The 72,089-nt window shown below is 41.7% G+C and overlaps 1 protein-coding gene across 1 annotated transcript; it reads left to right on the top strand.

The window, feature by feature from the left end:
• Positions 1–12,803: 12,803 nt before the first annotated feature.
• On the top strand, positions 12,804–59,091 carry BTNL9 (butyrophilin like 9). The gene is made up of 11 exons (XM_055302202.1): positions 12,804–12,981; positions 17,669–17,803; positions 19,359–19,706; positions 20,981–21,262; positions 27,949–28,077; positions 28,279–28,311; positions 28,590–28,610; positions 51,229–51,249; positions 51,481–51,507; positions 54,253–54,279; positions 55,301–59,091. Exons 2-11 carry the CDS (start codon positions 17,692–17,694, stop codon positions 55,924–55,926), a joined length of 1,626 nt encoding a protein of 541 aa, XP_055158177.1. The 5' UTR covers positions 12,804–12,981; positions 17,669–17,691; the 3' UTR covers positions 55,927–59,091.
• The last annotated feature ends 12,998 nt before the right edge of the window (positions 59,092–72,089 follow it).

Here is a 72,089-nt window from a genome sequence, read left to right as displayed (position 1 = left end):
GTTGAACGGTTTTTATTGATTTTAGGGGGGGATCTCTCTATTTCCTGGATCTGAATGCCTGTTTCCCTTCCCAGATTGGGAAAGTTTTCAGCTAGGATTTGTTCAAATACTTATTCTGGCCCTCTGTCCCTTTCGGCGCCCTCGGGAACCCCAATTAAACGTAGGTTTTTCTTCCTCAGGCTGTCATTTATTTCCCTTAATCTGTCTTCATGGTCTTTTAATTGTCTGTCTCTTTTTTCCTCAGTTTCCCTCTTTGCCATCAACTTGTCTTCTATGTCACTCACTCGTTCTTCCACCTCGTTAACCCTCGTCGTTAGGACTTCTAGTTTGGATTGCATCTCATTCAATTGATTTTTAATTTCTGCCTGATTGGATCTAAATTCTGCAGTCATGAAGTCTTGTGAGTCCTTAATGCTTTTTTTCTAGAGCCACCAGTAGCTGTATAATAGTGCTTCTGAATTGGCTTTCTGACATTGAAGTGTAATCCAGATTTTGTAACTCTGTGGGAGAGAGGACTGTTTCTGATTCTTTCTTTTGAGGTGAGGTTTTCCTTCTAGTCATTTTGCTCAGTGCAGAGTGGCCAAAAACAAGTTGTATTGGGAAAAGGAGAAAAAGAGAGAGAGAGAATGAAAGAAAAGAGAAAAAGGAAAAAGAAAAAGAAGAAAAAAAAGGAAAAAAGAGAAGAAAAAGTGAAAGAAAAAGAAAGGAGTAAAAAAAGGGGGGTGGGGGAAGCAATCAGAAATCAAAAAGAAAAAAGAGAAAAAAAAAAAAAAACCACCGGGGAGTATCTTCTGATTCTGTAGACTTTAAGTCCCTTGACTTCCCCTGGAACTGGTCCGTCTAGCTGGTCTTCTGGGGGAGGGGCCTGTTGTGCTTATTTTCAGGTGTTAGCACTTGGGGGAGCTGCTCTGCCCCTGCCTGGTGCAGGGCTCAGTGGGGATTGTTTACCCCGTGAGGCCCCAGGAGGAACAGCCGCAGTTGCTATGGCAGCTCTGGAAGCCTGGATTCAGCCCCGCAGTAACTACGGGCGGGACTCTCGGTCTGCAGGGCCTGGAGGCTCCGGGGCGGGGCCGCTGATCTGCTCAGCTCGGCGCAGGAGCGTCCTTGCTGTCCTGGGCCCTCCCGGCCTCTGCCTGTCCCGGGGGAGGCCGGATCCTGGGCTGTGTCCCGGCGCCCTGTGCTCCGGGGCCTGCGCTGTTGGATTCGCGCTCCCGCCCCGCAGCCCCCTCCGCGGAGCCGCCGCCCGAGCCCCTCCGAGCTGCTCCGGTGGTCCCGCCGTGCGCGCTGCAGCCCTTAGGGAGCTCGGGGCACTCTCCCGGGCGCAGGTGTCTGTTAGTGTCCCAGGGAGCCCGAGGGCATCCCCGCCCTCCTGGGTCCTGCTCCAACTCCCTGCGAGCCCCTTTCCGCCCGGGAAGGTTGGTGCAGCTCCTGCTCCTCCGGGACGGGGCTCTCCTGTCCTGGGGACACTCGCCCTGGCCTCAGCCCGGCTCCTCGCGGGGCCCCTCCCCCTCGGAGGCCTTTTGTTTCTTTATTTCTTTTTCCCCGTCTTCCTACCTTGATAGAAGCGCGAACTCTTCTCACTGTAGCGTTCCAGGTGGTCTCTCTTTACATCTCAGGCCGAATTCGTAGATTTTCAGGATGGTTTGAAGGTTATCTAGGTAATTTGGTGGGGACAGGTGACTCGGGACCCTACTCTTCTGCTGTCTTGCCCCTCCTCCAAGGAGTTTTTTTAAAAGACCTGAGAGGCCACTAGAGATCACCAAGGAGCTGGGCTTTATCCACATTCTTACCAGATGAAACCATAAACTTTGAAATGAGCTAAACTGTAAATATTCCAAGGACTCTGCCCAAACACCTGCAACTTGCTACAGTAAGAGACTTTGCTTAGTGATAGCCTTACCAACCAATTATATACAGCCAAAATGAGTTTTCTGCTGCCAACAGAAACCAAGAGTCTTTGGAAACAACCCATACAAACATTTCACTTTGAGGGGGAGGGGCAAGATGGCGGAAGAGCAGGGTCCCCAAGTCACCTGTCCCCACCAAATTACCTAGATAACCTTCAAACCATCCTGAAAATCTACGAATTCGGCCTGAGATGTAAAGAGAGACCAGCTGGAAGGCTACAGTGAGAAGAGTCCGCGCTTCTATCAAGGTAGGAAGACGGGGAAAAAGAAATAAAGAAACAAAAGGCCTCCGAGGGGGAGGAGCCCCGCGAGGAGCCGGGCTAAGGCCGGGGCGAGTGTCCCCAGGACAGGAGAGCCCCGTCCCGGAGGAGCAGGAGCTGCACCAACCTTCCCGGGGGAAAGGGGCTCGCAGGGAGTTGGAGCAGGACCCAGGAGGGCGGGGATGCCCTCGGGCTCCCTGGGACACTAACAGACACCTGCGCCCCCGGAGAGTGCGCCGAGCTCCCTAAGGGCTGCAGCGCGCACGGCGGGGCCGGAGCAGCTCGGAGGGGCTCGGGCGGCGGCTCCGCGGAGGGGGCTGCGGGGCGGGAGCGCGAATCCACCAGCGCAGGCCCCGGAGCACAGGGCGCCGGGACACAGCCCAGGATCCGGCCTCCCCCGGGACAGGCAGAGGCCGGGAGGGCCCAGGACAGCGAGGACGCTCCTGCCCCGAACTGAGCAGATCAGCGGCCCCGCCCCGGAGCCTCCAGGCCCTGCAGACGGAGAACCGAGAGCCCCGAGCCCGTAGTTCCTGCGGAGGCTGAATCCAGGCTTCCAGAGTTGCCATAGCAACTGCTGCTGTTCCTCCTGGGGCCCCACGGGGTAAACAACCCCCGCTGAGCCCTGCAGCAGGCAGGGGCAGAGCAGCTCCCCCAAGTGCTAACACCTGAAAATCAGCACAGCAGGCCCCTCCCCCAGAAGACCAGCTAGAGGGACCAGTGATACTCCACCGTGCTCCAATACAACTTGTTTTTGGCCACTCTGCACTGAGCAAAATGACTAGAAGGAAAACCTCACCTCAAAAGAAAGAATCAGAAACAGTCCTCTCTCCCACAGAGTTACAATATGGATTACACTTCAATGTCAGAAAGCCAATTCAGAAGCACTATTATACAGCTACTGGTGGCTCTAGAAAAAAAGCATAAAGGACTCACAAGACTTCATGACTGCAGAATTTAGATCCAATCAGGCAGAAATTAAAAATCAACTGAATGAGATGCAATCCAAACTAGAAGTCCTAACGACGAGGGTTAACGAGGTGGAAGAACGAGTGAGTGACATAGAAGACAAGTTGATGGCAAAGAGGGAAACTGAGGAAAAAAGAGACAGACAATTAAAAGACCATGAAGACAGATTAAGGGAAATAAATGACAGCCTGAGGAAGAAAAACCTACGTTTAATTGGGGTTCCCGAGGGCGCCGAAAGGGACAGAGGGCCAGAATAAGTATTTGAACAAATCCTAGCTGAAAACTTTCCCAATCTGGGAAGGGAAACAGGCATTCAGATCCAGGAAATAGAGAGATCCCCCCCTAAAATCAATAAAAACCGTTCAACACCTCGACATTTAATAGTGAAGCTTGCAAATTCCAAAGATAAAGAGAAGATCCTTAAAGCAGCAAGAGACAAGAAGTCCCTGACTGTTATGGGGAGGAATATTAGGGTAACAGCAGACCACTCCACAGACACCTGGCAGGCCAGAAAGGGCTGGCAGGATATATTCAGGGTCCTAAATGAGAAGAACATGCAACCAAGAAGACTCTATCCAGCAAGGCTCTCATTCAAAATGGAAGGAGAGATAAAGAGCTTTCAAGACAGGCAGGAACTGAAAGAATGTGTGACCTCCAAACCAGCTCTACAAGAAATTTTAAGGGGGACTCTTAAATTTCCCCTTTAAGAAGAAGTTCAGTGGAACAATCCCCAAAAACAAGGACTGAATAGATACCATGATGACATTAAACTCATATCTGTCAATAGTAACTCTGAACGTGAACGGGCTTAATGACCCCATCAAAAGGCGCAGGGTTTCAGACTGGATAAAAAAGCAGGACCCATCTATTTGCTGTCTACAAGAGACTCATTTTAGACAGAAGGACACCTACAACCTGAAAATAAAAGGTTGGAGAACCACTTACCATCCAAATGGTCCTCAAAAGAAAGCAGGGATAGCCATCCTTATATCAGATAAACTAAAATTTACCCCGAAGACTACAGTGAGAGATGAAGAGGGACACATTCTCATACTTAAAGGATCTATCCAACAAGAGGACTTAACAATCCTCAATATATATGCCCCGAATGTGGGAGCTGCCAAATACTTAAACCAATTATTAACCAAACTGAAGAAATACTTAGATAATAATACACTTATACTTGGTGACTTCAATCTAGCTCTTTCTACCCTCGATAGGTCTTCTAAGCACAACATTTCCAAAGAAACGAGATCTTTAAATGATACATTGGACCAGATAGATTTCAGAGATATCTATAGAACTTTACATCCAAACTCAACTGAATACACATTCTTCTCGAGTGCACATGAACTTTCTCCAGAATAGACCACATACTGGGTCACAAATTGGGTCTGAACCGATACCAAAAGATTGGGATCGTCCCCTGCATATTCTCAGACCATAATGCCTTGAAATTAGAACTAAATCACAACAAGAAGTTTGGAAGGACATCAAACACGTGGAGGTTAAGGACCATCCTGCTAAAAGATGAAAGGGTCAACCAGGAAATTAAGGAAGAATTAAAAAATTCATGGAAACTAATGAGAACGAAGATAAAACCATTCAAAATCTTTGGGATAAAACAAAAGCAGTCCTGAGGGGGAAATACATCACAATACAAGCATCCATTCAAAAACTGGAAAGAACTCAAATACAAATGCTAACCTTACACATAAAGGAGCTAGAGAAAAAGCAGCAAATATATCCTACACCCAGCAGAAGAAGAGAGTTAATAAAAATTCGAGCAGAAATCAACGAAATTGAGACCAAAGAACTGTGGAACAGATCAACAAAACCAGGAGTTGGTTCTTTGAAAGAATTAATAAGATAGATAAACCATTAGCCAACCTTATTAAAAAGAAGAGAGAGAAGACTCAAATTAATAAAATCATGAATGAGAAAGGAGAGATCACTACCAACACGAAGGAAATACAAACGATTTTACAAATATATTATGAACAGCTCTATGCCAATAAATTAGGCAATCTAGAAGAAATGGACGCATTCCTGGAAAGCCACAAATTACCAAAACTGGAACAGGAAGAAATAGACAACCTGAACAGGCCAATAACCAGGGAGGAAATTGAAGCAGTCATCAAAAACCTCCCAAGACACAAAAGTCCAGGGCCAGATGGCTTCCCAGGGGAATTCTATCAAACGTTTAAAGAAGAAACCATACCTATTCTACTAAAGCTGTTTGGAAAGATAGAAAGAGATGGAGTACTTACAAATGCATTCTATGAGGCCAGCATCACCTTAATTCCAAAACCAGACAAAGACCCCACCAAAAAGGAGAATTACAGGCCAATATCCCTGATGAACATGGATGCAAAAATTCTCAACAAGATACTAGCCAATAGGATCCAACAACACATTAAGAAAATTATTCACCACGACCAAGTAGGATTTATCCCCGGGACACAAGGCTGGTTCAACACTCGTAAAACAATCAATGTGATTCATCATATCAGCAAGAGAAAAACCAAGAACCACATGATCCTCTCATTAGATGCAGAGAAAGCATTTGACAAAATACAGCATCCATTCCTGATCAAAACTCTTCAGAGTGTAGGGATAGAGGGAACTTTCCTCGACATCTTAAAAGCCATCTACGAAAAGCCCACAGCAAATATCATTCACAATGGGGAAACACTGGGAGCCTTTCCCCTAAGATCAGGAACAAGACAGGGATGTCCACTCTCACCACTGCTATTCAACATAGTATTGGAAGTCCCAGCCTCAGCAATCAGACAACAAAAAGACATTAAAGGCATTCAAATTGGCAAAGAAGAAGTCAAACTCGCCCTCTTCGCCAATGACATGATACTCTACATAGAAAACCCAAAAGCCTCCACCCCAAGATTGCTAGAACTCATAGAGCAATTTGGTAGCGTGGCAGGATACAAAATCAATGCCCAGAAATCAATGACATTCCTATACACTAACAATGAGACTGAAGAAAGAGAAATGAAGGAGTCAATCCCATTTACAATTGCACCCAAAAGCATAAGATACCTAGGAATAAACCTAACCAAAGAGGTAAAGGATCTATACCCTAAAAACTATAGAACACTTCTGAAAGAAATTGAGGAAGACACAAAGAGATGGAAAAATATTCCATGCTCATGGATTGGCAGAATTAATATTGTGAAAATGTCAATGTTACCCAGGACAATTTACACGTTTAATGCAATCCCTATCAAAATACCATGGACTTTCTTCAGAGACTTAGAACAAATTATTTTAAGATTTGTGTGGAATCAGAAAAGACCCCGAATAGCCAGGGGAATTTTAAAAAAGAAAACCATATCTGGGGGCATCACAATGCCAGATTTCAGGTTGTACTACAAAGCTGTGGTCATCAAGACAGTGTGGTACTGGCACAAAAACAGACACATAGATCAATGGAACAGAATAGAGAACCCAGAAGTAGTCCCTGAACTTTATGGTCAACTAATATTCGATAAAGGAGGAAAGACGATCCACTGGAAGAAAGACAGTCTGTTCAATAGATGGTGCTGGGAAAATTGGACATCCACATGCAGAAGAATGAAACTAGACCACTCTCTTGCACCAGACACAAAGATAAACTCAAAATGGATGAAAGATCTAAATGTGAGACAAGATTCCATCAAAATCCTAGAGGAGAACACAGGCAACACCCTTTATGAACTCAGCCACAGTAACTTCTTGCAAGATACATCCACCAAGGCAAAAGAAACAAAAGCAAAAATGAACTATTGGGACTTCATCAAGATAAGAAGCTTTGCAGAGCAAAGGATACAGTCAACAAAACTCAAAGACAACCTACAGAATGGGAGAAGATATTTGCAAATGACATATCAGATAAAGGGCTAGTTTTCAAGATCTATAAAGAACTTCTTAAGCTCAACACTAAAGAAACAAACAATCCAATCATGAAATGGGCAAAAGACATGAAGAGAAATCTCACAGAGGAAGACATAGACATGGCCAACATGCACATGAGAAAACGCTCTGCATCACTTGCCATCAGGGAAATACAGATCAAAACCACAATGAGATACCACCTCACACCAGTGAGAATGGGGAAAATTAACAAGGCAGGAAACAACAAATGTTGGAGAGGATGCGGAGAAAAGGGAACCCTCTTACACTGTTGGTGGGAATGTGAACTGGTGCAGCCACTCTGGAAAACTGTGTGGAGGTTCCTCAAAGAGTTAAAAATAGTCCGGCCCTACGACCCAGCAATTGCACTGTTGGGAATTTACCCCAGAGATTCAGATGCAATGAAACGCCGGGACACCTGCACCCCAATGTTTATAGCAGCCATGTCTACAATAGCCAAACTGTGGAAGGAGCCTCGGTGTCCATTGAAAGATGAATGGATAAAAAAGATGTGGTTTATGTATACAATGGAATATTCCTCAGCCATTAGAAACGACAAATACCCACCATTTGCTTCAACGTGGATGGAACTGGAGGGTATTATGCTGTGTGAAGTAAGTCAATTGGAGAAGGTCAAACAGTGTATGTTCTCATTCATTTGGGGAATATAAAAGATAGTGAAAGGGAATATAAGGGAAGGGAGAGGAAATGTGTGGGAAATATCAGAACGGGAGACAGAGCATAAAAACTCCTAACTCTGGCAAACGAACTAGGGGTGGTGGAAGGGGAGGAGGGCGGGGGGTGGGAGTGAGTGGGTGACAGGCACTGAGGGGGACACTTGATGGGATGAGCACTGGGTGTTATTCTGTATGTTGGTACATTGAACACCAATAAAAAATTAATTTATAAAAAAAATAAAACGAGTCTCTTGTAAAAAAAAATAAATAAATAAAAATAAAAATAAAAATAAAAAACTCCTTAACCTAAGTGACTCCATTTCACTTACCTCTCTAACATGTCTAAAGTATGTGTTTACATAACCACTCCCTGTCTGTTGACTCTCTGCTCTGAGGGATGAGGATCATCTCCTTTATCCTATCCTGTACCTTCCCACTCCTCTTCCCACTTGACTCTGTTTTGATCTCTTTCCTCCCATGGTCACATCTACATTTTTAAACAATCATCTTCCAATTAAGAGAGTGAAAGAAAATCTGCAGAAATGAGGAGAATTGGAGAAATTATGTTTCCAAAAGAAATTTATAGAAATAAAATAATGGCGGATTTTTTGAAACAAAATAAACCCAAGGAAAGATGGGCAAGTCATGTAATAGGAAACGAAGACGAACAACATTTCTCAAAGTGGTGATTGTTATCATAACTGCTGTTAATGTGGCTGTGATTTTTAATGTAATTTCTAGAAAGTAGTTCCTAAAGTAGAAGGTAAATTATGTGTAAGAGCACCTGAAATGAAATTTTCAGATGGTTTCCACAAACCTAGGAGTTTGGAGGAAGAAAAGCAGAAAATAAAGGAAGAGAAAGAAAGGCAAGCTCAATATTTTGTCTCATTCAGAAGTTACCATACTTCTAGACATTGAGAAAAAATATATATAAATGTATAAATTATTAAGGATAAGTATAGATAAAAATAGATTATAGAACTTTCAAACCACTAGAAGGGGCAGGAAGAAAGAACTCCATGACCCATCTAGTCAGGAAAGACAATACACAAAAGAAAGCATGTTTCATAGGAACATAAAATAAGGGAGAATAAGTCCAAGAAAATCAGTAACCACAACAAATGTGACAAATTAAGGCACCCTATTAAAAGATAGGCTTTATCTTCTGGAAGAAAAAAATCCCATGTTTCTTATAATAGATCATAATAATGATGAAAAGAACAAACACTGGGATGCCTGGGTGGCTTAGTGGTTGAGTGTCTGCCTTCAGCTCAGGCCCTGGTCCCAGGGTCCTGGGATCAAATCCCATATCAGGCTTCCACAGGGAGTCTGTTTCTCCCTCTGCCTGTGTCTCTGCCTCTCTCTGTGTGTCTCTCATGAATAAATAAGTAAAATCTTTAAAAAAAGAGCACTTATTACGTGCCAGACTTTATTCTACATACATTGTATATAGTAAGTTATTTAGAGTAATATCTAAAATAAGATCACAGAGAAAGTAATTCTTGCATTAAAGAGGAAAAGAGGGGTGCCTGGGTGGCTCAGTCAATTAAGCCTCCGACTCTTAGTTTCAGCTCAGGTCATGATCATAGGGTCCTGAGGTCAAGCCCTATGTCAGGCTCCCCACTCAGAAAGGAGTCTGCTTGTTTCTCTCCCTCCTCCTGCTCTCTCTCAAATAAATAAATAAAATCCTTTTTTTATTTTCCTGTTTTTTAAAAAGAGGAAAATAAAACTAAAATTACAGGCTACTTGATAATAAACAACAATGAATAAACTATATATGGGATGTGGTCTAAGAGATACACAGAGAATAATGACTTGCCTTATGTGTACTTATTAGAAAGCTCTGATACAAAATAAATGAGATCATGGGCATATCAACCAAAATGTCAGAATAAGGATAATAAAATTACTTCCTCCAAAAGAAAGAAAAGAAAAAATCTAAGATGAAAATAGCTATCAGAGAAATAATGAAATAGGCTCAATGAAAACAATAGTTTTTTATTCAAAAAGTGAATAAAGCAAACTTTTAAGCAGAACTTCAAAAGAAAGAAGGAATTTGAAAAGGAGCACATTAACATCAGAAACAATAGGTATAGAGGTTTACTCATCATGAGATTACCACACATAGTTTAAACCAATAAATGTGAAAACACTGGCAAAATGAATAATGTTACAGGAGAATATAAAAGATCCAATATGATTTGTTTGTGTATTCTGTATCTGAATAGACACTATCAGTATACAGTTTTACAATAGTTACACATCTATTGTCCCCAAAGCCCATGTCCAGATGGCTCTGAGTTAATTCTAAACAACAGTTCTGTGGCAAATAAAAAAAAGTTCTTAGCAGAGAAGATGGAAAGTTTCCTTACTTGTTCTAAGACAGCTACACGTTCCTTTTACTTTTTTTAGGATTTTATTTTTAAGTAACATCCACACCTGACATAGGGCTCAAACACATGGCACTGAAGTCAAGAGTTGGATCCTCCACCATTTGAGCCAGCCAGGTGCCCCAGCCACATAATCTTTATTCCAAACTGAATGAGAAAAATGCTGGGGGTGGGGAGTGGTGAGAAAGACAAATGAAAGGAAATTATATCCTACCTCACTGATGAATATAAAAGAAAAGCTGATCTTAAATACTGGTATGCAAATAGAGAATATTGTAAAAGTACTGCACTATGACTAAGTAGAATTTATTCTAGGAATACGAGAATGGCTCAGCAATGGTGTAGATGACATAATGAAGCCCATTTGGAGCTGGGGTAGGAAGCACAGATTTGGTGCCCATGGTGTGAAGCACCATTTTTAAGAACAGCCTAATCTTTTTTTTTTTTTCATTACAATCTCTTTATATAATTCAATCTCTGTCCAACTGTAAGCTTGAGCTGGCCCTCTCAAAAAGCATAAGCAAGGTATACTAACCAGAGTTCATCCACTTCCCTCCTCCAAATAGAAAGAACTCATGTGAACACTGTTCTCACAGGGCCTACATTCAGCGGGGGGCTTCTTTACAATCAAGTCTCGTTCTACACCGTTCTGCATATTATGATAGGGTGCTGGCTAGCTCTACCACAAAGGAAGTCTTCTGAGGTGGGAGTGCTCAATGCTGATGCCTTTGGGCAGCACACTCCAAATCATCCCAGAAATTCCCATTAACCTTGGACACTTTGCTGGTTGGGCAGTGTGTGCAGCCCTTGTTGCTCCACACCTCACCCAGGACCCAGCTAAAGATGTGCACCTGCAGCTCTGAGAGCAGACAGTGTACTTCCTTCACTTTCTCAATGCGTGTGTGTGCAATATTTACTGTTAGTGGGACAAAAGTACAATGGTGGGTGTGTGCCAGTTAATAGGCACAGGAGTTTCAGTCTGAGCTTGTTGGAGAACAACAAAGGAAGTTATGTAATGAGGAAGCTCAGAGGACCATGCTTTGGGCTGAGAGGGATGGGGAGAGTGGGTGATGAGAAATTAGCAAATCTGTTCTTTCTGACCATGAACAGTACAGAGCAAAGTGCATCTCTGTGATAACTGTCTCCTCTTTTGTATGTCAATCCATGCAACTGATTAGTCTCCTTTGTAAGCAGTAATTTGCTGGTGTATGAGAAATGCCAAAGGCTAAGGAAACTTGATCCCTAAATTCCAAAATTGTAGATGAAAATACCACCACACAAAGACATTTGCCAAGTATGCCCCTATTAGGTACACAAGTTCAAACTCTAGGGGCAACTTGAAGAATGAGAAAGAAGAGATGTGTACACAAAGAAAGGTGGAGTTCACCCATGCAGACACTGGAAGAAGCAGTTTAGAGAAGGATCTTGGGAAAAGAGTATGGATTAGCAGAAAGAAGAGATGGGTAGAATGCCATATGAAAGAGCATGATGGCTGCAGGTGCTGCCTGGTGAAGATCAGGGGTGGGAATAGAGAGGGAAGCACTGAGAAGAGAGGTGGAGATAGGGATGACACACATTTCTCCATGAAAATTAGGGAAAACAGGTTTTTTTCAAACTCAGGAGAGGAGATGATTCCCCAGCCTTCCCAACCCTGCCTCTGTACTCACAAGTTCATGCTAAGCCCCTCTTACTAACATTTCTTCTGCCATCTTTCCTGGGCAGGGAAGGATTAACTCATCCACTTATTAGTTAAGCATGACTTTTTGCTCCCTCTCCTCTGGGCCCCATGCTGTGTTTGAGGATGATCCTCGTGCTGCAGAGGGGGTTCTCTCACTGCCCCACTCCCAAGCTCCTTTAGACAACCCCCTAGGGAGGGCTAATGTAAGCCAAGGAGAGTTGCTGTAAATGACACGATGGAGAGGGTTGGATAGAGTAGGTTCTCTACTGTCCAAGGGCAGACAGAAATCCTTCCCTTCCCACTGACAGCCCCCCGGGAATTCAGACGTCATTCTCTTTTTGGAAAAATCAGGCAATTCTGGGAGTCTTTGAGGGTGTCCTGCATGTGAATGAACTACACTGTGCCGCAGCTCAGACCTGTCCCCTAGGAGAGATATAAGTCTGGGGTTCAGCCAGGTGGCTGCACTATGGCCTGTGGCACTGTGGTGGTGTGAGGTAGTGCTTGCTTCTTTGCTGAGCTCCATTCCATTAGAGAAATCCCACTACAGTGCCCCCACCCTATTTCCAAGTTGTATGTGACTAGCTCTTGCAGGTTTTACTTATGGCAATACTCCAAGGCGATCTTCCTTACTTCCCTTACCATGCCGAGAAGGGCATAGCTGGTTAGGAGTCGGGCACCAACCCTTCATGCATAGTCCAGTCTAGTCTCTACATCTTTCACGTGACACTGAGGAGAGAGGGGCTAGCTGGGGATGGCCATCCTGTCTCCCTGGGGTCCCAAAGATCCCAGGAAGCCAATTGGAGCATTTTCTCCCTGCTCAGAGTCTCTGCAATTCAGTGTCTGCAAAGCTTCCAGCTACCTTTCCTCTCCTTCTAATACCTTAGGGATATATTGTCCATGGAAATTTAATTCATGACTTCTCTCACAGAGGCAGGATGTGACAGAGACTTCCTTGTTTTGTTCTGATCACTTTGGTTTTTATAGCAAAAGGCAGAGCAAGCAGTGTGTGTCTTAAGGTAGGGGGGTGGATAATTCTGCCACAGATGAGTTGGCTCCCTGAATTCAGTTGCCAGCTCATGTCCAGAGGACCTTAATACCTGGGACCAAGAAGTTTTACTACAGCCTTGCCTTTGCAGGGAGTTGAGCTCACCAGGAACCATCTGCCATATCAGACCCCTTGCTGCTACCTGCCAGGTATGTGGCTCACTCTCAACACCTGTCTAAACCTCCACCTTTCAGGAATGGGAAGCAGAAAATGATGGCTTTGGAGAGAGGACAAGATGGGTTGGCATCACCTCATAGGCTGAACCTGGCTGCAGGATGGGTTGTTTCAAGTGTGGCTAAGGGGAGATATTCATTCAGGCAGGTTCACCCGAGAAGGTAGGATTCTGACATACCCCATTTTCCCTCCAGCCTCCCTGAGGTTCCTTCTTGGGGCAGTTCATCTACCTTGGAGACTAACAGTGGAAATCCTCTTCTGGACCAATAGAAATCTAACCAGAGTAAGCCAGTGAGCATTAACTGAAAGCTTGTGGAGGGCAAAACATTGCAGTGGATACTGGAGGGGGAGAGAGTGGGAGAGTCCTCTGCAGGTGTACAGCTTAGGAAGCAGGAATGGGAGAAGGACAAACGCTCTGCTGTTACACAGCTCAAGGTCACAGAAGTGGCAAAAGCAAAAAAAAAAAAAAAAAAAAAAAAAAAGCTTTAAAGAGATACCCAAGAGCTCAGAGACTGCAAATTAAAAGAGTGTAGTTCAAGAATTGGAATTGCGAAAAGAGAAGAGTGGAATGGGGTTAGAGAGATGCCAAGGAGAAAATGTAAAGGAACAGGATTCCCCTGAGTGGAGGGTGGCAGCTTTTCTTCATCAGTGTGTATGACCTTTATTGCTCTGTGTCTTCAAGGGACATTCCAGAGGCTCCCAGAAGAGTATAGAGAATATGTGTCCCCCCGCCCCGCCCCAGAAAGGCTAGCTCCAGCCTGAGACCTCTTTCTGGCTGTCCTTCTCCTCCCTGGGTCTCCATCTTCCCCCAGTATCCAGTGGGTCCAGACTCTGTCCCCAGCAAAACCTCCACAGCAGGTGGGCAGGAGGGGTCCCTATAAGGTAAAAAGGAGCACTCAACCCCTCTGAAATCACTTCAGGAAATCATCAGTCTCCTTCCAAGTTAAAAGCTTTTCAATACCTGTGCATTGGAAGCAAGGGGACCACAGCACATGTACCTCCTATCCAAGAAGATGCTGTTGGTAAGGTCTTAGGGAGACTTCAGTTTTAAGTTGTTTTATCAGCAGTAGGAGTTTGGAATTTTTATTCTTTTGCAGGCTGGTTGCTCATGCTTGCTTGTTTGGTCTTGTGGCTGAGACCCAAGCACTCAGTCTGCTTCTGCAGTGCATGTGAGATGCTGTCGGGGTGAGTGCTGTCATCTGTGGTCAGGTATTCCCTAACTCGAGTCATGTTCTGGATGATAGGAAAACAGGAGGTGAATCCAGCTCTGACACACAGCACAGCTGGTGAGTAATCTGTATCCGCACAAGTGCAGAGCTTAGGAGAAACCCCTCTCCACCACCTCCTAGCTGTATGTGTGGGCAAATTGCCTAGCCTCCTGTGCCTCAGTTTCCTTGTCTGTGATTTGGACCTGTTCGTGATAATAATAATAATAAATACTTCTAGTATAAGTAAGTGCTTGGCAGATAGTAAGTGCTCAATACATATTAGTCTTTATTACTGTGGGCATAAGCACATGTAGGCCTGTGTGTATATGTATTTATGACCTCCTTCCCCTGCAACCTCCTCAGTGATAGAATTCACATAGTTGTATCACAATAGAAAACTGAGGTCCCACTAGTAATTCCAGGGTCTTAAATACACGGATTGTCACCCAGGAGCCTCTTAGCCCAGGGAAGTGTGGTGTGTGCTCCTCCTGTGAGACACACCTGCCCCCACCTGTGACCCTGTCTAATGTTCTGTCACTGTGTGGTAGGAGAACCCAACTTACCATCTAACACAAGTCTTGACTAAATCTTCAAAATCTGACTTATCTAAATAGATTCATAAATGCCCTCTGAGCCCCTCTTGTGTTGAAAAGTACTAGCTGGTGCTGATATACCATCACAGCTTTTGCCTTCATGGGGCTCTATCTTGAAAGTCCAGAAGAAAATACCGAGACATTAAAGAGAAGAGAAGGAAACAGGGAGAAGGAGAGAAAATGCAGAGCCAGGTGGTCTTCCTACTCTGGAGTCCTTTGCTGCCAGTTTCTTTTCATCAGGCAAGAGAGGCTGGACTGTCTTCTCAGAGCCTGGAACTTGATGAAACGTCATTTGCAAATATCTTCTCCGATTCTGTTGGTTGTCTTTTAGTTTTGTTGACTGTTTCTTTTGCAGAAGCTTTTGCTCTTGATGAAGTCCCAATAATTCATTTTTGCTTTTGTTTCCCTTGCCTTCATAGATGTATTTTTCAAGAAGTTGCTGTGGCCAAGTTCAAAAAGGGTGTTGCCTGTGCTCTCCTCTAGGATTTTGATGGATTCTTGTCTCACATTTAGATCCTTCATCCATTTTGAGTTGATCTTTGTGTCTGGTGCAAGAGAGTGGTCTAGTTTCATTCTTCTGCATGTGGATGTCCAATTTTCCCAGAACAATTTATTGAAGAGACTGTCCTTTTCCCAGTGGATAGTCTTTTCTGCTTTGTCAAAGATTAGTTGACCATAGAGTTGAGGGTCCACTTCTGGGTTGTCTATTCTGTTCCATTGATCTACGTGTCTATTTTTTTTAATTTTTTTAAAATTTATTTATGACAGTCACAGAGAGAGAGAGAGAGGCAGAGACACAGGCAGAGGGAGAAGCAGGCTCCATGCACCGGGAGCCTGATGTGGGATTCGATCCCGGCTCTCCAGGATCGCGCCTTGGGCCAAAGACCGGCGCTAAACCACTGCGCCACCCAGGGATCCCGTGTCTGTTTTTTTTTTTTAATTTATAAATTTATTTTTTATTGGTGTTCAATTTGCCAACATATAGAATAACACCCAGTGCTCATCCTGTCAGTGCCCACCTCAGTGCCGTCACCCAGTCACCCCCACCCCCCGCCCACCTCCCCTTCCACCACCCCTAGTTCGTTTCCCAGAGTTAGGAGTCTCTCATGTTCTGTCTCCCTTTCTGATATTTCCCACTCATTTTTTCTCCTTTCCCCTTTATTCCCTTTCACTAATTTTTATATTTCCCAAATGAATGAGACCATATAATGTTTGTCCTTCTCCGATTGACTTATTTCACTCAGCATAATACCCTCCAGTTCCATCCACGTCTGTTTTTAAGATTTGTCTGGAATCAGAAAAGATCCCGAATAGCCAGGGTAATATTAAAAAAGAAAACCATAGCTGGGGGCATCCCAGCAACTTTTAAAGTCTTTCATCACGGGAAATATCAGAAAGGGAGACAGAACATGAAAGACTCCTAACTCTGGGAAACGAACTAGGGGTGGTGGAAGGGGAGGTGGGTGGGGGGTCGGGGTGACTGGGTGACGGCACTGAGGTGGGCACTGACGGGATGAACACTGGGTGTTATTCTATATGTTGGCAAATTGAACACCAATAAAAAATAAATTTAAAAAATAGAATTATATACATTTTTGAGGTAATAGAGAGCTTGCTCATCTTCACTGAATAAAATAGATTAACCCGAAAAAAAAAAAGTATTTTGTCTACACCCTGGTGATGCTGTTGTTGTGTGGATAGGACTTTGCAGCCACAGGACACCAAGAACATGTTTTTAGGAAGAGGAGAATGAAGGAAAAGGGTGAGGGGGCAGAAAAAGGGAGAAGAGGAGACTGGGGGTTGAAGAAATCTGCCTTCCCCCTGTGGGTGCTATGATGGAGAGAAAGGGGAAGTGTGCAGTCTCTAAAAGAAGATGGAAAGCATGTTTGGAAGGTGGAGGCAGAGGCAGAAGGTACTGGTTTTTATTGATTAAAGAGCACCTAGCCAACCTATGGAAGGCTTAATGACCTCCTGAATTGGCACCAGTTTCTTCCATTGCTCGGGCAAAGAAATTGAGGTTCAGTCAGTTATAGAAGCTGTCTAAAGTCCCAGTACCAAACAGAGGAGAAATGTGGAGAGGCTTGAATGTACCCCAAGACATATGGGCTGCCCATGCTCACTGGCTATCAGTCTGTGAGATGTCACCACAGGTCCCAAGGGGGTTTCAGAATTGAAAGGGGACGGTCCTTGCCTGTGCCAGGGCTGGGTCAAATGGACCACGAATGGGGATATAGCTAGATGGGACAACTCTGTTAATGTGGCCTAGAAGAAACAGTCTTGCAGGGAGAGGGACAGACCCTAGATGACCTCTTGGAGGCTCCACCTGAGGTTTCAGGCCTAGAGGAAGGTGTTTCAGCTGTGGTTGGAGCTGGCAGGCTGCTTGCTGCCAGGCAAGCATCCCCCTTCTGAAAGATCAGATCTCTGTGTGCGTTCCTCTGTTTGTGAACTTCATGTTCTAGGCCAAAGGGAAGAGGAGCAGGGAGAACAAAAATGCCTCTGAGAGTCCTTATAGATTTCCTTTTGTTTGGGAAGTCACTTAATCTCAGCTGAGCTCACACACAATGTGTGGATCTATTCCTGGCTCTAAACAATGCAAAGTTAAGAAGCTGCTTCCTCTGGGACCCTTTGGCCTTGTACCCTTGGAGCTCCATGAGTCCAAGCAAGGTCAGACACACCACTAGCAGTGACACCTGGTAAAATTAGATGCAGCTTTCACATCTGGCTATAGTTTAAAAGAAGCCAAGCCCTGGGATTGCTAAGAACTATTATTTTAAAAAATTGAAGCAGCACAAACATTGGGCCTGCTGGGCTGTGTTCCAGCTCTCCTGCATCCACTCCAGCATCTCTCTGTTCCTTTCTAGGTGGCCTCCACCACTGAGAAGAAATGATGTATTTCCCAGTCTTCCTGGACCTCTCCCAGAAAGTTCCTGTGCTCAGTGGTGTCTTTTTCCTCACCCATCTGATTCTTCTCCTCCAGCCTGTAGAGCTGAACTCAGGTAGTACGTCAAACCTGTGGCCCAGCCAGGCCATGAGCACCTCAGCTTCTGCCCGCCTGCCTCCCAGGTGCTCCCAAGCTGAGATCCACAGTCTACTAGGCTATATCAGGTGCTCCACTCCCACATATATGCTGCAGCTTCTGAAGGGCAGGAAGGATCTCAGGCTTAACTTCTCTCATGAAAGAAGCAACCAACAGAGAGTATAAACTAATTAGGCAAATGCAATTCTCTGATTCCCTGTGCTGGAAACTAGGGAAACCAAAATGACCAGGTACATCCCAGGTCCTCAAAAAGGTCAAGAGAGCTTTTATGTAATGACATAAAAGCTTTTCAGCTATATGACTGCAAGATAAACATTAACCAGAGATGTGTAATTGCAACTAAGAGAGAAATTTATTTTTTTTCCAAAAAGCCAAGAAGAACCCTAGAGAGGAAGTACTGCTTGAGTAGGCCCCTGAAGGATATTTAATTTCCAAGAAGATGACAGATGGAGGGTAAACTGAGGCAGGCCATACCCCAGGAAGAGGGCCAGGCATCAAGTATAAGGGAAGAAGCAGCTTGAGACAACCTGAAAACAGAAGCTAGTAAGGAGGGTATTGGGGCTATACCCAGTGGGCAATAAGGTATTTCAAATGGAGTGAACAAAAACAAAAGAACCACTATGTTCTATAAGCAAAGTGAAGTATAGGAGGGATCCATGAAGAGGGAGCTTTGGGAGTAGGTTTTAGTTGAGCTTCAAAGGAAGAAAAGGAGGTACAAGAAAAGACGAAGCCATAAAGAAAAGTGAGGGCAACTTGAATGGCATGAATAAACAACACATGCATAGGGACTGCAACAGGAATAGTAACTCATGGGAATTGAAGAAAACAGGGAGTAGAGGAGCCATGGAGCCATGTTTTAAGAGGCACCATTTAAGAGGATTATCAAATAGAAAATCTTAATCAAAATCTTGAAGATAAGATTTGGCCTTCAGATAGGAAAACACATGAAGCAAGGAGCCCCCACAGATTATATTAATACCCTTTGTTATTACAGAAGCTATACATGTGCATTATAAAAAATTAGAAAATCAGACAAGGAAAAAACAAGAAAATATTTATTCCCATCATGCAGAAATTACCTCCATCAACCATTTGGTACATCTCATTTTGGACCTTTTTTCCTACATATGTTTTTATGCAAATATGTCATTTTTTAATCAAATAAGAGAATAATAGTATACATATTTTTTAACTTGGTTTTTTTTTTTTGGTCAAAGACTCCTTTTCATTTAATGTCCTGGCTATATTTACATAACTGTCTCCAAAAGGACATTTGCAGCTGGTTGGTTCAAACTAATTACTAGTCCAGCACCACACATTGTATCTGGTTGTAATATCCTTTGTGTATATTTTAATCTGGCATATTCATGACAACTACTTGAGCCAGTTGTCCTGTAAAGTGTCTTTCATCATTTGAATGCTTTACTGTAGATTCCTGAGCTGTAAAGGTATGTGATAAAAACTTACTTTTGAAGAGAGCTGATGTTGGCTGTCATTCTGGTTTCTCATCCTAGAGGAGGTCAAGGTCATAGGCCCTGGGGAACCCATCCTGGCACTTGTAGGGGAAGAGGTGGAGTTCTCATGCTACCTGTCACCATACTTGGATGCCGAGGATATGGAGATCCGCTGGTTCCGGAGTCACACCTCTGATGTGGTGCACCTGTACCATGGTGGGCAGGAGCTCCACAGCCAGCAAATGGTGCAGTTCCAGAACAGGACCAAACTCATCAAGGATTTTATCATGGATGGTATGGTAAACCTAAAACTCCATGGTATCATTCCTGCTGATGAGGGCCTTTATGGGTGCCGTTTCCTCTCCACCAACTTCTCCAAGGAAGCGATCTGGGAGCTAGAGGTAGCAGGTATGTGACTTGGCAAAAGTGATAGAGAAAAGTGCCCATTTGGACACAACTGCTTTGCTCAATAGTAGACAGAGAAAGGGAAAACACATCTAATTAAAAAAAAACTATTAAAAAGGAAAATTTGTTACAAAATTAACAAAATAAATGTTCCAAAAAAGATACACAAATGACCCTTAAACATATGAAAATATGTTCATCCTTACCCATCATGAAAGAAAAGCAAATTAAAGCTACACTGAGATGGATTTTTTTTACCTCTGAGACTGGCAAAAATTCAACAGGTTGAGCATACGCACTTGGTAGAGCCGTGGGGAAGAAGAAATCTGTACCCTGGAACTCAAAGCAAAACTCCAGTGCATGGGAATTTGGCAGCAGCTAACAGCACTGCCTGTACATCTGCTCTTTGAACTGCAACCCCACTTCTAGAAGTTTACCTGAAGATAAGCCTCCTATAGCTCCAATATGAAAAAAGTGTACATATAAGTTTAATCATCACAGCATGATTTGTAATTCTACAACAGTGCTTTATCTAAGCAAAAGTGTTGAGTATGGTCCATCACACAATGGACTGATCCACTCTATGAACCTGAAAAAAAATGAAGAGGAGCTCTAGGAAGTGATGTAGAGTGATTTCTAGGATATTGGTAAGAGATAAAAGCAAGATGCAAAAGAGGTTGTATAATATGTAACCTTTTGTGTAAGAAAGAAGAAACATTGCAAAAAAAGAACACAGGAAGGGATACACTAGGAACTAATGAAATTGGTTACTTAAGGGAGAGGAGGGAGCATTGGATGGACAAAGGTTACATTATGGCTGTTTAAACATATCAATGTTTTGCATATTCAAAATGTGAAGTTAGCTCCACAGGATGGGAAGATGCAGGAGTGTGTATGATACAGGCACCTAAACTATGGTGGGATTCAAGAGAGACAGAGGACAATCTATGGAAATTTGGAGTGGGATTTTTCTTTACTTCAGGGGACTGTCTCTTGCATAATATGACTAAATGCCAGTAGCCCTTCTGGCCAAATGGCCCCCCACAGTATTTCCAAATGTCCCTTGGGGTACTGCTGTCCACATGTCCCACATGCCACCACCAATTTAGACTGCCATTTATAGTCCACAGTTGAGGGCTGTGAACCCACATGGGTGTTAAAAGCAGTCACAGTTTATGATACCTTATAATGACTGCAGACATTGCACAGTGGCATGAACTTCATGTACAACTTCTGGGAGGGAGCCTGATCTTTCCCACTCTTCCTGCCTCTCTCAGGGCTTGGCTCAGACCCTCACATCTCCCTTGAGGGCTTCAAGGAGGGAGGCATTCAGCTGAAGTGCAGCTCCAGTGGCTGGTACCTAAAACCCCAGGCACAGTGGAAAGATCATAAAGGACAGTGCCTGTCTCCAGAGATGGAAGCCATTGTCCAGGATGCCCAGAGCCTGTTCAATCTGGAAACGTCCGTGGTTGTCCAAGGGGATGCCCACAACAATGTGTCTTGCTCCATCCAGAACTCCTTCCTGATCCAGAAGAAAGAGTTCACCATCCAGATAGCAGGTTAGTGGATGCTGACTAACTCTAATTTTCCTGCTCACCATGTGCTCCATGTGCATTGTTCCAAAGGCCATCTAAAGCAGCTCAATGGTACTGGGGCCCGGTTGTCTCTGGGGTGGACTGACCTTGATACTTGAAAAGTCAGCGCTTTGGATATCAGGAACCTACTAAGAGTACAACAGCTTACCTCTCACCCAAACAGTATGCTGGGGAAGCCCCAGGGAATCATCATTATGCACCAAAGGTTTTGCCCTAAAACCCAGAAACTACTCATTGGAGATCATAATGAGAGCTCATATGCTCCTAATTTCATCCCTCGAATGATAGGTGTAAATATCTACAATGTGCCCCAAACTTTTGCCTTAAGGTTCACATTCCTGTGGTGAAAATACAAACAAAAGAGTGAATTATAAGGTTAGAAGACATTAGGTGCTGTACAGAAAAACGAAGCAGGGAAGGGTGCTAAGGTATTGTGCGGTGCACATGTAGATTTAAAAGTAGTAGGTTAGGGAAGAAGATAGGCAGTGAATTGAAGAGTGAGGCTATTATCTAGGACCAAAGTCTTATTATGAGGGTTTAATGATTTAAAACCAGTTGTTTTAAGTCTTGAGGAAAAACCTAACCTATGGGCCATACTTCACATTGGTAAAAATCAATAATTTTATTACAGTTGACCTTTGAACAATTCAGGGGGTTAAGGGTGCTGACCAACCTCAGCCCTGCATGTTTGTAAATCCACATATAACTTTTGACTCCCCAAAATTTAACTACTAATAAATAATATATGTTGACTGTTAATATAAGTAGAAGCTTAACACAGATTTTGTATGTTATATGTATTACATGCTGTATTCTTACAATCAGGTAAACTAGAGATAAGAGAATGTTATTAAAAAGAAAAAAAAACAGGGATGCCTGGGTGGCTCGGCAGTTAAGCGCCTGCCTTCCGCCCAGGGCATGATCCTGGAGTCCCAGGATTGAGTCCCACATCAGGCTCCCTGCATGGAGCCTGCTTCTCTCTCTGCCTGTGTCTCTGCCTCTCTCTCTCTCTCTCTCTCTCTCTCTCTCTCTCATGAATAAGTAAATAAAAATCTTTAAAAAAGAAAAAGAAAAAACATAAGGAGCTTGAGGAAATGGTGAAGTAGGAAGATCCTAAGCTCACCTTGTCCCATGTTCACAGCTAGATATCATCCACATCCAGAAAGGCAGTAGGACGATGCATGCATGGAGAAGGCAGAAAAATGGGCCCTAACACAAAGGAGTTTCCACCGGGAAGACTATTTCCCATAATGTTTGTCATTAAAAACTAAATAGAGTGCATTCTGTGAGTTTGTAAAAATAATAGGATTTGGAGCCTGGAGCTTTATTTTTTTATCTTTTATTTTTAAAAAGATTTTATTTATTTATTCATGAGAGACACAGAGAAAGAGGCAGAGACACAGGCAGAGAGAGAAGCAAGGTCCTCACAGGAAACCCAATGAGGGACTCGATCCCAGGACTCCAGGATCATGTCCTGAGCCAAAGGTAGATGCTCAACCACTGAGACACCCAGGTGCCCCTGGAGCCTAGAGCTTTATTTTATTTTATTTTTATTTATGATAGTCAGAGAGAGAGAGAGAGAGAGAGAGAGAGAGAGAGAGAGAGAGAGGCAGAGACACAGGCAGAGGGAGAAGCAGGCTCCATGCACCGGGAGCCCGACGTGGGATTCGATCCCGGGTCTCCAGGATCGTGCCCTGGGCCAAAGGCAGGCGCCAAACCGCTGCGCCACCCAGGGATCCCCGAGCCTAGAGCTTTAAAAGTCAGCTGACTCAGCACTGGGTAAGTTGGCAGTGCAAGTGACAGGTGGGTTGCTGCCTTTAAAGAGACGGCAGCCTGCACAGAGAGGCAACATGGAAAAGGCACTGAGGGGGGCACTTGACGGGATGAGCACTGGGTGTTATTCTGTATGTTTCCAAATTGAACACCAATAAAAAATAAATTTATTATTTAAAAAAAGAAAGAAAAGGCAGTTTAACAAAGCTGGGGTAAATGGGAGTCATATCTATTTATACTGATTTCAGAGAGTGTTGGGGGACTTCTCTAAAAATGAGGGAGCTGGCAGGCACTATTTCCCACCCCCAATCCCAGCATAAACACAGAGCCAGGTGCTGGAGTAGGACTGCACAGACACACAGTCTCAACCCAGAGCTCAGGGCAAATTTTGTTAAAGCTGAACATGCACCCTACCCAGCCAACAGATGCATAACTGCCACAAGACACCATGCCAGGCTGCAGTGCAGTGCCCAGCCATGTATCACCAGCCATCATCACAAGCCAGGCCCAGCTGCACCCAGCCATCATTGAGCATTGTTACCAGCCTTGTACCCCCAACCAGTCTGGCAAGAGCCCCCAGCCACCATAGTGCTTTCGGGGATCTGGCATTGGACTAGTGGCCCAATGCAAATATTGCTAATACCACCACCACTCCCATGTTCCCCAGTGGGTACATCCACTCAGAACTAGCATGCCTGGGTTCCACTAACATCACAGAGAGCAAGCACAACCACAACAGGAAGAGAGTGAGGGTAGAGAACTACATTGAAAAGATAGTGATTCAAACACAACAGCAAGGCATAAGTGAAACACGTAGTATGTTTCCCTGAAGTGCCAGTTCCTGGGAAATGGGGGACAATCTATTGCAGGGCACTCTAGGACCTACTCTTCATAAAGCACTACTTTCAATAGCAGAGAACTTTCTTAACAGACAGAAATAGACACAGAGAGGATAAGATGAAGAGACAGAAATTTATCACAATGAAAGAATGAGATAAGGCCAGGGAAGAGATCTAAGTGAAACAGATAAAAGTAACATGCGTGATACAGAATTTAAAGCAATGATCATAAGGATACTTACTGGACTTCAGAAAAGACTGGAGGACATGAATGAAGCACTTAACACAGAGATAAGGAAAAACATAGCAGAGGGCACAATAAATGAAACCAAAACATGCTTGATGAAAACAGCAAGCATGAAGAAGCAGAGGAATGAAGTAGTGACCTAGAAGATAGAGTAATGGAAAGCAACAAGGTGAACACAAGAGAAGAAAAAACAATGAGAAAAAAAATGAAAAAAAAATGAGAATAGACTTACGGAACTCAATGACTCCATCAAACTTAGTAACTTCATATTATAGGAGTCTCAGAAGAAGAGAGAGAAAAAAGGTGGCACAAAATTTATTTGAAGAAATAATTCCTGAAAACGTCCCGAAGCTGGGAAAATAAACAGATATCCAGACCCAGGAGGTACAGAGGACTCCATCAAAATCAACAAAAGGAGACCCACATTAAGAAATACTGTAATTATTTTTTTTAATTTATTTATTCATGATAGAGAAAAAGAGAGAGAGAGAGAGAGAGAGAGGCAGAGACACAGGAGGAGGTAGAAGCAGGCTCCATGCTGGGAGCCCGATGTGGGACCCAATCCCAGGACTCCAGGATCGCGCCCTGGGCCAAAGGCAGGCGCTAAACCGCTGAGCCACCCAGGGATCCCCAAAATACTGTAATTAAATTCCAAAATATAGTGATAAAGAAAAAAATCTTTAAGGCAACAAGATAAAAGAAGTCAGTAACTTACAAAGGAGCCATTAGGTTAGCAAGAGATTTTTCAACAGAAACTTTATAAGCCAGAATGGAATGACATGATATATTCAAAGTGCTGAATGGGAAAAATCTTCAGGAAAGAATACTCTATCTAGTAAAGCTACATTCAGAATAGGAGAGATAAGGAGTTTCCCAGGCAAATAAAAACTAAAGCAGTTCATGACCATTAAACTGGCCTTGCAAGAAATATTAAAAGGGTCTTTACATGGAAAGAAGAGACCAAAAGTCACAGTACAAAGATAGGGGGGAAATGCAGGAAAAATAATCTATAAGGAAACTTACAAAAAAAGGATATATGTGAAATTTTTTCTTTTCCTTACTTTTATTTATTTATTTTTATTGCAGTTTGATTTGCCAACATATAGTATAACACCCAGTGCTCATCCCGTCAAGTGCCCTCCTCAGTGCCCATCACCCAGTCACCCCATCTGCCTGCCTACCTCCCTTTCCACTACCCTTTGTTCGTTTCCCAGAGTTAGGAGTCCCTCATGCTTTGTCACCCTCTCTGATTTTTCCCACTCATTTTCCCTCCTTTCCCTTATAATCCCTTTCACTATTTTTTATATCCCTCCTATGAGTGAAGCTATATAATTATTGTCCTTCTCCGATTGACTTACTTCACTCAGCATAATACCCTCCAGTTCCATCCACGTTGAAGCAAATGGTGGGTATTCGTCCTTTCTAATGGCTGAATAATATTCCATTGTATATGTAAACCACATCTTCTTTATCTATTCATTTTTCGATGGATTCCAAGGCTCCTTCCACAGCTTGGCTATTGTGAACATTGCTGCTATAAACATTGGGGTGCAGGTGTCCCGGCATTTCACTACATCTGTATCTTTGGGGTAAATCCCCAGCAGTGCAATTACTGGTTTATAGGGAAGATCTGTTGTAAACTTCTTGAGGAATCTCCACGCAGTTTTCCAAAGTGGCTGCATCAGTTTTCATTCCCACCAACAGTGCAAGAAGCTTTCTCCACATCCTCTCCAACATTTGTTGTTTCTTGTTAATTTTCCCCATTCTCACTGGTGTGAGGTGGTATCTCATTGTGGTTTTGACTTGTATTTCCCTGATGGCAAGTGATGTGGAGCATTTTCTCATGTGCTTGACTTATAGGTCTGAGCTTTGCAAATCATGTGTAGTGAGGGACCAATCCCTGTGGCCCAATACTTTTGTACAAGACAATAAGAATGCACTACTAGAAAAACTAATTTGAAAACCACAAAAACATATAAAGCTAAGTGAAATTAGCCATACACCAAAGGGCAAATATTGTTTGATTCGCTTACAGGGAGGTACCTAGAGTATTCAAATTCATGAAGATGGAAAGTAGAATGGAAGTTGCCAGTTGCCAGAGAGTGGAGGGGGTGGGCAGGAAATGAGGAGTTAGTGTTAATTTCAGTTTGGGAAGACCAAAAGAGTTCTGGATATGGATGGTGATGATAATCCACAACAATGTGAAAGTAACTTAATGCCACTGAATTGTACCTTTAAAAATGGTTAAGATGGTGAATTTTGTCAAATATTTTACTGCAGTTAAAGAAGAAAAATGTATTTCTAAAAAGACCACCGAGATAAAGCTGAGATAAAAATTATTTTTAAAATAATTATCTCCAACAGACACCAAATTATTGTTAAATTTCCACAAGATTTTCTAAAGGGTTACTGTCTCTTTTTTATAACTTATTTTATTTTTTTATTTAAGTTCAGTTTGCCAACATGTAGTATAACATCCAGTGCTCCTCATATCACTTACCCTCCTTAATGACCGGCACCCAGCTACCCATTCCCCACCCTTCCACAACCCTGTGTTTGTTTCCCAGAGTCCCAGGTCTCTCATGGTTTTCCTCTCTAATTTTTCCCCTACTCAGTTTCCCTCCTTTCCCTTATGGTCCCTTTCACTATTTCTTATATTCCACATATGAGTGAAACCATATGATAATTGTCTTTCTCTGATGGACTTATTTCAAAACTTAGCATAATACCCTCCAGTTCTATCCACATCGAAGCAAATGGTGGGTATTCGTCCTTTCCGATGGCTGAATAATATTCCATTGTATATATCCATTGTACATATAGATCATATCTTCTGTATCCATTCATCTGTTGAAGGACATTGAGGCTCCTTCCACAGTTTGGCTATTGTTATCATTGCTGCTATAAACATTGGGGTGCAGGTGTCCTGGGGTTTCACTGCATCTGTATCTTTGAGGTAAATACCCAGTAGTGCAATTGCTGGATCATAGGGTAGCTCTATTTTTAACTTCTTGAGGAGCTGCCATACTATTTTCCAGAGTGGCTGCACCAACTTGCATTTCCACCAGGGTAAAAGTGTTCCCCTTTCTCCACATCCTCACCACATTTGTTACTTCCTGTCTTGTTAATTTTAGCCATTCTCACCGGTGTAAAGTGGTTTTGATTTGTATTTCTACAGGGTTACTTTCCATCTTGCATGTATCTCTTTGCCTACTGCCCCTGGCAGAGGTGGCCTGGGCCACTGCCTGCCTGAGGGCAAAGTCTCCCCAGTGAGTCTGGAGAGGACAAGAGGGAACTGGCAGTTAGGGTATGGGTGGTTTCTGCTAACAATTCTTCCAAAGGGTGATGAGAAGTAGAAGCAAATGTCTGCAAGAACAATGACTTGTGGGTTTGACCGTGGAGATAGCAATAATTCACTGGCTTTTGGATACCAACACCTTGGACCTCCTGTTCTTCAGAAACAGGGCAATTATAGAGAGAAGTTTAGGGCGGGCAGGGCCATGGTCAAAAGCTGGGGGAGAGGGTGGGGGTTCCTTCCACGTCCTTCAATTTGCATTTTCCATTTCTGCTAAGCGAGTTCAAGTCCGCTACCATTCCTCAGGCTCCTACCTGGGAAGGGCGCCCAGGGCGGCCGCTCTCATGCCCATTTTACGGATTGCTATGGTGCTGCCCAGGAGGCTTAACGCCTGCCACCTTGGAATGATTTCCGGGACGCTGGGTCCAGAATAGGCTTATCACTTAGTGTTTAGTGGCGCCTAAAGTGAAGCAACTCCCTGTGAGGTATTTTCCAGACGTATTTTTACCCGGAAACTCCCCTTGGAAGAGGGCTTTCCTCGGGATTCTGGTGGGCCTGTCGCTCCTCCTGGCTCTCCTCGTGACTCTGGCGCTGTACTTCTTTCAGAAGCAACGGAGGTCCCAAGGTACAGGGCCAGCCCGGGGGGGGGGGGGGGGGGGAGGTGGTCTCCCGCCTGGCGCCGGCTTTGCTTGGAGGAAGGCGCTGGAGGCGGGCGGCGGGGGTAGCTCGGAGGCGACCTCCTGCGGGAGCGCGGAGCTGGGTGGGACACGGGGAGGAGAGGCGAGCGCTTACCGTCACGCACGCTCCCCTTCCTTCGTTCTTCCAGAAAAACGGAAGGAGCAGGCTGACAAGGACAAAGGTAAGCAGGGAAAAAGGCCCATTCTTTGCCCGCTTCCCCAAGTAGCAGAAAGTGGTGCGGGGAGGAGAACTTTGCTGGGTACTTCAGACCTGGGCGCTTGGAAGCGGGACAGAAACTCCGTGTGCTGGAGATTTGCTTTGCCGCTTCCCGTAAGCACCAGTGCGTGCGGTCCGTCCAGGTTCCCCAGAGCGCACGAGGGCCCAGTCTGTGCACTTTGGAGGAAGTGAGGCCTCAGTGTTCAACTGAGATTTTTCCTTTTTTCTTCGTTTCTTTTCCAGAGATACTCACAGCGAACTTGGGTAAGTTCTGGGTGCCACGCCCACAGTTCTGGCTGCGGACTAGCGGGGTAACCCGATGAGTGAGCTGCGGAAGGTGTTCAGTAGGTTTAGGCTCCCAGTGGAGAGGATGGCAACGATCTAATTCTAGATCCATCCGTGTGCACTTCCCATCTCTCCACTCCCCCATGACTCATCTGCAGCTGAGGACTGACTTCAGACCCTCAGACAAACCCTACCTGCCCCTTTCCTGCAAATTATACAATTTGTTTATGGTTCCACCATTAAACGTTTTACTCCCACTGGTTCATCTTCCTAGGTATCTTTCTCTCTTTCTAAAACGATTTTATTTGAGAGAGAGAGCACAAGCAGGGATAGTGGCAGAGGGAGAGGGAGAAGCAGGCTCCCCACTGAGCAGGAAGCCCACTGTCCCAGGGCTCCATCCCAGGACCCTGGGAGCATGACTTGAGCCTAAAGCAGGCACTTAACCCACTGAGCCACCCAGGAGCCCCCCGTCTTTCTCTTTTTAATTCAAATGCCACTGCGAAGGAAGGTACCTTTAACTTGCACCAAAGTGTGACTAATTTTTCAGGTTCACTTTTCCCCCCAGGGGGACTCAAGACCTTGAAACCATGGGCTGTGTGTGTCTGTACAGAGGAGGGGACAGTAAATCCAAAGGAAGAGTAGCATGGAGGAAGACTACCAAGGGGGCAGGTGGGGTGGGGAAGACCTCAAGAACCACTTCATATGTCCCAGTAAACATCCAGAAGAAATTATGAGATTAGAGAAGCTTGGCTTGTAGTCCACTTAATCTTGTGGAAGGCCAACTATAATAAGTAATTAACACCATAGTCTGAATTAGTGTACAGCGTTGCCTTTCCCAGGAGACAGTACCTTTTTAAAAAGTGTTTAATTCCAGTTAGTTGACATACAGTGTTATTTTAGTTTCAGGTGTACAATATAGTGATTCAACACTTCCATATATCACCTTATGCTCATACAGACAAGTGCTCTCCTTAATCCCCATCACATCTTTAACCCACACACCCACTGGTAATCATCGCTTTGTTCTTGATAATTAAGCCTTTTTCTTGGTTTGTCGTTTTTTTTTTCTTTCTGTGCAAACCTAGATTTTATTTTTATTTATTTATTTTTAATTAAAAATTTTTATTGGAATTCAATTTGCCAACATATAGCATATCACCCAGTGCTCATCCTGTCAAGCGACCCCCTCAGTGCCCGCCACCCAGTCTCCCCAACCCCCCGCCCACCTCCCCTTCCACTACCCCTTGTTCATTTCCCAGAGTTAGGAGTCTCTCATGTTTTGTCATCCTCACTGATATTTTCACTCATTTTCTCTCCTTTCCCCTTTATTCCTTTTCACTATTTTTTATATTCCCCAAATGAATGAGAACATACACTGTTTGTCCTTCTCCGATTGACTTATTTCACTCAGCATAATACCCTTGGTTTGTCTTTCTATTTCCCTTCACTTGTTTTGTTTCTTAAATTCCACATATGAGTGAAATCATATGATATTTGTCTTTCTCTGACTGATGTTGCTTCTTTTGTTGTCTGTCAATTTTAGCCATTCTGACAGGTATGAAATATCTCATTGTAGATTTGATTTGCACTTCCTGGATGATAAGTAATGATGAGCATCTTTTCATGTGTCTGTTGGCCATTTGTATGTCTTCCTTGGAAAAATGGGGGATTTTTTTTTCTTCTGCCCATTTTTAAATTGAATTATTTGTTTTTTGGGTGTTGAATTTTTAAAAAAAAAATATTTATTTATTCATGAGAGACACAGACTGAGAGAGAGAGAGAGAGAGAGAGAGAGAGACAGGCAGAGGGAGAAGCAGGCTCCATGCAGGGAGCCCGATGTGGGACTTGATCCCAGGACTCCAGGATCACACCCTGGACCGAAGGCAGGCACTAAACCGCTGAGCCACCCGGGGATCCCCTGGGTGTTGAATTTTTTAAGTACTTTCTGGATTTTGGAATTGGAATCTGGATTTTGGATACTTTATCAGATATGTCATTTGCAAATATCTTCTCCCATTCTGTTATCTTTTAGTTTTTTTATTGTCTCCTTTGCTGTGCAGATGCTTTTAATTTGATGAAGTCCCAAAGTTTGTTTTTGCTTTTGTTTACTTTGACTCAGAAGACATAACTACAAGAAGTTGCTACAGCCAATGTCAAAGAAGTTATTGGTGTGTTCTCCTCAAATGTTTCTATGGTTTCCTGACTCACTTTTAGTCTCTCATCCATTTTGAATTTATTTTTGTGTGTGACTTATGAAAGTAGTCCAGTTTCATTCTTTTGCATGTTACTGTCCAGTTTTTGCAACACTATTTGTTGACAAGTTTATCTTTTTTCCCATTGGATATTTTTTCCTGCTTTGTCAAAAATTAATAGACCATATAGGTGTGGGTTCATTTCTAGGCTCTCTATTGATTTCTGTGCCAGTACCATGCTGTTTTGATTACTCCAGCTTTGCTTTTCTGTTTCAAGATAGCGTTAGCTATTTACAGTCTTTTGTGTTTTGTTTTTTTTAAACTTTCAATACCTGAATTTATTTATCTATAAACTGGGAATCATACATTTTCTTATAGGTTTCTTTTTAATTCAAATGTATGAGGTTGTGTTTTATTTTTATTTTTATTTAATAAATTAATTTTTTATTGGTGTTCAATTTACCAACATACAGAATAACACCCAGTGCTCATCCCGTCAAGTGCCCCCCTCAGTGCCCGTCACCCATTCATCCGCACCCCCCCGCCCTCCTCCCCTTCCCCCACCCCTAGTTTGTTTCCCAGAGTCAGGAGTCTTTATGTTCTGTCTCCCTTTCTGATATTTCCCACACATTTCTTCTCCTTTCCCTTATATTCCCTTTCACTATTATTTATATTCCCCAAATGAATGAGAACATACACTGTTTGTCCTTCTCCAATTGACTCACTTCACTCAGCATAATACCCTCCAGTTCCATCCACGTCGAAGCAAATGGTGGGTATTTGTCGTTTCTAATGGCTGAGCAATATTCCATTGTATACATAAACCACATCTTTTTTTATCCATTCATCTTTCGATGGACACCGAGGCTCCTTCCACAGTTTGGCTATTGTGGACATGGCTGCTAGAAACATCGGGGTGCAGGTGTCCCGGCATTTCATTGCATCTGCATCTCTGGGGTAAATCCCCAACAGTGCAATTGCTGGGTCGTAGGGCAGGTCTATTTTTAACTCTTTGAGGAACCTCCACACATTTTCCAGAGTGGCTGCACCAGTTCACATTCCCACCAACAGTGTAAGAGGGTTCCCTTTTCTCCGCATCCTCTCCAACATTTGTTGTTTCCTGCCTTGTTAATTTTCCCCATTCTCACTGGTGTGAGGTGGTATCTCATTGTGGTTTTGATCTGTATTTCCCTGATGGCAAGTGATGCAGAGCATTTCCTCATGTGCTTGTTGGCCATGTCTATGTCTTCCTCTGTGAGATTTCTCTTCATGTCTTTTGCCCATTTCATGATTGGATTGTTTGTTTCTTTGGTGTTGAGTTTAATAAGTTCTTTATAGATCTTGGAAACTAACCCTTTATCTGATATGTCATTTGCAAATATCTTTTCCCATTCTGTAGGTTGTCTTTTAGTTTTGTTGATTGTATCCTTTGCTCTGCAAAGCTTCTTATCTTGATGAAGTCCCAATAGTTCATTTTTGCTTTTGTTTCTTTTGCCTTGGTGGATGTATCTTGCAAGAAGTTACTGTGGCTGAGTTCATAAAGGGTGTTGCCTGTGTTCTCCTCTAGGATTTTGATGGAATCTTGTCTCACATTTAGATCTTTCATCCATTTTGAGTTTATCTTTGTGTCTGGTGCAAGAGAGTGGTCTAGTTTCATTCTTCTGCATGTCGATGTCCAATTTTCCCAGCACCATCTATGGAAGAGACTGTCTTTCTTCCAGTGGATAGTCTTTCCTCCTATATCGAATATTAGTTGACCATAAAGTTCAGGGACTACTTCTGGGTTCTCTATTCTGTTCCATTGATCTATGTGTCTGTTTTTGTGCCAGTACCACACTGTCTTGATGACCACAGCTTTGTAGTACAACCTGAAATCTGGCATTGTGATGCCCCCAGATATGGTTTTCTTTTTTAAAATTCCCCTGGCTATTCGGGGTCTTTTCTGATTCCACACAAATCTTAAAATAATTTGTTCTAAGTCACTGAAGAAAGTTCATGGTATTTTGATAGGGATTACATTAAACGTGTAAATTGCCCTGGGTAACATTGACATTTTCACAATATTAATTCTGCCAATCCATGAGCATGGAATATTTTTCCATCTCTTTGTGTCTTCCTCAATTTCTTTCAGAAGTGTTCTATAGTTTTTAGGGTATAGATCCTTTACCTCTTTGGTTAGGTTTATTCCTAGGCATCTTATGCTTTTGGGTGCAATTGTAAATGGGATTGACTCCTTAATTTCTCTTTCTTCAGTCTCATTGTTAGTGTATAGGAATGCCATTGATTTCTGGGCATTGATTTTGTATCCTGCCACGCTACCAAATTGCTCTATGAGTTCTAGTAATCTTGGGGTGGAGGCTTTTGGGTTTTCTATGTAGAGTATCATGTCATCGGCGAAGAGGGAGAGTTTGACTTCTTCTTTGCCAATTTGAATGCCTTTAATGTCTTTTTGTTGTCTGATTGCTGATGCTACGACTTTTAGTACTATGTTGAATAGCAGTGGTGAGAGTGGACATCCCTGTCTTGGTCCTGATCTTAGGGGAAAGGCTCCCTCTTTTGTGGTTTTATACAAATTTTAGGACTGTTTGTACTAGTTCTGTGAAAAATGCCATAGGTATTTTGATAGGGATTGTGTTAAATGTGCATATTGATTTGGGTAGTACAGATATTTTAACAATATTTGTTCTTCCAATCCATGAACATGAAATGTCTTTCCATTTCTTTGTGTCATCTTCAATTTCTTTCATCAGAGTATTATAGTTTTCAGAGAACAAGTCTTTCACTTTTGGTTAGATTTTCCTAAGATTCTTGTTTTTGGTGCAATTGTAAGCAAGATTTTTTCTTAATTTCTCTTTCTGCTTTTTCACTGTTGGTGTACAGAATACACTATACACTGTTGGTGTATACAAATACAACAGATTTTTATACATTGATTTTTGTATCCTGCCACTTTGCTGAATTTGTGTATCAGTTCTAGCAGGTTTTTTTTTTTTTTTTTGTGGAGCCTTTTGGGTTTTCTATATGAAGTATCATGTCATCTGCAAATGGTAAAAGTTTGACTTCTTCCTTGCCAATTTGGATTCCTTTAGTTTCTTTTTGTTTTCTGATAACTCAGGCTAGGACTTCGAGTATTATGTTAAATAACAGTGATGAGAGTAGCCATATGTGTTTGTTTTAAAGATTTTATTTATTTATTCATGAAAAACAGAGAGAGAGAGAGAGAGAGAGAGAGAGAGAGAGAGAGAGAGAGAGGCAGAGGAAGAAACAGGCTCCATGCAGGAAGCCCGATGTGGGACTCAATCCTGGGACTCCAAGATCACGCCCTGGGCTGAAGGCAGGCGCTCAACCACTGAGCCACCCAGGCTTCCAAGAGTAGCCATATGTTGAGGTATATTCCCTCTAAACCTACTTTGTTGAGGGTTTTCTTTTTTTTGAGGGTTTTTGTCATGAATCAATATTGTACTTTGTCCTTCTGCATCTATCAAAGTGATCATATGGTTCTTATTCTTTCTCTTATTGATGGATGTATCATGTTGCTTGATTTGCAAGTATTGAACAACTCTTGCAGTCCAGGAATAAATCCCAATTAAGTGTGGTGAATGATTTTTTAAATATATTGTTGGATTCAGTTTGCTAGTATTTTGTTGAGGATTTTTGCATCTTTGTTCATCAGAAATAGTGGCTTGTAGTTTTCTCTCTTTCTTTTAGTATCTTTTTCTGGTTTTGGTATTGGGGTAATGCTGGCCTCGCAGAATGAATTTGGAAGGTTTCTGTCCTTTTCTATTTTTTTTAAATAGTAGGAGAATAATTATTAACTCTTCTTTAAATGTTTGATAGAATTTACCTGTGTAGCCATCTGGTCCTGAACTTTTCTTTGTTGGAAGTTGTTGTTTTATTTTATTTTTATCTTATTTTATTTTTTTAAATTTATTTTTATTGGTGTTCAATTTGCCAACATATAGAATAACACCCACTGCTCATCCCATCAAGTTTTGTTTTCTTTTTTAAGTTTTTTTTTTTATTATTAAAAATCAGTTAATTGGGATGCCTGGTGGCTCAGCAGTTGAGTGTCTCCCTTTGGCTCAGGTCACGATCCAGTTTAAGAGGGTCTTGGGATTGAATCCCACATCAGGCTCCCTGCAGGGAGCCTTCTTCTCCCTCTGCCTATGTCTCTGCCTCTCTTTCCATGTCTCTCATGAATAAATAAAAAACTTAAAATAAAAATTAAAAAATCAATTAATTAACATATAGTGCATTATTAGTTTCAGAGGTAGAGTTTAGTGATTCATCAGTTGCATATAATACCCAGTACTCATTACATCAAGTGCTCTCAATGTCCACACTCAGTTACCCCATGCCCATCCCCCTACCCCCACCCCTCCAGCACCCCTCTGTTTGATTCCTATGATTAAGAGTATCCGGGCAGCCCGAGTGGCTCAGCGGTTTAGCGCTGCCTTTGGCCCAGGGTGTGATCCTGGAGACCCGGGATTGAGTCCCGCGTCAGGCTCCCTGCAAGGAGCCTGCTTCTCCCTCTGCCTGTGTCTCTGCCTCTTTCTCTCTCTGCATGTCTCTCATGAATAAGTAAATAAATAAGTCTTTTTTAAATTTTTATTTATTTATGATAGTCACACAGAGAGAGAGAGAGAGGCAGAGACACAGGCAGAGGGAGAAGCAGGCTCCATGCACCGGGAGTCCGACGTGGGATTCGATCCCGGGTCTCCGGGATCGCGCCCTGGGCCAAAGGCAGGCGCTAAACCGCTGCGCCACCCAGGGATCCCGTAAATAAATAAGTCTTAAAAAAAAAAAAAAAAAAAAGAGTATCCTATGGTTTGTCTCCTTCTCCAATTTCATGTTATTTTATTTTTCCCTCCCTAATCCTATGTTCATCTGTTTTGTTTATTAAATTCCACATTTGAGTGAAATAATGTATTTCTCTTTTCCTAACTTACATTGCTTGGCACAATACCTTCTAGTTCCATCCACATAATTGCAAATGATAAGATTTCATTCTTTTTGATGAGATAGATAGATAGATAGATAGATAGATAGATGATAGATAGATCTCACATCTTCTTTATTCATCTACCAATGTACATCTGTGCTCTTTCCATTGTTTGGCTACTGTGGACATTGCTGCTATAAACACTGGGGTGGATGTTCCCCTTCAAATCACTATATATGTATCCTTTGGATAAATACCTAGAAGTGCAATTGCAGGGTGTTAACTCTATTTTTAACTTTTTGAGGAAACTTCCTACTGTTTTTTAGAGTGACTATACCAGTATGCATTCCCACAAGCAGTTTTTTTTTTCATTTTTTTATTGGAGTTCAATTTGCCAACATATAGCATAACACCCAGTGTTCATCCCATCAAGTGCCCCCCTCAGTGCCCATCACCCAGTCACCCCTACCCCCCGCCCACCTCCCTTTCCACCACCCCTTGTTTGTTTCCCAGAGTTAGGAGTCTCTCATGTTCTGTCTCCCTTTCTGATATTTCCCATTTATTTTTTCTCCTTTCCCCTTTATTCCCTTTCACTATTTTTTATATTCCCAAATGAATGAAATCATATAATGTTGTTCTTCTCCAATTGACTTATTTCACTCAGTATAATACCCTCCAGTTCTATCCACGTCGAAGCAAATCCCACCAGCAGTTTAAGAGGGTTCTCCTTTCTCCACATCCTTGCCAACATCTGTTTTTTTTCCTAACTTGTTCATTTTTTCCTAACTTGTTCATTCTGACTGGTGGGAGGTGGTATCTCATTGTGTTTTTGATCTGTTGGGAGGTTTTTTTTTTTTTTATTACTGATTCAATTTCTTTACTGGTTATCAGTCTTTTCAAGTTTTATATTTCTTGCCTCTTCAGTTTTGGAATTTTATATATTTCTATGAATTTATCCATTTCTTCTAGTTTGTTCAATCTGTTGGTTTATAGTTTTTTAAATCTTTACTACTACTTTTTTATTTTTGCCAATTTTTTCCCTACTTTTAAAATTTAAATTCAATTTGCCAACATACAGTATAACACCCAGTGCTCATCCCATCAATTGCCCTCCTCTGTTCCCATCTCTCAGTTACCCCATCCCCCACCACCTCTCCTTCTGTAGCCCTTTGTTTGTTTCCCAGAGTTAGGAGTCTCTCATGGTTTGTCTCCACTCTATTTTTTTCCCACTCATTTCCACTTCTTTCCCTTATAATATCTTTCACTTTTTCTTATTTGAGTCCTTTCTCTCTTTTCTTGATAAATCTGGCCAGCGAGTTATAGATTTTGTTGATATTTTCAAAGAATAGCTCCTAGTTTCATTAATATGTCCTATTGTTTTTGTAGTTTCTATATCATTTATTTCTACTCTTATCTTAATTATTTCCTTCTGCTAGTTTTAGGTTTTGTTTGTTGTTATTTTTCTAGCTCCTTTAGGTGCAAGGTTGGGATGTTTATTTGAGCTTTCTCTTGCTACTCAAGGTAAGTTGTATTGCTATATTATTCCCTCTAAGAACTGCTTTTGCTGCATCCCAAAGTTTTGGCTCATTGTGGTTTCATTTTCATTTGTTTCCCTGTACTTTTTAAAAATTTCTTTTTGATTGACTTCTGATTGATTAATTCATTGTATAGTAGCTTGTTTTTTAACTTCCATGTGTTTGGAGTATTTCAAGATTTTTTCTTCTGGTTGACTTTTAGTTTCATAATATTGTGGTCAGAGAAGTTGCATGGCCTGATTAGACCTTGAATAGTTGAGGCCTGATTTGTGATCCAGTATGTAATCTATTCTGGAGAAGTTTCCCTGTGCACTTGAAAAGAATGTGTATTCTGCTGTTTTAGGATGCAGTGTTCTGAATAGATCTATTAAATCCATCTATTCCATTGTGTCATTCAAAGCTATTGTTTTCTTGTTAATTTTCTGTTTCATTGCTATAAGTAGGATGTTAAAGTCCCCTACTATTATTGTATTATTATCAGCTAGTTCCTTTATTTTTGTTATTAACTGTTTTATTTATTTGGGTGCTCCTGTGTTGGGTACATAAGTATGTGCAATTGCTATATCTTCTTGTTGGATTGTTCCCTTTATTATTATATAGTACCCTTCTTCATAAATTTTCAGTCTTTGTTTTAGTCTTTTTTGTGTCCAATGAAAGTATTGCTACTCTGGCTCTCTTTTGACATCCATTTGAATGACATATGCTTCTATATCCGCTCACTTTCGATCTCTGGTGCGTTTAGATCTAAATGGGGCACTTGTAGGCAGCATATAAAGAGGTCTTCCTTTTTATCCATTTTGTCAACTTTTGTCGTTTTGCTGTTTTTATTGAAATTCTGATTAGTTAACATACATTGTAATATTAGTTTCAGGTGAACAATAAAGTGAAACAACACTTCCATATACCTCTCCATAGTTATCATAACAAGTGAACTTATTTATTTATTTATTTATTTATTTATTTATTTATTTATTTATTTACGATAGTCATACAGAGAGAGAGAGAGAGAGAGAGAGAGGCAGAGACACAGGCAGAGGGAGAAGCAGGCTCCATGCACCGGGAGCCCGACGTGGGATTCGATCCCGCGTCTCCAGGATCGCGCCCTGGGCCAAAGGCAGGCGCCAAACCGCTGCGCCACCCAGGGATCTCACAAGTGAACTTCTTAATCAAAATTATATATTTAACCCATTCCTGACCCACCTCTTTCTGGATAGCCATCAGTTAAAACCTGTTTCTTGATTTGCTCCTCTCTCTCTTTTTACCCCGTTTGCTCCTTTACTTTGTTTCTTAAATTCCACATATTAGTGAAATCATATGGTATTTGTCTTTCTCTGACACACTTATTTTGCTTACCATAATACTCTCTAGCTCCATCTATGTCCCATCAATACCTTGCAAATGGCAAAATTTCATTCTTTTTATGCCTGAGTAATATTACATTATATATAAATACTATATCTTCAGTAACTATTATAACAATTCTTTTTTAATAATAAATTTATTTTTTATTGGTGTTCAACTTACCAACATACAGAATAACACAGTGATAATCCTGTCAAGTGCCCCCCTCACTGCCCGTCACCCAGTCACCCCCACTCCCCACCCTCTTCCCCTTCCATCGCCCCTAGTTCGTTTCCCAGAGTTAGGAGTCTTTATGTTCTGTCGCCCTTTCTGATATTTCGCGCACATTTCTTCTCCCTTCTCCAATTAACTTACTTCACTCGGCATAATAACTTCCAGTTCCATCCACGTTGAAGCAAATGGTGGGTATTTGTCGTTTCTAATGGCTGAGCAATATTCCATTGTATACGTAAACCACATCTTCTTTATCCATTCATCTTTCGATGGACACCGAGGCTCCTTCCACAGTTTGGCTATTGTGGACATTGCTGCTATAAATATTGGGGTGCAGGTGTCCCGGCTTTTCATTGCATCTGTATCTTTCGGGTAAATCCCCAACAGTGCAATTGCTGGGTCGTAGGGCAGGTCTATTTTTAACTCTTTGAGGAACCTCCACACAGTTTTCCAGAGTGGCTGCACCAGTTCACATTCCCACCAACAATGTAAGAGGGTTCCCTTTTCACCGCATCCTCTCCAACATTTGTTGTATCCTGCCTTGTTAATGTTCCCCATTCTCACTGGTGTGAGGTGGTATCTCATTGTGGTTTTGATCTGTATTTCCCTGATGGCAAGTGATGCAGAGCGTTTTCTCATGTGCATGTTGGCCATGTCTATGTCTTCCTCTGTGAGATTTCTCTTCATGTCTTTTGCCCATTTCATGATTGGATTGTTTGTTTCTTTAGTGTTGAGCTCAAGAAGTTCTTTATAGATCTTGAAAACTAGCCCTTTATCTGATATGTCATTTGCAAATATCTTCTCCCATTCTGTAGGTTGTCTTTGAGTTTTGTTGACTGTATCCTTTGCTCTGCAAAGCTTCTTATCTTGGTGAAGTCCCAATAGTTCATTTTTGCTTTTGTTTCTTTTGCCTTGGTGGATGTATCTTGCAAGAATTTACTGTGGCTGAGTTCATAAAGGGTGTTGCCTGTGTTCTCCTCTAGGATTTTGATGGAATCTTGTCTCACATTTAGATCTTTCATCCATTTTGAGTTTATCTTTGTGTCTGGTGCAAGAGAGTGGTCTAGTTTCATTCTTCTGCATGTGGGTGTCCAATTTTCCCAGCACCATCTATGGAAGTGACTGTCTTTCTTCCAGTGGATAGTCTTTCCTCCTATATCGAATATTAGTTGACCATAAAGTTGAGAGTCCACTTCTGGATTCTCTATTCTGTTCCATTGATCTATATGTCTGTTTTTGTGCCAGTACCACACTGTCTTGATGACCACAGCTTTGTAGTACAACCTGAAATCTGGCATTGTGATGCCCCCAGATATGGTTTTCTTTTTTAAAATTCCCCTGGCTATTCGGGGTCTTTTCTGATTCCACACAAATCTTAAAATAAATACTTCTAACTCTCTGAAGAAACTCCATGGTATTTTGATAGGGATTGCATTAAATGTGTAAATTGCCCTGGGTAACATTGACATTTTCACAATATTAATTCTGCCAATCCATGAGCATGGAATATTTTTCCATCTCTTTGTGTCTTCCTCAATTTCTTTCAGAAGTGTTCTATAGTTTTTAGGGTATAGATCCTTTACCTCTTTGGTTAGGTTTATTCCTAGGCATCTTATGCTTTTGGGTGCAATTGTAAATGGGATTGACTCCTTCATTTCTCTTTCTTCAGTCTCATTGTTAGTGTATAGAAATGCCATTGATTTCTGGGCATTGATTTTGTACCCTGCCACGCTGCCAAATTGCTGTATGAGTTCTAGTAATCTTGGGGTGGAGGCTTTTGGGTTTTCTATGTAGAGTATCATGTCATCGGCGAAGAGGGAGAGTTTGACTTCTTCTTTGCCAATTTGAATGCCTTTAATGTCTTTTTGTAGTCTGATTGCTGATGCTACGACTTTCAGTACTATGTTGAATAGCAGTGGTGAGAGTGGACATCCCTGTCTTGTTCTTGATCTTAGGGGAAAGGCTCCCAGGGTTTCCCCCCTGAGAATGATATTTGCTGTGGGGTTTTCGTTGATGGCTTTTAAGATGTCGAGGAATGTTCCCACTATCCCTACACTCTGAAGAGTCTTGATCAGAGACTGGATGCCGTATTTTGTCAAATGATTTCTCTGCATCTAATGAGAGGATCATATGGTTCTTGGTTTTCTCTTGCTGATATGATGAATCACATTGATTGTTTTACGAGTGTTGAACCAGCCTGTGTCCCAGGGATAAATCCTACTTGATCGTGGTGAATAATTTTCTTAATGTGTTGTTGGATCCTATTGGCTAGTATCTTATTGAGAATTTTTGCATCCATGTTCATCAGGGATATTGGCCTGTAATTCTCCTTTTTGGTGGGGTCTTTGTCTGGTTTTGGAATTAAGGTGATGCTGGCCTCATAGAATGAATTTGTAAGTGTTCCATCTCTTTCTATCTTTCCAAACAGCTTTAGTAGAATAGGTATGGTTTCTTCTTTAAACGTTTGATAGAATTCCCCTGGGAAGCCATCTGGCCCTGGACTTTTGTGTCTTGGGAGGTTTTTGATGACTGCTTCAATTTCCTCCCTGGTTATTGGCCTGTTCAGTTTTTCTATTTCTTCCTGCTCCAGTTTTGGTAGTTTATGGCTCTCCAGGAATGTGTCCATTACTTCTAGATTGCCTAATTTATTGGCGTAGATCTGTTCATGTTTGTAAAATTGTTTGTATTTCTTTGGTGTTGGTAGTGATCTCTCCTTTCTCATTCATGATTTCATTAATTTGAGTCGTCTCTCTCTTCTTTTTAATAAGACTGGCTAATGGTTTATCTATCTTATTAAATCTTTCAAAGAACCAACTCCTGGTTTTGTTGATCTATTCCACAGTTCTTCTGGTCTTGATTTCGTTGTGTTCTGCTCGAATTTTAATTACCTCTCTTCTTCTGCTGAGTGTAGGATCTATCTGCTGTTTTTTCTCTAGCTCCTTTATGTGTAAGGTTAGCTTTTGTAATTGAGTTCTTTCCAGTTTTTGAATGGATGCTTGTATTGCGATGTATTTCCCCCTCAGGACTGCTTTTGCTGCATCCCAAAGATTTTGAACGGTTGTATCTTCTTTCTCATTAGTTTCCATGAATCTTTTTAATTCTTCCTTAATTTCCTGGTTGACCCTTTCATCTTTTAGCAGGATGGTCCTTAACCTCCACATGTTTGAGGTCCTTCCAAACTTCTTGTTGTGATTTAGTTCTAATTTCAAGGCGTTATGGTCTGAGAATATGCAGGAGACGATCCCAATCCTTTGGTATCGGTTCAGACCCGATTTGTGACCCAGTATGTGGTCTATTCTGGAGAAAGTTCCATGTGCACTTGAGAAGAATGTGTATTCAGTTGAGTTTGGATGTAAAGTTCTGTAGATATCTGTGAAATCTATCTGGTCCAGTGTATCATTTAAAGCTCTCATTTCTTTGGAGATGTTGTGCTTAGAAGACCTACTGAGTATAGAAAGGGCTATATTGAAGTCACCAAGTATAAGTGAATTATTATCTAAGTATTTCTTCATTTTGGTTATTAATTGATTTAAATATTTGGGACCTCCCACATTCTGGGCATATATATTGAGGATTGTTAAGTCCTCTTGTTGGATAGCTCCTTTAAGTATGATATAGTGTCTCTCTTCGTCTCTCACTACAGTCTTTGGTGTAAATTTTAATTTATCTGATATGAGGATGGCTACCCCTGCTTTCTTTTGAGGACCATTTGAATGGTAAATGGTTCTCCAACCTTTTATTTTCAGGCTGTAGGTGTCCTTCTGTCTAAAATGAGTCTCTTGTAGACAGCAAATAGATGGGTCCTGCTTTTTTATCCAGTCTGAAACCCTGCGCCTTTTGATGGGGTCATTAAGCCCGTTCACGTTCAGAGTTACTATTGACAGATATGAGTTTAGTGTCATCATGGTATCTATTCAGTCCTTGTTTTTGGGGATTGTTCCACTGAACTTCTTCTTAAAGGGGAATTTTAAGAGTCCCCCTTAAAATTTCTTGCAGAGCTGGTTTGGAGGTCACATATTCTTTCAGTTCCTGCCTATCTTGGAAGCTCTTTATCTCTCCTTCCATTTTGAATGAGATCCTTGCTGGATAAAGTATTCTTGGTTGCATGTTCTTCTCATTTAGGACCCTGAATATATCCTGCCAGCCCTTTCTGGCCTGCCAGGTCTCTGTGGAGAGGTCTGCTGTTACCCTAATATTCCTCCCCATAAAAGTCAGGGATTTCTTGTCTCTTGCTGCTTTAAGGATCTTCTCTTTATCTTTGGAATTTGGGCAGGGGGGGAAATCTCTCTATTTCCTGGATCTGAATGCCTGTTTCCCTTCCCAGATTAGGAAAGTTTTCAGCTATGATTTGTTCAAATACATATTCTGGCCCTCTGGCCCTTTTGGCGCCCTCAGGAACCCCAATTAAATGTAGGTTTTTCTTCCTCAGGATGTCGTTTATTTCCCTTAATCTATCCTAATGGTCTTTTAATTGTCTGTCTCTTTTTTCCTCAGTTTCCCTCTTTGCCATCAACTTGTCTTCTATGTCACTCACTTGTTCTTCCACCTCGTTAACCCCCGTCGTTAGGACTTCTAGTTTGGATTGCATCTCATTCAATTGATTTTTAATTTCTGCCTGATTAGATCTAAATTCTGCAGTCATGAAGTCTCTTGAGTCCTTTATGCTTTTTTCTAGAGCTGTATAATAGTGCTTCTGAATTGGCTTTCTGACATTGAATTGTAATCCAGATTTTGTAATTCTGTGGGAGAGAAGACTGTTTCTGATTCTTTCTTTTGAAGTGAGGTTTTCCTTCTAGTCATTTTGCTTAGTGCAGAGTGGTCAAAAACAAGTTGTATTGGGAAAAGGAGAAGACGATAGAGAAAGAAGGAAAGAAAAGAGAAAAAGAAAAAAGAAGAAGAAAAAGGGAAAAAAAGAAAGGAAAAAAGAGTGGGGGAAGCAAACAGAAATCCAAAAGAAAAAAAAAAAACAAACACACGGGGGCAGTATCTTCTGATTCTGTATACTTAAAGTCCCTTGACTTCCCCTGGAACTTGTCCGTCTAGCTGGTCTTCTGGGGGAGGGGCCTGTTGTGCTGATTTTCAGGTGTTAGCACTTGGGGGAGCTACTCTGCCCCCGCCTTGTCCAGGGCTCAGTGGGGGCTGTTTACCCCGTGAGGCCCCAGGAGGAACAACCGCAGTGGCGGGGCCAGCTCTGGAGCCCTGGAGTTAGCTCCCGCAGTAACTACGGGGCTCTCAATCTGCAGGGCATTGAGGCTTCTGGGCGGGGCCGCTGATCTGCTCAGCTCGGGGCAGGAGCGTCCTTGCTGTCCTGGGCCCTCCCGGCCTCTGCCTGTCCCAGGGGAGGCCGGATCCTGGGCTTTATGATGTTTTTGATGACTTCTCCAATTTCCTTGCTGGTTATGGGTCTGTTCAGGTTTTCTATTTTTTCTTGTTTCTGTTTTAGTAGTTTATAAGTTTCTAGGAATGCATCCATTTCTCCCAGATTGCCCAATTCATTGGCATATAGTTGCTCATAATATGTTCTTAAAATCATTTACATTTACTTGGTGGTGTTTGTGATCTTTCCCTTTTCATTCATGATTTCCTAATTTGAGTCCTTTCTCTTTCATTTTTAATAAGTCTGGCCAAGGGTTTATCGATCTTATTAATTTTTTCAAAGAACCACCTCCTACTTTAGTTGGTATGTTCTACTGTTATTTTGGTTTCTATTTCATTGATTTCTGCTCTAATCTTTAATATTTCTATTCTCCTGCTTGATTTAGGCTTTATTTGCTATTCTTCTCTAATTCCTTTAGTTGGAAGTTTAGTTTGTGTTTTTGAGATTTTTCTAGTTTTTTTGAGAGAGACTTCTATTGAAATGTACTTCTCTCTTAAGACCACCTTTATTATATCCTAAAGGTTTTGAACAGTTGTACTTTCATTTTCAATACTTGCATAAATCTTTTTAGTTCTTTAATTTCCTGATTGACTCATTCATTTTTTAGTAGGATTCTCTTTAACCTTCAAGCGTTTGAATTCCTTCCAGTTTTCCTCTTCTGAATAAGTGCAAGTTTCAAAGCACTTGTGGTTGAAAATATGCAGGGAATAATCCCAGTCTTTTGGTATTGGTTGAGACTTGATTTATGACCCAGTATGTTGTCTATTCTGGAGAATGTTCCATGTGCAGTTGAGAAGAATGTCTATTCTGTTGCTTTAGGATGGAATGTACTCTATGTATCTGTGAAGTCCATCTGGTCCAGTATGTAATTCAAAGTCCTTGTTTCTTTGGTGATCTTCTGTTTAGTAGATTATATGTCCATTGCTGTGAGTGGGATGTTGAAGACCCTTACTACCAATGTCTTATCATCTATGTGTTTTTTTAATTTGGTTATTAATTGGTTTATATAATTGGCTGCTCCTAGATTGGGAGATCTAACAATTATAAATATTTTTAATACTTATATTATTTATATCTTTAATATCTTACTGTTGGATAGACCCTTTAAGTATGATATAGTGTCTCTCTTCATCTCCTACTACAGTCTTTGGCTTAAAATCTAATTTATCTGATATGAGAATTGCTATTCCAGCTTTCTTTTGAGGTCTATTTGCAAGGTAAATCATTCTCCACACCCTCATTTTCGGTTTTAAGGTATCTTTAGGTTTAAAGAGTCTATTGTAGACAGCATATGGATGGGTCTTGCTCTTTTATTCAATCTGATACCCTGTGTCTTTTGAGTGGAGTATTTAGCCCACTCACATTCAGAGTAAATAATGCAAGATATGAATTTAGTGTCTTTGTACAGTCTCTGTTTCTGCAAGTTGTCTCTGTTTATTTCTGGCCTATGTTGCTCTTGGGCTCCCTCTTTGCTTACAGGATCCTCTTTAGTAATTCTTGGAGGGCTGGCTTGGTGGTCACATATTCTTTCAGTTTCTGTCTGTCCTGGAATGTCTTTATCTCGCCTTCCATTCTGAATGATGGCCTTGTTGGATAAAGTATTTTTGATGTCATTTTTTCCTCATGTAGTACCTTGAATATGTTATGCCAGCCCTTTCTGGCCTGCCAGGTCTCTGTGGATAGGTCTAATGCCAGTCTACTGTTCCTGCCTTTATAGGTTAAGAACCTCTTGTCTCAACCTGCTTTCATATTTTCTCTTATCTGATTTCTCTTTATCTCTGAAATTTTCAAGCTTCAGAGATATGCCAGAGTGTCGATCTATTTTTATTGAGTTTGGGAGGGGGTCCTTTCTACCACTTGGACTTGAATGCCTGTTTCTTTCCCCAGATTAGGGAAGTTCTCAGCTCTGATTTGCTCAAATATACTCTGCCCTCCTCTCCCCCTGGGTCATTTTTTTAAAAAATAAATTTATTTTTTTTATTTTTTTATAATAAATTTATTTTTTATTGGTGTTCACTTTGCCAACATACAGAATAACACCTAGTGCTCATCCCGTCAAGTGCCCCCCTCAGTGCCTGCCACCCATTCACCCCCACTCCCCGCCCTCCTCCCCTTCCACCACCCCTAGTTCATTTCCTTTTTTTAAAATTTTTATTTATTTATGATAGTCACAGAGAGAGAGAAAGAGAGAGAGGCAGAGACACAGGCAGAGGGAGAAGCAGGCTCCATGCACCGGGAGCCCAATGTGGGACTCGATCCCGGGTCCCCAGGATCGCGCCCTGGGCGAAAGGCAGGCACCAAACCGCTGTGCCACCCAGGGATCCCCCCCTAGTTCATTTCCCAGAGTTAGGAGTCTTTATGTTCTGTCTCCCTTTCTGATATTTCCCACACATTTCTTCTCCCTTCCCTTATATTCCCTTTCACTATTATTTATATTCCCCAAATGAATGAGAACATATAATGTTTGTCCTTCTCCGATTGACTTACTTCACTCAGCATAATACCCTCCAGTTCCATCCATGTTGAAGCAAATGGTGGGTATTTGTCGTCTCTAATGGCCTAGTAATATTCCATTGTATACATAAACCACATCTTCTTTATCCATTCATCTTTCGATGGACACCGAGGCTCCTTCCACAGTTTGGCTATTGTGGACTTTTTAAATAAATTTATTTTTATTGGTGTTCAATGTACCAACATACAGAATAACACCCAGTGCTCATCCCGTCAAGTGTCCCCCTCAGTGCCCGTCACCCATTCACCCCCACCCCCCACCCTCCTCCCCTTCCACCACCCCCAGTTCGCTTCCCAGAGTTAGGAGTCTTTATGTTCTGTCTCCCTTTCTGATATTTGCCACACATTTCTTCTCCCTTCCCTTATATTCCCTTTCACTATTATTTATATTCCCCAAATGAATGAGAACATATAATGTTTGTCCTTCTCCGATTGACTCACTTCACTCAGCATAATACCCTCCATTTCCATCCACATTGAAGCAAATGGTGGGTATTTATTCCTCTTCAGGGACACCAATAAGTCTAATATTTTTTCATATTTTGAAATCGTTGATTTCTGAAAATTCACCCTCATGATCCATTAGTTGTTTTTATCTCTTTTCCTCGATTTCCTTCCTTTCCATCAATTTATCTACTATGTCACTGACTCTTCTGCCTCATTTACTCTAGCTGGTAGAGCATCCAAATTAGACTGTATCTCATTTGGAGTATTTTAAATTTGGGCTTGATTAGTTCATTTCTGTACTAAGATTCTCTAAAGTCTTTTATGCTTTCTTTTTTTTTTTATAAATTAATTTTTATTGGTGTTCAATTTACCAACATACAGAATAACACCCAGTGCTCATCCCGTCAAGTGTACCCCTCAGTGCCCGTCACCTTGCTTTCTTTAAGTTCAGCCAGTAACTTTATAACCGTTATCCTGAATTCCAGCTCTGACATTTTACTTATATCCATATCTATTAGGTCTGTGATAGAGAGTATTGGCTCTGTTTCTTTTTTTAGCATCCTTTTTAAAATTTAAACTCAATTAGCTAACATATCATACATCATTAGTTTCAAATGTAGTTTACAATAATTCATTAGTTGTGTATAATGCCCAGTGCTCATAACATTACATGATGCGATGGTTCTTTCTTTGTTTTGAATTCCTCCTTCTAGTCATTTTGCCCAAAGAAGAATAGATGAATGAGTGAACAAAGTCAAAAATATCAATCATGACCCAAGTGAAATACACACTAGACAAATCCAAAGAGATCAGAAACAAACAAAAAAGAAAGAAAGAAAGAAAGAAAGAAAGAAAGAAAGAAAGAAAGAAAGAAAAAAGACAAAGAAAAGGGAGAAGGGGTTAAAAAAAAGAAGAAAACATTGGGGGAGGGAGAGTGAATGTAATCTCACAGGTGGACAAAACGGTGATTCACTTGGTCCTAAATATAGTTTGGTCTATGTGTTAGAAGGCTCTAAGTCCCAAAATTTTAAAGAAAGCAAAAGTCACACATATATACAAAATTCAATTGAATAGAGTGAAAGGAAGCCAAAAATGAAGAATATATCTAGAAAATGTAAAACATAGAAGTTTTAAAAAGACTGAAAATAAGAGTTGATAAAACAAGAAACTAGTTGAAAAAGGATAAAAAAGGAAAATTTTAAACTGAAAGATAAATGAATTATGAGAAAATACCACAAATTCTTTATACTGTTTTCCCCTAGTGCTGGAGTTTTGCACTCCTTCGAGGTCCATAAACCTGCTATTCAGGCCTGTTGTTCCAGCTAACCTCCTGATATGTGCCTGCTATGGTGATTTTTCTGGGCAGAGTTGCACACTCCCTTTTGTTGGATGACTGGGCTCAGTGTAAGCTCTTTTTGGTTGATCTGTGTGGCTTTTTGTTCCCTGAAGGCTTTATACACCCCTTTAGAGGACCAAAACAAAAATGGCTGTGCCTTGATCTCTAGCCCCAGAGCAGAAAGATCACAGTCCCCTATCTTCATTAAACCATTTGCTTTCACTTTTGTGTATGCCAAATCCTGCAGACTCCTGTGTTGCGCACCCACACTGATCCCCCTGGGGAAGGCAGAAGGTCCCCTGTTTCTGCACTTTGTTGTGACTTGGTCCTGAGAACAGTTGCCTGATCATTTTCATACCCGCTTCACCCCACCTGGGGGAAGGTGGGGGGTTGCCCCATTACTGTCCTTTACTGGGTCCCCACACTGAGAGCTATTGCCTAGTCATGTGCCCACCCAGTCCACCCTTCCCAGGGGAAGGTGGAGGGTTCCTGTATTCCTGTCCTTTGCAGAATTCTCACATGGAGAGTGGTCACCCAATCAGCCCATGGCTTGTGGTTTATGGTAAACTGAGCTGAGAGCCCCTACCCTGGCTCGCTGACGATAAACAGTTTCCCCACTCCAATGCTTGGGAACTCACCAGCTCAGGAACCCCTGTTCTTTCTGTGTCTCCAAGGGTCCTGAGACCACACTGTCTCAACCAAGATTCTGCCCTATTTCACCACCAGAGCACCTTTCAGGCAGGGAAGTCTCTCACTAGAGCAGACTTCTAAGGGTTCTGATTTTGTGCTCTGGGGCTGTATTACTTTCCAGTAGTTGGCTTATGGAGGCTCCCTCCCCCCACCATTAATCTTCCAATATATTGCTTTGGATTCATTTCTCTGCACCTCCTATCATGCAGAAAGTGGTCGCTTTTTTACTTGTCAAGTTCCCAGCAATTCATTTCTTACATCTCAGGTTGAATTCATGGGTATTCATACTGATTTGATAGTTATCTAGCTAAATTCAGGGGACCAGATGAAATGAGTTCCCCTACTCTTCCACCATCTTACCTCCTCTATGACTATATTTTGTGAATTTAATTACTGTACGTCTTAGTTCGATCTGCTCTTGTTGGTTTTGATGGGAATTCTCTGTACTTCCTAGACTGGATATTTGTTCCCTCCTCCAGTTTAGGGAGGTTTTCAGCTATTATTTCTTCAGATAAATTTTCTGTCCCCCTTTCTCTCTCTCTCTCTTGTTCTTGGACTCCTATAATACAAACGTTATTATGTTTGATGCAGTTACTGAGTTCCCTAGGTCTATTCTTGTTTTGCATAATTCTCTCTCTCTTTTGTTCAGCTTGTTGGTTCTCTGTTACTCTGTCTTCTGGTCACTAATTCATTCCTTTGCTTTTTCCAGCCTGCTGTTTGCTCCATCAAGCATGTTTTCGTTTCATTTATTGTGCCCTCTGCTGTTTTTTTCTTATTTCTGTGCTAAGGAACTCAGTCATGTCTTCCAGTCTTTTCTCAAGTCCAGTGAGTTCCTTAGGATCATTGCTTTAAATTCTGTATCAGACATGTTACTTCTATCTGTTTTGCTTAGTTCTCTGCTTTGTCCTTGTCCTGTTCTTTTACTTGTGATAAACAAAAACAAAACCCAAACAAACAATAACAAAAAAAATGCTCCAGGTTCCAAATCCCACTGGTTTTATAAACTCACAGAATTCAGCCCCTCTGGTTTTTAAAACCAAATGGTATGAGGATCAGTCCTCCTTGTGTGAGGACCCATTTCCCTGCTCTCTCCACGTGTGCAGGGAGCATCCCTCCATCTTTCTGACCATCCTAATCTTTCAGATAAAGCTTTGTCTCTATATTTAGTTGTGAACTTTTTTCTGCCAGTCTTCAGATCTCTTTGCCAGTCTTTGGATATGTATGATATCTAGTTGAAAACATGGGAAGGAGTGAGCTCAGGGTCCTCCTACTTCACTAACTTCCCAAGCTCCTAGCCAGAATGACTTACTTTTAAAACAAGGCATTGAGTGGAGAAGTCAAAGCAATGCATTCCTAGTGACAAAATATCCAAGTCTTAATATCTGGCCAGGGGAGATAATTGACTATGATGTCTTCTCAGTCCTTTATTGTTTTTATTTAAATTCAATTTTCCAACATATATTATCACACTCAGTGCTCATCCCATCAAGGCCCTCCTCAGTGCCTGTCACCCCACCCTCCCACCTCCCCTTCCACAACCCTTTGTTTGTTTCCCAGGGTTAGGAGGCTCATGGTTTGTTTCCCTTTCTAATTTTCCCAGTCCTTTAAGTAATGGACACAGTAAGTGACCCTGAGGATCACAGAGGCTGTGCTCAGTGCCTGAATTAATGAAGGACCTCCTCCCCAGGAAAAGTTTCTGAATCCAGGGTAAATGAACTGTAGCCTCTCAAACTAGACATTACCCTTGGGAAGAGACCCCTCAGTACCAGGATCTGTTTTCCTTTTCTAGCCCCAGGCAGATTTCTGCTTTAGAACAAAGAATAGGATGAGTCATAAGAATCATGCAGATGGGTGGTACAGAGACTAAGATGGGATTGAGATGAGCAGTGGTTTAAGAATAAGAAATCTCCTCCTAGTGGCCTAACTGCCCTGGGAAGGTGGTTTCCCTCACCCAAAGACTGACATTTTCTCTGTGTATTTTGCTTACAGAGAGGCTTCAGACAGAGCTTGGTAAGTGACCCCTCTTCAGATTATTTCTTCCTGTCTACCTTTTAGCATCTGATTTTCCATATATATCCATCTCATTTCCTAACCAGGTATGATAGCCAGGTTGGAACACTGCTAGCCATGTGGGTGGCAGGAGAAAGGGGAGAAGGGCGGGGGAGTGCAAAATGCAATGTGTGAGCAGGGAAGCAGCATTGACCTGGTGTTTTTAATTCTGTTTTTCCATGGCTGCTTCAGACTGGAGAAGGGCTGAAGGCCAGGCTGGTGAGTGAAGTCCATCTCCTTCCCACTGTCCACTTTACATCCAACATCCCAGTCACTCACTCTGACTAACCAACTTCATTCTAGTTTCTTCCACAGGCACATGGCATGTATTAAAATATGTCACTTAGTAGAGGCTATATTCAAGTTTTACTTTTCTATTTACTTTACATTTGTCCTGAGATGTAAGCATATTAAAACCATTGGTGCCAATTCTGGTTGCACATCAGAATCACCTAGATCTTGGTGCCCACCCTCAAAGACTCTGACCTGTGGGGCTAGAGTGGGCATGTTATTCTATCTGTAAATATTTTCCCCTGTCCTTTCCTCCATTCCCCACATAAAGCAAATAGTCTCATGCACATCTTTATTTTGTATGCTTGAAAAGGGTGAATTTCTGCTTCATGCACAAGCATTTCAGTTTTTTAAATGATGTTTACCGTCTTGTGTTAGTCCTTGCTTTGCTCACTCATCCCTGTTTTAATATACACCCTTGTTACCATATCTGGTCTGTGTCTTCTTGCTGCAGTATACTCCATTTTAGTCAGCTACCTTCTTGGAATAGATATCCAGCCTGCCTCCAACTCCACATCACTGCACACAATGCTGAATGAATAGCCTCAAATTTGTCACCTTCTGGCCTTATGTGGCGATTTCTCTGGGATGTTTACCCAGGAAGGCAATTGCTGGCCCATGGGAAATATGTCACTAAGTGGGATAGAGGGATCCCCCAAAGGTAGTGTTATCATTTTGCCATTGGTAGTGCATGGAGGCTCCATGTGTCCACATCCCATATAAGCCAGATTTCTTAGTTAGCCAGTCAGTGGGGATGAGTGATTGCTCATTGTTCTTTCAGTTTGAACTCCTCTGAATACTAAGAAGTTTGGGCAAAAAAAAAAAAAAAGAAGTTTGGGCATCCCTTCATATGCTATTTGACTTTTGGGGCTTCCTCTTTTGAACGTTGACAGTTCCTGTCCTTTGGCCATTTTTTTAAAAGTACACTCTATGCCCAATGTGGAGCCCAACGTGGGGCTCAAACTCATGACTCTGAAATGAAGACCTGAGCTGAAATCAAGGATCAGAAGTTTAACTGAGCCACTCAGTGTCCCCTTTGGCTGTTTTTAGTATGAGTTTGCTATCTTTTATTGATTCAAGGGAACCTGATACTTATGTATATCACATATATCACACATACACTAGCAGACACACATACATATATGTATATGTTTATGTGTGTGTGTGTGTATGTTCTATTAGGTATGTCCATGGTTTTCCATTGAAAAGAAACCATTAATTTTGATAAAATCTAAGTCATCAAATTTTTACCTAATGACTTGTGGTTTTGAAACTTTGTTGATGTGTATATATGTATGTGTATGAGGTTGCTATCTTTCTTTTATTGAATCAATAAGACATATGTGTGTGTGTGTACACACATATATCTTTATACAGATATACATTCATCAAATTTGTACCTTATGGCATTTCTTTTTTGAAGTTTTGTGGAAGAAAGCCTTCCTCACACTTAGGTCATAAAGATACTCTCTTCCACTTTCTTCTATTCACTTTACATGTGTTATATGTATGTCATTAATCCACCTGAAATTTGCCACTTTATTTGGTGCTATGTGAGGATATAGCTGATATAGCTATTTTTCTTTACATGGTGAGTGAGTTTTCCTAGTGACATCTACCACACCATCCATGATTTTCCTATTGATGTAGGTACTGCCTTTAGTTCATATTTGGTTCCCATGTGTAGATGAGTCTATCTCTTGACCACCTATTACTTCATTGTTTTTACTGTTATAATACCCAAAAGTACAAGTTTTCCTCCTTTTGCTTCCTTTTGAAAATGAATGGACCTTTTTAGGTCCATTTCAAATTTTAGGATTAATTTACGAAATTCCTTTAAAAATCCCAAAGCAGTTTTATATGGGATTGCTTTAACTTTTATTTTTTTAATAATAAATTTATTTTTTATTGGTGTTCAATTTGCCAACATACAGAATAACACCCAGTGCTCATACTGTCAAGTGCCCCCCTCAGTGCCTGTCACCCATTCACCCCCTTTTTAGATAAATTTATAAAGAATAAACATTTTTATAGAATTGAGTTATACTATGCAAGAGCTATATGTTTTGAAAAGTCTACTAATGATTCTGATGTAAAACCAGGATTTAAAGCCCCTGCTGTAAATCTATGGAGCTCTGAAAACTTAATAGAAGCAATAAACTTTTGCTATTTTGTGACTTGTTGATCTCTCTGTTGTAAAGAAGAATAAGATAAAATAAAACAGAAATCCACTCAGGATGGTTCATGTTATGAAAGGAGGCAAATCAGGATATCTAAAGGACATTTTAGGACAGAAGCCATGTTCAGCCAGACTTCCTTGGACTTATTCTGCTGATCAGAGATTGAAACATCTTGTGTAACCTTCAGGGCATCCTAGCCATCTGTATTGGTTCTCTTTGCCCACATGCTTTGTTTTCTTGCCTTTTTTCAGTACAAGATCAGACTGCCTGCAGATCTGGCATAACCCAGCACTGACATCTGCCACCTACTTAATCCTAAATTCCTAGAGAAATGCTATTGTGAACCCAGACCAGTCTGGACTCCAATTAGCAGTCATGGTGGGAATGAGATCATTAGGTTTGTGGCACCCCCTCATGCATTTTGAGCCTCCCTCAAGGTTCCAGAGTTGCTGAATCAGATCTTTGAGTCTTTTCCCTTTCTGTTTACTTTCAGAGTGGAGAACAGCCCAACAATATGCAGGTAACTGAAGTCAAGGGACTGTGACTTGTGACTTGGGTTGGTTGGATCTTAAACAGAAGGGAAGAGGAGACAACTGAGATTGGAGGGAGGCTGTGTCCAGGAGCCAAGTATGGAGCCTACACACACAAACACATAAGCCTACTTTTGCACATACACAACATGACACATGTGCCTGCATGCTTGCATGCATACTTCTGACTACATTCACACATGCACTTTTTTATGTACACATATATTGTCCTAAAAGCACATTACTTTCTGGGTTTTATTAGATTTGTTTCCATCTGGCAGGAAGGCTGCTAGCGCCAGTTTGTAGGAACCCCTCATTAGATAGAAGAGATCCTTAGGGCTCCTGTCTATCAAATGGGTGTGCTTTGAGGGATGGAGTATTTGAGTGGAAGGTACTGGACTGGATGATCTCAGAGGCCCCTTTCAGTTTTAAAATCCTAACATTGCTATAAAACTGAGGCTCAGGGATGCCTGGGTGGCTCAGTGATTGAGCATCTGCCTTTGGCTCAGGGAATGACCCCATGGTCCCAGGATCGAGTCCCACATCAGGCTCCCTGCACGGAGCCTACTTCTCCCTCTGCCTATATCTCTGCCTGCCTCTCTCTCTCTCTGTGTCTCTTATGAATAAATAAATAAAATCCTCTAAAAAAAACTGAGGCTCAGAGCTCATGTGATTATCTCAAGGTCACACAGAATGGTGTATCAGTGAGGAATTGAACCAGCCCAGAGTCCCTTTCCCTTGAGGAATTGGGAGAAACTAGAAACTTTTCTATCTCCCGATCTCCATGGCACCTGGTATGGCATTCAGGAAACTTCCAGTTTAGGAAAGAAATATGATTCTTATTTGGCTTTCAGGTGCTCAGAAGTGCCTTGCAAGCTGCTTCAGTACACAGGGGTGGTTTCAGGGGTGGGAGTGACCACCAGGAGCACTAGGAGGTTTACCTGTCAGGAAAGGGGACAGGCAAGGCCCAGAACCACCCTTCACAGGTACTAACCATGTGCCTTTGCACAGTGGATGTAACCCTTGATCCAGCCTCCGCCCACCACAGCCTGGAAGTCTCCGAGGATGGCAAGAGCGTGTCCTCCTGCACAGCAGTGCCTGGCCCTGTGATGGGAGACCCCCAGCGGTTCTCTGAGCAGACGTGTGTGCTGAGCTGTCAGCATTTTTCTGGTGGCCGCCACTACTGGGAAGTGCATGTTGGCAGGCGCAGCCGCTGGTTCCTGGGTGTGTGTTTGGCCACAGTGCCACGTATGGGGCCAGCACAACTAAGCCCGGCCAGTGGCTACTGGGTGATGGGGCTGTGGAACCACTGTGAGTATTTTGTCCTGGACCCACATCGCATCGCACTCACCCTGCGTGTGCCACCACGGCGTGTAGGTATCTTCCTGGACTGGGAGGCAGGAAAACTGTCCTTCTTCAATGTGTCAGATGGCTCCCATATCTTCACCTTCACCGACACCTTCTCGGGGACACTCTCTGCGTATTTCAGGCCCAGAGCTCACGACGGTGGTGAACACCCAGATCCCCTCACCATCTGCCCATTGCCTGTTAGAAGAACATGCATCCTTGAAGAGGATGAGAGAGATGCCTGGTTACAGCCCTATGGGCCCTCGGATCCCACCCTTGGCCTGTGGTGAGGCACTCTCTTGCCTACAGGTTTGAGTCCTTGGCAGCTTCCTAGATACCTGGCTGGGATTTGCTCTCTCACTTCCTCTAGAGTGGAGGAAACATCACCAAAATGTTGGCAAAGGCTAAGGACTCACCATGGAAAAGGGGAACAAAAAGAGGAACCTTTGTCTATAGATGTATGCATATATGTATGTGATTTTCTTTAATGAAAAGAGTGAATTCCAAAGCTCCTTTGTGTATATGGTAGGACTAAGCAAAGGAGGAACAATAAATTTACGTTGTGGGGAGCCACGGCGTGCACTGGAGATCAGAAAGAAAGAGGACTGGGGGAAAGGTAGAGGGAAACTTTACTGGATTGGATAAGAGGTATCAATTAACATATTTTTTAAAAATACTTTTTGTATGTGTTTTCTAGCTCTAAAATGTCTAGAAGCAATGATACCTCATAAACAGTGATTTTACCTGAGGCTTAGATCCCAGTTTTAAATGACATTTCCCACTGAAATGAACTTGGAGAAACGGCTGATTCCAGGGTTGGAACAGAGAAGGTACAGGTGAATCTGGAATATCTTGTATTCAAATGTGCTCAGAAAGTGATGAAGCCATAAGAACCAGGGTGAAGAGGCTCCACTGATCAGTTATGGGATGATTTGAACTTTCAAATGAATCATGACAAGGATGAATAATGACAAGAATTGCTCAACAAGGTATTGCACAAATAAGAAAATGCCCTATGTGTGCTGAGAGGTTTTGCAGTCAGAGATGAAATACAGAGATATGAAAGAGTAAAGAAGAAAATGGAAGAGTAGATCTGTGAACTCATGGTTTTTATAATGTACAGATAGATGGAGCACACATACACACACAATAAATAGGTAAATAGATTTGTGTGTGCATGCATATGGTTCCTAGCTCTGTCAGTTTTGACAGCTTTGGAACAATAACATTCCAGTACCAATGAACACACCTAGCATCCAGAACTTAGTTTTTAGTACTATGTTCCAATAAAAAGAACCAAGGCTCCTTAGATAAGGGGTGAACTTCAGGGCTAAGGCAGGGAGAATACAAGATAGGTGTGATATTATGATTAATAAGAAATATATGGTCTTCCACCTAGATTCTGGCACAAAACTCCTAAAACTCTTAGAATTTCCTAAGTGGTAAGAGCTATCAAGATGTCTCTTGATAGTCATAACAAGGACTTTTCAACTACATCTCGTTTGTGTTAATAAGATGACTTCTGGAAAGCCCTCTAAGGGTGGAGCTGGTTTTCAGGAGACCCAAGTACATTATTAAAAAGGTTGAAATTTAGTCTTCCCCTACCTCTCATCCATCCCTAAACTCAGGGAGAGAAGAGAGGCTGGACCCACACATATGTGGTCAGTTATTCTTCCATAAAGCAATAAAGAATATCTAATGGAAAAAAGACAGTCCCTTCAACATATGGGGTTAAGAAAACTGGACAACATTAAAAAATGAAACTGAATGATTTTCTTAAACCATACACAAAAATAAACTCAAAATGAAGGAGAGACCTAAATTTGAGACAGGAAACCATCAAAATCCTAGAGGAGAACACAGGCAGTAACCTCTTTGACATTGGCCATGGCAACTTCTTACTAGACATGTGTCTGGAGGCAAGGGAAACAAGCAAAAAGAAACTACTGGGACTTCAAGATAAAAAGCTTCTGCATAGCAAGGAATACAGTGAACAAAACTAAAAAGGAAACCTATGGAATGGGAGAAGATATTTGCAGATGACATACCTGATAAAGGGGTTAGTATACAAAAATCTAGAAAGAACTTATCAAACTCAACACCCAAGAAACGAATAATCTAGGTAGGAAATGGGCAGAAGACAGGAAGAGACATTTTTCCAAAGGAGACATACAGATGGCCAACAGACAAATGAAAAGATGCTCAACATCAGTCATCATCAGGGAAATGCAAGTCAAAACTACAGTAAGATATCACTTCACACCTAACAGAATGGCTAAAATGAACTGCACAGGAGACAACAGGTGTTGGTGAGGATGTTGAGAAAAAGGAATCGTTTTACACTCTTGGGGGGAATGCAAACTGATGCAGTCACCCTGAAAAACAGTATGAAGTTTCCTCAAAAACTTAAAAATAGAACTATCTTATGATCCAGCAATGGCACTACTGGGTATTTACCCAAATAATACAAGAACACTAATTCAAAGGGTTACATGCATCTCCATGTTTATTGCAGCATTATTTACAATAGCCAAGATATGGAATCAGCCCAAATGTGCATCAATTGATGAATGGATAAATCAGAGGGTGTATATATGTACAAGGAATATTACTAAGCCATGAAAAAATGAAATCTTGCCATTTGCAATGACATGGATAGAGCTAGAGAGTATAATGCTAAGGGAAATAAGTCAGTCAGAGAAAGAAAAATACCATACAATTTCATTCTTATGAGGAATTTCATTTGTTTTAATGACCAAAGGAAAAAAGAGAGACAAACCAAGGAAGAGACTCTTAATTATAGAGACAAACTGATGGTTACCAGACGATGGGAGAATGGGTTAAACAGGTGATGGGGATTAAGAGGGGCATTTGCTGTAATGAGTACTGCTATTGTATGGAAGTATTGAATCACTATATTGTACACCTGAAACTAATATTATCCTTTATGTTAACTAGAATGTAAATAAAAACTTTTTAAAAAGTGTTAAAAATAATAAAATAACTTTACAAATGCTAAGTGAAATACATCAGAGAAAAATGTATATGATTTCACTCATATGTGGAATTTAAGAAACAAATGAGCAAAAGGGGAATAAAGAGATACAAGCAAAAAGAGAGACCTTAATTATAGAGGAAAAAACTGATGGTTACCAGAGTAGAAAGGGTTGGTGGGATGGGTGAAAAAGGTGATGGGGATTATGGAGGAAACAAGTCATAATGAGTACCTGTTGATGTATAAATTGTTGAATCACTGTATTGTACACCTTAAACTAACTCAACACTATGTTACAACTGGAATTAAAACAAAAACTAAAAAAAATTATAGCCTTGTTAACATACTATGCATGATATTCAGAGAAAGCTGGTTTTCTATATTCATTTGCATTGATGTACAAACATTTTGGGGTCCTACTCACAAATGTTATATGATAACATTAAAAATACATTCCTTGACTGTATACAATGATTATATATTCCTTTAAGATTGTTTTATGCATTAAATAAGAAAAACAAACGCATAGCTGATACAAAAAGCAAGTTAAATTCTTTTTAAATAGCTGATAGCTGTACTTGTGCATTTTAAATAATGGGGAAGCCCAGCTTTAATGCTGGAAGGATCTTAGACTTTCGGTTACATGTTTTGTGAACCATAATGGCCATGCTGGAGGCCACTCAAAGGGTCAGAATATTCAGAGTAGAAACCCAAGCCTCCATCCAAAGCTCATTACTCTCTTGAAAGTTTCTAAAAATAGGACACCATATGTTCATTTCTCCCCACTGTTTACATTTTCCATAGAGCTATTCTTCAAAACTGGGAAATGGTGAACATGGCACTTATGTGTGTATCCCAATCCAGTGTACTAAATACAACATGAAGTGAGGATGCGCTTGCTTGAGGCAGCTTAGGGTGGCTTACTCACAGAGGCAGGCAGAGCTGAGAGAGGACCTTAACTACAACAGTGGGTGGGAATCAAGTTATTATGGGCCCCATGGGAATCTTACGTGGGGAGACAAATGTTCCCATGGATTGAGTACTTCCATACTTCTTTGGTGAGCTTATAAATTGGCACATTTTGAGGTCAATTTTGCTAATGTCTGCCAATTTCTAAATGTGAGCATCCTCTGACCCAGTAGTTCCAAATTCAGGAATCTGATATATAGAAATATTCATACCAACACCTGAAAATATAAGAAGATATTCATTAAGCAGTGAAAGCAAGGGTGGAATACCTTCCACTTGCTATTTGGAGAATAAATAAAATATATTCCATTTATACTATGGCTACTGTGGCACCAAAAATTTTTACACAGAATGTGTATTATTGCTTTTGTAATTTAAAAAGGAAGCAAAAAAAGGAAGCCAAAAGGACAGTCTCTTTAATAAATTGTTCTGGAAAATTGGACAACCACATGCAGAAGAATGAAACTAGACCATTCTCTTACAGCATACACAAAGACAAACTCAAAATGGATGAAAGATATAAATGTGAGACAAGATTCCATCAAAATCCTAGAGAACACAGGCAACACCCTTTTTGAACTTGGCCACTGCAACTTCTTGCAAGATACATCCACGAAGGCAAGAGAAACAAAAGCAAAATGAATTACTGGGACTTCCTCAAGATAAGAATCTTCTGCAAAGCAAAAGAAACAGTCAACAAAACTAAGAGACAACCTACAGAATGGGAGAAGATATTTACAAATGACGTATCAGATAAAGGGCTAGTATCCAAGGTATATAAAGAACTTCTTAAACTCAACAGCAAAGAAACAAACAATCCAATCCATCAAATGGGCAAAAGACATGAACAGAAATTTCACCAAAGACCAACACATGGCCAAGAAGCACATGAGAAAATGCTCCGCATCACTTCCCATCAGGGAAATACAAATCAAAACCACAATGAGATACCACCTCACACCAGTGAGAATGGGGAAAATTAACAAGGCAGGAAACCACAAATATTGGAGAGGATATGGAGAAAGGGGAACCCTCCTGCACTGTTGGTGCAGCCACTCTGGAAAACTGTGTGGAGGCTCCTCAAAGAGTTAAAAATAGACCTGCCCTATGACCCAGCAATTGCACTGCTGGGGATTTACCCCAAAGATACAGATGCAATGAAACGCCGGGACACCTGCACCCTGATGTTTCTAGCAGCAATGTCCACAATAGCCAAACTGTGGAAGGAGCCTCGGTGTCCATCGAAAGATGAATGGATAAAGAAGATGTGGTTTATGTATACAATGGAATATTACTCAGCCATTAGAAACGACAAATACCCACCATTTGCTTCAACGTGGATGGAACTGGAGGGTATTATGCTGAGTGAAATAAGTCAATCGGAGAAGGACAAACATTTTTGGTCTCATTCATTTGGGGAATATAAAAAATACTGAAAGGGAATATAAGGGAAGGGAGAAGAAATGTGTGGGAAATATCAGAAAGGGAGACAGAACATAAAGACTCCTAACTCTGGGAAATGAACTAGGGGTGGTGGAAGGGGAGGAGGGCAGGGGGTGGAGGTGAATGGGTGACGGGCACTGAGGGGGACACTTGACAGGATGAGCACTGGGTGTTATTCTGTATGTTGGCAAATTGAACACCAATAAAAAATAAATTTATTATAAAAAATAAAAATAAAACTCAAATACAAGAAGAAATCTGCCAGAAACTCAAACACATGGAGATTAAAGAGCATCCTTAAAATATGAATAGGTCAACCCGGAAATTAGAGAAAAATTGAAGAGATTCATGGAAAATAATAAAAAAAAGAAAATACAACCTTTCAAAATCTTTGCGATACAACAAGAGTGGTCCTAAGATGGAAATAAATCGCAATACAAGTCTGCCTCAAAAAATTAGAAAAACCTCAAATACACAAGCTAACCTCACACTTCAAGGAACCGGGGAAAGACAACAAGTCTTTCCCAAGAAGACAAGTCTTGTCCCATCAACAAGGGAAACAAAAGCCTAAACCAAGCAGAAGAAGAGAGATAATAAACATTCGAGCAGAACTTAATAAAATAACAGATCAACCAAACCAGGAGTTGGTTCTCTGAAAGAATTAATAGATAAACCATTAGCCAGCCTTATTAAAATAAAAAAGACTCAAAGTAATAAAATGAATGAAAGAGGAGAAAACATAACCAATATCAAGAAAATAAGAATTATTTTTAAAAAGTATTATGAGTAGCTATATGCCAACAAATTAGGCAATCTAGAAGAAATAGATGTATTTCTGGAAAACCAAAAATTACCAACACTGGAACAAGGAGAAACAGAAAACCTGAACAGGTCAGTAACCAGTAAGGAAATTGAATCAGTCATCAAAACATCCCAAGATAAAAAAGTCCAGGGCCAGATATCTTCTGGGGAATTCTATCAAATGTTTAAAGAAGAAATAATACCTATTCTACTAAAGCTCTTTCGAAGGAAAGACAGGGAAAGAATACTTCCAAACTTGTTTTATGAGGCCAGCATGACTTTGATCACAAAACCAGACAAAGACCCCACCAAAAAGGAGAATTATACACCAACATGCCTGATGAGCAGGGATGCAAAAATTCTCAATGAGATACTAGCCACTTGATCCAACAATACATTAATAATAATTAATATTATTCACCATGACCAAGTGGGATTTATCCCTGGGATGCAAGGGTGGTTCAACACTGGTAAAAAAAAAAAAATTAACATGATAGATGACATCAACAAGAGAAAAAAAAGAACCATATGATCCTCTCAGTAGATGCAGAGAAAACATTTGACAACATACAACATCCATTCCTGATCAAAACTCTTCAGAGTGTACGAATAGAGGGAACATCCCTCAATATCTTAAAAGCCATTTATGAAAAGCCCACAGCAAATGTCATTCTCAAAGAGGAAAACTTGAGAGCCTTTCCTTTAAAATCAGGAACACGACAGGAATTTCCACTCTCACCACTGTTATTCAACATAGGACTAGAAGTCCTAGCCTCAGCAATCAGACAACAACAATAAAAAATAAAAGGCATTCAGGGAGGAGGGGCAAGATGTCAGAAGAGGAGGGTCCCCGAGTCACCTGTCCCCACCAAATTACCTAGATGACCTTCAAATCATCCTGAAAATCTACGAATTCGGCCTGAGATTTAAAGAGAGACCAGCTGGAACGCTATAGTGAGGAGAGTTCGCGCTTCTATCAAGGTAGGAAGGGGGGGGGGAGAAATAAAGAAACAAAAGGCCTCCGAGGGGGAGGGCCCCGCGAGGAGCCGGGCTGAGGCCGGGGCGAGTGTCCCCAGGACAGGAGAGCCCCGTCCCGGAGAAGCAGGAGCTGCACCAACCTTCCCGGGCGGAAAGGGGCTCGCAGGGAGTTAGAGCAGGACCCAGGAGGGCGGGGATGCCCTCGGGCTCCCTGGGACACTAACAGACACCTGCGCCCCGGGAGAGTGCGCCGAGCTCCCTAAGGGCTGCAGCGCGCACAGCGGGACCGGAGCAGTTCGGGAGCAGCTCCGGGGCGGCTCCGGCAGAGGCTCTGCACAGAGGGAGCTGCGCGGCAGGGAGCACGATTCCAACAGCGCAGGCCCAGAGGCACAGGGCGCCGGGGACACAGCCCAAGATCCGGCGCTCCCCCCCCCCCCCAACAGGCAGAGCCGGGAGGGCCCAGGACAGCAAGGACACTCCTGCCGCAGGGCGGCCCGGAGCTGGGCAGAACACCGGCCCCGCCCCGGAGCATCCAGGCCCCTGCAGACTGAGAGCTCCATTGTTACTGTGGGAGCTGAATCCAGGGCTCCAGAGCTGGAGCCTCACAGGATAAACAACCCCCACTGAGCATCACAGTGGCCTCACCGGATAAACAGGTTAAACATCTTTCATTGAGCCCTGAATCAGGCAGGGGCAGAGCAGCTCCCCCAAGTGCTAATACCTGAAAATCAGGACAGCAGGCCCCTCCCCCAGAAGACCAGCTATACCAACAGGGGAAAAACAAATTATTGACCAAGCAACACTGGAAAGATCCAGGGGAAGTCGAGGGATTTACAGCATACAGAATCAGAGTAAACTCCCCCTTGTTTTTTGTTTTTTGATTTCTGTTTGCCTAAACCTGCCCCCCGCTTTTTTATTTTTCGTCTTTTCTTTACTCTTTTTTCCCCTCTCTTTTTTCTTTTTTTCTTTCTTTTCTGTCTTTTTCTCCTTTTCCCAATACAACTTGTTTTTGGCCACTCTACACTGAGCAAAATGACTAGAAGGAAAACCTCACCTCAAAAGAATCAGAAACAGTCCTCTCTCCCACAGAGTTACAAAATTTGGATTACAATTCAAGGTCAGAAAGCCAATTCAGAAGAACTATTATAAAGCTACTGGTGGATCTAGAAGAAAGCATAAAGGACTCAAGAGACTTCATGACTGTAGAATTTAGATCTAATCAGGCAGAAATTAAAAATCAATTGAATGAGATGCAATCCAAACCAGAGGTCCTAATGATGACGGTTAACGAGGTGGAAGAATGAGTGAGTGACAGAACACAAGTTGATGGTAAAGAGGGAAACTGAGGAAAAAATAGACAAACAATTAAAAGATCATGAGGATAGATTAAGGGAAATAAATGACAGACTGAGGAAGAAAAAACTACGTTTCATTGGGATTTCTGAGGGTGCCGAAAGGGCCAGAGGGCCAGAATATGTATTTGAACAAATCATAGCTGAAAACTTTCCTAATCTGGGAATGGAAATGGGCATTCAGATCAGGAAATAGAGAGATCCCCCTCTAAAATCAATAAAAAGCGTTCAACACCTCAACATCTAATAGTGAAGCTTGCAAATTCCAAAGATAAAGAGAAGATCCTTAAAGCAGCAAGAGACAAGAAGTCCCTGACTTTCATGGGGAGGAATATTAGGGTAACAGCAGACCTCTCCACAGAGACCTGGCAGGCCAGAAAGGGCTGGCAGGATGTATTCAGGGTCCTAAATGAGAAAAACATGCAACCAAGAATACTTTATCCAGCGAGGCTTTCATTCAGAATAGAAGGAGAGATAAAAAGCTTCCAAGATAGGCAGGAACTGAAAGAATATGTGACCACCGAACCAGCTCTGCAAGAAATTTTAAGGGGGACTCTTAAAATTACTCTTTAAGAAGAAGTCCAATGGAAAAATCCACTAAAACAGGGACTGAATAAGGATCAAGATGACAGTAAACTCATATATTTCGGGATCCCTGGGTGGCGCAGCGGCTTGGCGCCTGCCTTTGGCCCAGGGCATGATCCTGGAGACCCGGGATCGAATCCCACATCGGGCTCCCAGTGTATGGAGCCTGCTTCTCCCTCTGCCTATGTCTCTGCCTCTCTCTGTCTCTGTTTGTGACTATCATAAATAAATAAAAAAACAAATAAACTCATATATTTCAATGTAACTCTGAATGTGAATGGGCTTAATGACCCCATCAAAAGGCGGAGGGTTTCAGACTGGATAAAAAGAAAGGACCCATCTATTTGCTGTCTACAAGAGACTCATTTTAGAGATAAAGACACCTACAGCCTGAAAATGAAAAGTTGGAGAACCATTTACCATTCAAATGATCCTAAAAAGAAAGCAGGGGTAACCATCCTTATATCAGATAAACTAAAATTTATCCCGAGACTGTAGTGAGAGATGAAGAGGGATACTATATCATACTTCAAGGATCTATCCAACAAGAGGACTTAACAATAAACAATATATATGCCCCAAATTTGGAAGCTGCCAAATGTATCAGTCAATTAATAACAAAAGGTAAGACATACTTAGATAATAATACACTTATACTTGGTGACTTCAATCTAGCGCTTTCTACCCTCGATAGGTCTTCTAAACACAACATCTCCAAAGAAACGAGAGCTTTAAATGATACACTGGACCAGATAGATTTCACAGATATCTACAGAAGTTCACATCCAAATGCAACTGAATACACATTCTTCTCAAGTGCACATGGAACTTTCTCCAGAATAGACCACATACTGGGTCACAAATCAGGTCTGAACCGATACCAAAAGATTGGGATCATCCCCTGCATATTCTCAGACCATAACGCCTTGAAATTAGAACTAAATCACAAGAAGAAGTTTGGAAGGACTTCAAACACGTGAAGGTTAAGGACCATCCTGCTAAAAGATGAAAGGGTCAACCAGGAAATTAAGGAAGAATTAAAAAGATTCATGGAAACTAATGAGAATGAAGATAAAACCATTCAAAATCTTTGGGATAAAACAAAAGCAGTCCTGAGGGGGAAATACATCGCAATACAAGCATCCATTCAAAACCTGGAAAGAACTCAAATACAAATGCTAACCTTACACATAAAGGAGCTAGAGAAAAAGCAGCAAATATATCCTACACCCAGCAGAAGAAGAGAGTTAATAAAAATTCGAGCAGAACTCAAGGAAATCGAGACCAGAAGAACTGTGGAACACATCAACAAAACCAGGAGTTGGTTCTTTGAAAGAATTAATAAGACAGATAAACCAGTCTTATTAAAGCCAGTCTTATTAAAAAGAAGAGAGAGAAGACTCAAATTAATGAAATCATGAATGAGAAAGGAGAGATCACTACCAATACCAAGGAAATACAAACGATTTTACAAACATATTATGAACAGCTATACGCCAATAAATTGGCAATCTAGAAGAAATGGACGAATTTCTGGAAAGCCACAAACTACCAAAACTGGAACAGGAAGAAATACAAAACCTGAACAGGTCAATAACCAGGGAGGAAATTGAAGCAGTCATCAAAAACCTCCCAAGACACAAAGGTCCAGGGCCAGATGGCTTCCCTGGGGAATTCTTTCAAACATTTAAAGAAGAAACTGTCCCTATTCTACTAAAGCTGTTTGGAAAGATAGAAAGAGATGGAGTACTTCCAAATTCATTCTATGAGGCCAGCATCACCTTAATTCCAAAGCCAGACAAAGACCCCACCAAAAAGGAGAATTACAGACCAATATCCCTGATGAACATGGATGCAAAAATTCTCAACAAGGTACTAGCCAATAGGATCCAATAACAGATTAAAAAATTATTCACCATGACCAAGTAGGATTTATCCCCGGAACACAAGGCTCGTAAAACAATCAATGTGATTCATCATATCAGCAAGAGAAAAACCAAGAAACTATGATCCTCTCATTAGATGCAGAGAAAGCATTTGACAAAATATAGCATCCATTCCTGATCAAAACTCTTCAGAGTGTAGGGATAGAGGGAACATTCCTCGACATCTTAAAAGCCATCAACGAAAACCCCACAGCAAATATCATTCTCAATGGAGAAGCACTGGGAGCCTTTCCCCTAAGATCAGAAACAAGACAGGGATGTCCACTCTCACCACTGCTATTCAACATAGTACTGGAAGTCCTAGCCTCAGCAATCAGACAACAAAAAGACATTAAAGGCATTCAAATTGGCAAAGAAGAAGTCAAACTCTCCCTCTTCGCCGATGACATGATACTCTACATAGAAAACCCAAAAGCCTCCACCCCAAGATTGCTAGAACTCATACAGCAATTTGGTAGCGTGGCAGGATACAAAATCAATGCCCAGAAATCAATGGCATTTCTATACACTAACAATGAGACTGAAGAAAGAGAAATGAAGGAGTCAATCCCATTTACAATTGCACCCAAAAGCATAAGATACCTAGGAATAAACCTAACCAAAGAGGTAAAGGATCTATAGCCTAAAAACCATAGAATACTTCTGAAAGAAATTGAGGAAGACACAAAGAGATGGAAAAATATTCCATGCTCATGGATTGGCAGAATTAATATTGTGAAAATGTCTATGTTACCCAGGGCAATTTCCACATTTAATGCAATTCCTATCAAAATACCATGAACTTTCTTCAGAGACTTAGAACAAATTATTTTAAGATTTGTGTGGAATCAGAAAAGACCGCAAATAGCCAGGGGAATTTTAAAAAAGGAGACCATATCTGGGGGCATCACAATGCCAGATTTCAGGTTGTACTACAAAGCTGTGGTCATCAAGACAGTGTGGTACTGGCACAAAAACAGACACATAGATCAATGGAACAGAATAGAGAACCCAGAAGTGGACCCTCACTTTATGGTCAACTAATATTCGATAAAGGAGGAAAGACTATCCACTGGAAGAAAGACAGTCTCTTCAATAAATGGTGCTGGGAAAATTGGACATCCACATGCAGAAGAATGAAACTAGACCACTCTCTTGCACCACACAAAGATAAACTCAAAATGGATGAAAGATCTAAATGTGAGACAAGATTCCATCAAAATCCTAGAGGAGAACACAGGCAACACCCTTTTTGAACTTGGCCACAGTAACTTCTTGCAAGATACATCCACGAAGGCAAAAGAAACATAAGCAAAAATGAACTATTGGGACTTCATCAAGATAAGAAGCTTGCACAACAAAGGATACAATCAACAAAACTCAAAGACAACCTACAGAATGGGAGAAGATATTTGCAAATGACATATCAGATAAAGGGCTAGTTTCCAAGATCTATAAAGAACTTTTTAAACTCAACACCAAAGAAACAAACAATCCAATCATGAAATGGGCAAAAGACATGAAGAGAAATCTCACAGAGGAAAACATAGACATGGCCAACATGCACATGAGGAAATGCTCTGCATCACTGGCCATCAGGGAAATACAAATCAAAACCACAGTGAGATACCACCTCACACCAGTGTGAATGGGGAAAATTAACAAGGCAGGAAACAACAAATGTTGGAGAGGATGTGGAGAAAGGGGAACCCTCTTGCACTGTTGGTGGGAATGTGAACTGGTGCAGCCACTCTGGAAAACTGTGTGGAGGTTCCTCAAGGAGTTAAAAATAGACCTGCCCTATGACCCAGCAATTGCACTGTTGGGGATTTACCCCAAAGATTCAGATGCAATGAATCACTGGGACACCTGCACCCCGATGTTTCTAGCAGCAATGTCCACAATAGCCAAACTGTGGAAGTAGCCTCGGTGTCCATCGAAAGATGAATGGATAAAGAAGATGTGGTTTATGTATACAATGGAATATTCCTCAGCCATTAGAAACGACAAATACCAACCTTTGCTTCAACGTGGATGGAACTGGAGGGTATAATGCTGAGTGAAGTAAGTCAATTGGAGAAGGACAAACAGTGTATGTTCTCTTTCATTTGGGGAATATAAATAATAGTGAAAGGGAATATAAGGGAAGGGAGAAGAAATGTGTGGAATTATCAGAAAGGGAGACAGAACAAAAAGACTCCTAACTCTGGGAAACGAACTAGGGGTGGTAAAAAGGGAGGTGGGGGGGGTGGGGGTGACTGGGTGAGGGGGGCACTTGACAGAATGAGCACTGGGTGTTATTCTGTATGTTGGCAAATTGAACACCAGTAAAACATAAATTTATAAAAAAAACAAGAAAATAGAAAAAAATAAAAAATAAACAATTCCAAAATTTGTATTGAACTAGTAAAGACCCTGAATAGCCAAAGGAATGTTGAAAAATAAAACCAAAGCTGGACACATCAGAATTTCAACTTTAACTATTACATCCCTAATCCCGAAGGTATGGAACCAAGCCAAAAAACAGACACATCGGTCAATGGAACAGAAGAGAGAACCCATAAATGGACCCTCAACTCTATCATCAACTAATCTTCCACAAAACAAAAAAGAATATCCAGTGGAAAAAAGACAGTCTCTTCAACAAATTGTGTTGGGAAAGTTGCATATGTTTTTAAAGAAAAAGATTGATTACTGAAGCACTTGGGCATTTTAATAAAAGATGCTAACAAAGAGCACAGAGTCCCAAGCAAGTTAAATGTAATTTCTCATTTTACCCTTCATAAAGTTTTGTGAACTAAAAATATCTTCAACTCCAGTAAGGCAGAAAATTCTATGCGCTTCACCTTCAAAATGTATCTGAAAACTGTCACCCTCTGCCACCTCCTTGAATTCTACCCTGGTCCAAGTGCCATTATTTCTCATCTGACTTACTATGTCAGCATCACTATGAACCTTACACGACAGCCAAAGTGGTTCTATGAAACCTCAGGGTGGATTATATCTCCCCTCTGCTCAAAGTCTGACCATCTTACACTGACCTACTGGGCCCTAGGCAGTGTGGGCCCCATTCCCTCTGGCAAGCCCTCTCTAGCTTTATCCCTGGCTCTCTCTTCCCAAGAATACTGTCCCCTCTGCCCAAAACACTTTATATCTGTGGCCAGAATCCCACAGGGCTGGATGATGCCCTTTCCCTCACCAATTCTGTGTGCACCCCCATATAGTGCTTGACATTTCTGGGGACTCTCAGGAAATGAATGTAGGTCTCTTGGGAGCAGTGTGAATGAGTGATAGAGGGATGGAGGGGAGATTTTAGGTCCAGTGTGTTAAAAAAGATCTTCGTAGAAGACATATTTCAAGAGATTATTTCACAAACCCCTCCAGAACCCCTGTGATAGAAACTATAGAAGCCAGTTCCTGCCAAGGTCTTCTCACACCTTACTCCCATTTCATCTTTAGTCTCAATGATCAAGAATCAATCTGATCCCAAAATTCCTTCATTACATAGAGTGACAAGTTTGTATCCTCTGTACTTCCTGCAGTGTGATGCTGTCAGCATAATGTTCTGGCCATTTTTCTTTGAGATTTTACACTTTGATACTTGTATGCAAAGTACAATGGCAAGAAGGCAAAAAAGTCTTATGTTCTTAATAACATAAGATACACAGAAATGGAGTTTGTGTTCCAGTGAGTAATTAGTGCCAGAAATGTTGAACTTACTTTACTGGTAGCTCTGAGGGTACAGATAATAAAGCAAACTCCAGAGAGAGAAAACATCTTGCCCAAGGTAGCACAGTTCCTGTATGCCAGACTCTGCCATCATGCACCACATTTCAGTGCACAAATGAGTTCTGAATTGGTTCCTCCTCCTCACTCATTTTCAACATGCAACTCAAAATAAAGACTGTCCTTATCAACCCTAGGGAGAGTATAACTAATGCATCTGTCGGCCTTCATTCCATGGAAACTGTGGAATTGAGGGGAAAGATTCATCATGCAACTGGTCATGTACCATCTATTACCCTGGCATTTTCCATCCAAATAATTTTCTGATTACTCAACTCACATCCTTGCCCCAACCAGTCAGAGAGGCCCAATGAGTACACAGGAAGAGGATGAACCACAGAAGAGCCTGAGCTTGCAGAGGAAGGGGAAGATCAAGACAGGAAGCCTCAGAAGTATAGGCATGCCTATACTCCCTATCTCCCCAGCACCTTCCTGAGGGCACTTTTTACCTCCCTGTTCCTCAGACTGTAAATGAGTGGGTTGAGCATTGGAGTGAGGATTGTGTAGAAGATGGAGGTGGCTCAGTAGCTCACTGGTGTCCTACTGGAGGTCCTCTGTATGTAAACATGGCTACTCCATAGTACAGGCCCCCCACAGCCACAGGGGAAGAGCAAGTGGTCAGAGCCTTCTGTTTACCGTCTGTGGAAGGCAACCTAATGACAGCTGTGAGGACTCAGGCATAGGAAACCGCAAGGACCTCAAGGGGCAGCAGCATGACTACACAGCAAGCATACATGAGATCGTCAAAGAGCAAGGTGTCAGCGCAGGTGAGACTCAGCAGAGCAGGGACCTAACAGAAGAAGTGATCCATTTCCAGAGAACCACAGTAGGGGCTTATCATGTCATCTGCGAAGGGGAGAGCTTGACTTCCTCTTTGACAATTTGAATGCCTTTTATTTCTTTTTGTTGTCTGATTCCAGAGCTAGGACATCTAGTACTATGTTGAACAGCAGTGGTGAGAGTGGACATCCCTGTCATGTTCCTGATCTTAGGGGAAAGGCTCCCAGTGTTTCCCACTGAGAATGATATTTGCTGTGGGCTTTTCGTAGATGGCTTTTAAGATGTTGAGGAATGTTCCCTCTATCCCTGCACTCTGAAGAGTTTTGATCAGGAATGGATGCTGTATTTTGTCAAAGCTTTCTCTGAATCTATTGAGAGGATCATATGGTTCTTGTTTTTACTCTTGTTGATATGATCTATCATGTTGATTGTTTTATGAGTGTTGAACCAGCCTTGCATCCTGGGGATAAATCCCACTTGGTCATGGTGAATAATCTGCTTAGTGTACTATTGGATCCCATTGGCTAGTATCTTGTTGAGAATTTTTGCATCTGTGTTAATCAGGGATATTGGTCTATAATTCTCCTTTTCGGTGGTGTCTTTGTCTGGTTTTGGAATAAAGGTGATGCTGGCCTCAGAGAACAAGTTTGGAAGTATTCAGTCCCTTTCTATCTTTCGGAACAGCTTTAGTAGAATAGATATTATTTCTTCTTTAAACGCTTGCTGGAATTCCCTGGGAAGCCATCTGGCCCTGGACTTTTGTGTCTTGGAGGTTTTTGATGACTGCATCAATTTCCTCCCTCGTTATTGGCCTGTTCATGTTTTCTGTTTCTTCCTGT

This window comes from Nyctereutes procyonoides, unplaced genomic scaffold (genome assembly GCF_905146905.1).
Source record: "Nyctereutes procyonoides isolate TBG_1078 unplaced genomic scaffold, NYPRO_anot_genome, whole genome shotgun sequence".
Classification (NCBI taxonomy): Eukaryota; Metazoa; Chordata; class Mammalia; order Carnivora; family Canidae; genus Nyctereutes; species Nyctereutes procyonoides.
Note: the sequence above shows the minus strand (reverse complement) of the source record. Positions and strands in the feature narration are given on the sequence as shown.

Excerpts from the sequence above, each read along its gene's own strand:
- BTNL9 (XM_055302202.1), top strand. The coding sequence starts at position 17,692 with ATGATGTATTTCCCAGTCTTCCTGGACCTCTCCCAGAAAGTTCCTGTG. Across the intron at positions 21,263-27,948 it reads GTTCACCATCCAGATAGCAG|ACGTATTTTTACCCGGAAAC; the intron begins GTTAGTGGATGC and ends GGTATTTTCCAG. Across the intron at positions 28,611-51,228 it reads GATACTCACAGCGAACTTGG|AGAGGCTTCAGACAGAGCTT; the intron begins GTAAGTTCTGGG and ends TTTTGCTTACAG.